We start from the raw sequence: 70744 nt of genomic DNA on the forward strand, positions 1-70744 counted from the left end.
AGGACTGCCCGATTAATTATTGGATTTGATGAAGTTGTCGCCTGCCTGCCCGAGGTAGTCCAGGGGCCAATTTAGAGTAGAGAAATCCTGTGATGGGCTGGACTGACCGATCAACAAAGTAAATAAATGGACCAAGTTGACTCAGTAGTCCAGATCATCTGCTAAATTGGCATAAAGACATGCTATTGGTTCTTCACAAGAAGGTGCACAAGCTTTCTGAGAGTGAGTGAAGTCCTATGGTGAAATCCTATTTATGTGTGTCTTCGACAATTTTAAAAACAAATCTTCATTGATTCATTTGAGAGAGAGCAGGGTGGAGAGGAAGAGAGGGAGACAGTGAGAGAGCGCGTGCAGGGTGGAGCGAGACAGACTTGACCTTGATGCAGGTGCTATGGCTCAACTGGCTAATTTTTCATCTTCAAGTGGCAACATCCCATACAGGAGCTAATTCCTTTCCTGGCTGCCCCACTTCCCATCCAGCTCACTACTGATGGCCTCAGCAAGCCACAGAGGATGACCCAAATCCTCAGGACCCAGCACTCATGGGAGAGAACCGAGAGAAGCTCCTGGTTCCCGGTTTTGGATCAGTTCAGCTCTGACCATTGTAGCCACTTGGGGAGTGAACCAGTGGATGGAAGATCTTGCTCTTGGACCTTCCAATAAAAATAAATATTAAAAAACAACAAAAACAGAAAGTCTGCATTTGACCCTGTCCATTGCTGAGTAAGAAGTAGAAAGGAGTTGTGAGTGGCAGGAAGAACACACCGACTTTTTATTTTACAGCCCGTACAGTTCCTTCTTGCTTACTTGAGTCCACATTACTTTCACCACTTTAAAAAATATCTATTCATTTGACTTTTAATATGACACAAGTCATACCATTGATTCTCAAAAAGCAAAAATATTTTATTTCTAGGTACTAAGAAAATTTATTAAATTACCAGAAAAAAAGGTGGTCATTTAGTCCAGTAATTCAGAGCCGGTTAGAAAGCCCAAGTCCCATGCGAGAGCCCCTGGGATTGCTGCCTTGGATTCCAGCTTCAGATCCAGGGACGCAGGGGTGATAGTCCAAGTACCTGGGTTCCTACCATCTACACAGCACACGACTGAGTTTTCCCAACCACTGCCCAGCTGGGAGGCATTTGGAGGAGTGAACCAGTGGATAAGATCTCTGTCTGTCCTATGACTAGAATGAGAAAACAGTATTTATGAGTCATGTTTTCCACTTGTCTCCGCCATCCCTGACCACAGTCCTTTTCCATAGAGCCACTTAGAGCACAAAGGGTCCCTCTCTTCCCAGAGCGGGTAGGGAGAAGCGCATTTGGAGTTGGCAGTGTGCTCACGTCGTGGAACAGAGTGGCGGGCTGGGAGAAAGTCCTGACAATGTTTATTTACACAATCCTGGACACGTTCATTTACTCCTTTTGCATGAGTGTTCAGAAGACGTCAATGCAAAAGGTTGGGTGAGCCGCGAGATTTTCATGCTGCTCTGAGAAGCAAGGAAGTCTATGCACAGGTACAATCTCTTTTGCCTCAAAAAAGGTCCCCTCTTCCAGATGTTTTACCTTTCAGGCTTAGGAGATCTCTGCTTACACAGAAGAACTTAAGGCTTTACAAAGTTTGAATATGGTTAGCTTTGGTTAAATTCTTTGTTTTTCTTGTTTTTTAGATTTGCTTATTTGAAAGGCAGAGTGACAGAGCAAGAGGGAGAGAGAGAGAAGGACAAAATAAATCCTCCATCTTCTGGTTCTCCCTGCAGTTGGCCACATCTGCCATACTCAGGCCAGGCTGAAGCTAGGAGCTCAGAATGCCCTCAGAATCTTCCACGTGAGTGGCAGGGTCCCCAAACACCTGTGCTGTCTTCCACTCTCCCCGTGCGTATTAACAGGGAGCAAAATGGAAAGTGCAGCAGCCAGTGCTCCACCAGAGGGTGCTGGCTTGGACCTCTTGGCCTCAATGCCAGCCTCTGATCGAATTCCCAAGTTCTGTCTTGCTCCAAATATTCTACCCTTCTTGAATGCACAGGCATATTCCAATACCTCAGGCCATTTCTCTGCTCTGATCTGCTACAGAGACATTTTCACTGAATCTCAATGTTGTTTCCATCATTATGATTCCCACCTGTCCTTCCAAAAACAGGAATTGATTTTTTTTTTCCTCCACTCACATCTCTCAGTCCATTTTTTTGGAGGCACTTTTTGTCTACATCCTTAAATAAGTAAATAGGATGACTGTGGTAATTGCCTGACCTGCAAAGTGTATAGAACTTTAAGGTTAACATTCCTGGCACCAGATTTTCGCTACAAACAGCAGAATTCCTCTAACCCCTTGCTGAGGCATTGGTTCAATAGCAGGAGAAAATCATGCCGTGTATTGAATCACTCCAAAGAGAATTATCAGAGTCCCTTGACCGTTCTAGCTAGAGTTAAATGGCACTGCACAAAGAACTGTCTTAAAGAACTTCAGGGAAGGCCCTTACCAGACACATAGTAGAACCAAATGTCTAAGAAAACCAAGAAGCAAAAACCTGTATGTCCAAGAATTAGCGCAGTCCTACCCCAAATGCCGTGCTAATACCTACTGTTTCATTTTATAATACTGAACTTCCTTCCACATGAATAAAAGAATCGTTACTACTGAGCCTGTCCATTCTCTGAAATCCCTTTAATCAGTTTTCATTAAGGACTGTCAAACACATGTATCATTTAGAGACTTTTAAATCTAAATTTTATTGAAGACATATTACGTGTGGCTTAATGTTTCAGCTCAGCAATGGCCATCAGCAATAAGCATGACTCCAAGAGTGGGATTAATTAAATATTCCAGCACACACAGTGATCCAAATAGCAAAGAAAAATCCTGGGCACTGAGCCCAGATTCCCCACCCTCTCTTCTGGTGTGGCTCATCTCTCGCTCTCAGATAAACTAGACAACCGACAAATCTTTCAGCATTACTTCTCAGCGTGAAAATGTGCAAGAAATGATCAAACTCCTCTATCAGATCTCCTCCTAAATTTTTTAAGCAGAAAAAGAACTGCACAAAAAACCAGCAGCACTGTAAAAGGGTAATTTTTAAACCTAGAAAAAATACATATAGTTAGCAGAAATTTTTTTTTAAAAAAAGCCTCCGCATGGTGCCAGGGTATTCAGCAGTTCTCTTAGTTGACTTCATCAGTCCTTTAGTGACATGCTGGGAGACAGTCCCAGTCTGTAATTAGAAACCTGTCTTTGCTAAGTGGGGAAGTTTGAAAGTGCTTCAGTTTTGAACCATATAGTTGTGTGAATGTCAACTCCAGAGACACCAGGCGGCTCACTTCCTGATCCTACAGAAGTTACTGCTTTTCCGAGTTAAGGCTTATCTCCAACTGTGAATCTTAGTTTTGGAGCTAGATCTCTCCTCATTTTGTGATCTCAGGTCAGGCACTAGTCTGTGTTTATGGTGAGGAGGTAAGAGAAGCTCCAAGCAGAATAGTCACACAGGGTCTTATTCATCAGAACTCATAATCTCTGTGTATCCCCCGTCTTGGCTCATAGCGGCATCTACTGAGTAGCACCATGGGAAGTTCTAGCTGAGTCCAAAGTCACCAAGCAACCAACATTTCTCATCATGACCACACCTGCATTTCTAGGACACAGGGTGTGAATGGGGACTTCCAGAAACCGATAGAAAATGGATTTAAAAGATACGTTTACTTTGGTGCAGAAAAAAACCTTTTGAAATTCATGCACACATGAAAGCATCATAAAATTGGTGGAAGCCACATATTCTGAAAACACTATGTATGGGTAGATTTCAAACTCTTTTTTTTTTTTTTTTTTTTTTTTTTGCAGCAAAGCAAATATACCGTCTAATTCCATTTTTCCACAAACTTTCTGAATGACCTATGTATCTGAAACCTTCCAGCAAGGCACCCCCTGTTTTCACTGAGGAGGTGGTTAGTAAACTCATTGAAGCTAAAACAGCAGAGATAAGGAACAGAAAGCAAGAGACTAGCAACAGCATTACATCCAGGTGGCACAGAAAGTTCCTCAGGCATCATCAAGTACATTACATGATTTTGTCTTTCCACTGGATTTAGAAGGTGGTGAGACCAGTAAGACACTCACTTGTCTTCTATAAACTTCAGAATCTTCGCCTTTAAAATGGGGCCAATATTTCAGGGTAGTTGTTGTGTTAGAATAAAATGAGTGACAGATGTGGTGCAGAGTAATTGATAAATGGTAACCAGTTTTATTATTATTCCTACAAATAGAGAATATCTCAGAAAAAGAAAATAACCAGCTCGAGGGCATTCACTCAACAATCTTTCTTAATACAGGGCATATATATAAAATGTATAAGATCCAATTCTTGCATTCTAATTACAAATTCAAACTCAACCCTGATAACAAAGATAACACATTTTACAACCGAGTATTCCTTTTTATCCCACTTTGATGTGCATGTAGAAAGTGAACAATAACCATCTATCCATGCCAGGTATTTGTACATGAGAATATTCTTCCTGTGTAGATCTTGCTAGCTGTGGTTAAGGTATGTGCCCTCACCTCAGGAAATCCTTGGAAACGGGATTTTCCTCTTTTGAATAGAGAATTCCTCATGCTGCGTATATCTGTAAAGTTGACCAAAATCGCTTGTAAGCACACACTAGTCTGATGTCATCTTCCCCACAACCCTAGGAGATACAATTTAGAAGAGAAAAAATAGAGGCACAGACAAGAACTGGGTCAGTAGCCTCATATTAGCTTAATGACTAGCTTCAATTTTCCCAGTAAATAACAGTGAGACTATGTTAAAATTTTTTTTGCACTGTTACCTAGCTTTCTTTTCTTTCTGTTTTTTTCTGAGTCTCTGGCACACTCTAATTCTTATGGGTTTCATGTTGAACCTTGCATGGGAGGCATTCCCCCAGGGTAATATGATTATTCAATAATCTGCAACATAATATAATATCTATTTCTAAGAGGCCTTTGACTTTTACATGGGCTAGTTGCGTATAAGGAGATGGAGAACAATACTTTAAATTTGCTTAGCACTCTTTCAAAGTGCTTTCCTATCTATTATTCAGATAGTGAAAATAGAATTTAAGAATAAGCAGAATGGTAGATTCTCAAATCCCTGTTGGAATCACTTGCCCTCTGAACAATCAGACAAGAACTATGGCTCTTGTATCCAGGTAGATGTACACATATGCAGTAATTTGTATAATTTTCAGGAATTGTAGGACACTCTTTAGGAACTCATTAATTGGAAAACTTTCCCTTTACAAATGAGAACACTATTTTGTATGTATTGTGATGGCCTCACCATGAGCATGCAGAGCAAAGATTATTAGCCACATTTTCCAATTTCTGGAAAATAAGGTTTAGAGAGATGTCTAGACTTGTCCCAAAGCCTTCAGTCAATCAACAGCAAACCCAGGATTTGGGGCAGTCTAGCTCCTTTTATTGCAGATCACATCATCCTCCTACTGCACTGCTCGAATCCTTTCATCATCAGAAAAACCCCTATCGTCATCCTTATGTTTTACCCTCCACAACACGATAATTCTTGACCTCTAGGAGGAACATTTCAAAATATGGAAATTGTTATATTCACAACAACTCATTTCTGCTAGAGTTCACAAGGTGGTCATTATCACTGACACCATTAACATTCTCATCTAGAAAAAAATTATAAACAACTCCCTAACTCAAATGTTGACAGTTAAATATCAACATTGTCACCTGTTTTTTTTGTTTTGTTTTGTTTTTTGTTTTTGCTGTAAGTGAGCATATCTGAATACAAGCAGAGAAGGCTGAAAAAAAATAATAAAAGCCTGCACTTCTTTCATAAGGGTACAGGAAGATGCAGGTAATACACAGAAGATGCTCAGTAAGTACCTGCCAAAAGAATGTCCACCAACACTTCTATAAGTATTTTATTTCTACTTTAAAAAGTTATCTTCAAAGTATGACTACACCTGAATATTATATCTTTCACTTAAGATCTGAGTTAGAACAGCCATATTATATTCAATACTAAACCCCACAGGTAAAATCAAACGCTTCTTAAACTGCCCACTCAGATTGGATCAGAAGTGTCTATGTTGCCAAGAGAGTGGCTGTGATGAATGTTATTACAATTTATCCGCTCTCCTCTGAGCAATAAGTATATTTAAAATATTTATTTTGAGCAATAAATACATTTAATGTATTTAGTGGGAAGAAAATACCTTAGATATGCATAAAAAATTTAGATATGCCAAGGACACAGTAACATGTATGAGCATTAGATTTTTCCAAGAAAATGGCCATTGTTAACATTTCACTTCCCTGAAGAAGAGCAGTCTCTGTAAGCCAAAAGCTCCCAGAACATACTGTAGAATGCTGAGCATTTTGGAATGTAGGAAGAATGAAAAAGCTCCTGCGTTAATTTTGCTTGCTTTTGCTGATGTTAGTAGACTTTCAGGCTTTAATGTTGGTGTTTCACTAACATAAGTTTTTCTGTGATATTCTGGATAGATTAAGAATTTTCTGCAAAACAAATGCTTCCTTGGGCCATAAACCTGTTGAGGGAATAAGTTAGCAGGCAGATTATGCTTTCAGGCTATCCATACCACAGCAAAGGTACTGTACCCACTCTACCTAGCGATTAGGTTTATATTGCAATGTGACTCATAAGACTCACTGCACTGAATAAAAATTTAGGCAATTAGTGATCTTATTTCTTAGGAAGAACTGCTTGCTCGCATAGATTAACACAGATCTTGCTCAATTAAAATTACTCACAGTCAGCAAAAATAATTTCTGCACTGTAATGAAATAATGAAATAATTATATGCAAGGGAGGACTTGTGATCTTTTTAATTATTCTATTCTTCATTCTTAAAAGGGCTATTTGAAAACGTACTCTTATAATTGATTGCTATAAATCAGTCAAACTCACTCTAAGGATCATAAATATTCTTACTTTTAAAAGACAAAGAAATGCTAAATATTCAATGGAACACTTCAATGTTCAGAAAATTTAATCTGGGGGGAAAGGGGAGACTGCTCTTTGGAAAATAAAAAACTAAATTTGTTGTCCCGTGAAAAATGAAATATCTTGAATGTCAGTAACAGAAAAGGAATTAACGAGAGATCTTTTTATTGTTTTTTAAGGTCATTAGGCTGTGAATTCTATAATTATGGAAATTGTCAGTCCAGTTCTGTAAGAATGTTTGCTCCCATCCATAAGGTAGTGGAATGTTCAATCAGTCTCTCTCGTGGGAAAGTTAGGTCATAACTGTAAGTGTACCAGCAAAATTGAATTAAGCAAAGAGATTTCATTAGTATTTATAGCCAGAAGGCATCTGTAAAAGTACAGGGCAAAGAAGTTATGTGGAAGTCAAAGGAGAAAAAAAAATGGATTTCCAGTGACAAAGGCGAATCTAAAAGAGATCTAAGTGTGTAATGAATAAGGGCTATTGAACACAGCACAGAGAGGGAGTTGCAAGGATGTCAAATATTGATTTTCCTGTGTATGCCTTTGGACTGCATATGTAATTGTTTGGATTCGCTGTCTTCATGGTACAACAATATTTGTTGTTGAAGGTTAAATAGCATGATGTGAAATAAGCTAAAAACTGAGACGCATGTTGGTGGATTGCAATAATTCTCCATTCAGACTCTCATTAACAGCTTTGTATATTTTCATGCAAAAGAACATTTTAATGAGGAAATTGGTATTTATTTGTCCAATGGAACACAAGATCCTTATTATTAGTTAATTATGTTATCATAAATTATTTAATTGCCTTTCAACACTGTTTGAAATTAAACTACGTTTTCTACTTCCTTACTTACTGGTGATTCATAATACATCTAATTGGAAAGAGCAGTTAAATCATAGTTTTTTAGTTTGATTATGACGAAGTCAATTTATACTAGACAAATAGTAAAAATCTGACATTATCCCTTTAAAAAAAATGTTTTCTATAACATTTTTCTTTCTGCTACTAAAACTCCAGAAAAAAAAATCCTGTGCTTTAAAGTCTTTATAAATATCAATATTTAATTTAAAAATTGGAAATCCAAGTAACCAATTGCTAATGATGCTCATACAGTCACTAGAAAAAATACTTTTCCCAATGTTTTTACTGAGTTATTGCCCCTTTGCATATTCAAGTCTTAACAAAAGAATACTAACTATCATAATGTTCTTTTTAAGCAGTAGCCTCAACCCATCTCTTTCATTTCTCCAACTTTATCTTATTATTTATTGGAACTTGAGTCATATTTATTAATATCGCTTCATTTTCTTTCCTACTGCAAGAACTGTAGAAATAATAGCCCAACTCTGCAGGTGGGTTTTATCACACTTAAAAAACAAAATGTCCATAAACTAGAAAAAAGTTAAAAAAAAAAGCACACACACACACACACACACACACACACACACACACACACACAATAAGAGATGTCTTAAGCCGTAGCAGGGGGCAGCGGCAAACAGGAAAACAGCATAATAATACATAACAGAAGCCTCTCATTTTATCAGTATGGAAAAAACTGAGACAGGAAAACAACAAAGGAGATCATTTCTGCAAACACAAACAGGTTTCAGATTTTATTTTAACATTGCTAAGCATTTAGTGGTGAGACAAAACAGAGGGACAACATTTGGAGTCTACGTGAGATCCAAAATACCCTCTCTTCAGTGTTTGGGAAGCAGTGCTGGAGGAGACGGTCCCCAGGTCACAGCAGCTCCTCTCAGAGGTAAATACTTGTCAGGAACCAAACATAATTCAATTGCACTCTTCCCTTCTGAAAAGGTTGCTTGTGGAATATCCATCATAAAGTCATTTCTATTTCTTAAGAGCTATTAGTGGCTGGCCCCTTGGCTTCATTAAGCCTCTTCTTTTTCAATATATTCTTTTATTTTAGACTGCATCCCACTTCTCAGCCACACGGAGAAGCAGGTGCAATTTCCCGGCTCCCCAGGGAGATGTCTGCCACGCCCCCAAGTGACTGACAGGCAAGGACAAGGTGGCAACAGAGAGGAAGGCGGATTTGTTGGCACCAAGTCGGAAACATTTTTTAAACCCTAGAGGTTAAAAGGGAATTTGGCCAAGCCTCTGAGAGAGAGTGCTATATCATTCAGCTGACACTAACATTACCATGCTTCCCATTAGGAGGGCATCAGTCTTGGGGCCCGTTAATCTTGCCCCATGTTCCGGTGGAGCTAAAGAAGCTAGAAGTTTTGAGAGTCCCTGCTGCCAGACCTCAATGTTGCCTAAGCAAGCATTAAGAGATTATGGTAATAATAGGTGTGCTTACACCAAATAAAAGGTTTCATTAATCAAGCCATATTGAGATAAACCTGTCACTGGACAGAAGCGACCAGAAATCAAATGCTGTGAAAGTTCTGACAGATTGTTAAATAGAAACCCTTTAAAATAGAATTTAATTTACTGTGATATTATAGATATTTATGCATCAATAGGCAAGTGCAGATTGAGTTCAGAGGTCGGCTCTGGTATTTGAAAAATAAAAGCACAGGATGAAACAAAAGGTGACAGTTACCTTTGTCTGGAATTAGGGTTCATTAGACTAAATGGGAAGGTTTTAAGTGGTTCATGTAGGGAACTGGAGCACGGCATTGATGTCCTGTGCAATACTGGATAACAGGCAAATCCAATTAAGGCACCTTCATCCTGTTAAAGACTTGTCTACAAACTTTAAAAAGAAACAAACACCAACGACCGGTCAGCCAGTCACAGAGCACAGTCCGGCCAGTCTGTGGTGCGGTGGTCCCCTCTCATTCCACAGCAGGTGAGCCTCCTTCCTGCTATGGCATTTAGGCTCGGAATCAGTCAGTCCCGAGTTCAAATCCCTTCTGCGAAGTGCAGGGTTTTAGCAACCTGCCTTCTTCTAGCATCAGCATCCCACTTGGTAGGACAAGAGGACCTCCAGGACCAAGGAACGGAGCTACAGGGACAATGGACATCCAGTTTGCAAAGCGCTCAGCTGAGGGACCAGCAGTGCTCAACTAACAGCAGCTATGGTCTCCTCCTTCTTCTCTGTTCTTTGCCTCCATCTTGGCTTCTGCCAGTCGTGCCTTCTGTGTGGCTTTGTCCCTGCTTTCTTTCTTCTCTTTTCTCTACCTATCCCACAGGAGCCATTACCCATCAGAACCGGCAGCACATCCAGGCATCTGGGGAACAGCCTCCCAACCTTTTTTTTTTTTTTTTTTTTTTTGCGGACAGAGCGCAAAGTGAAGTTACAAAAGGCCTCATCACCGAAGATGAGTGGCAGTCCCCCAGCGGTGCCATCTCTGAAACTCTGTGATTCAGAGCGTCAGAACCAACCCCCAGCTTCTCTGTGATCAACCCACAGATTCAATTTTTCCGTAAGTCCAAATCGGCGTAGGGCCACACACCTCTCCCTCAGTCTCTAAAAGGACTTATGACAAACCCCTAAGAAGGAAAATCATTAGGTAACTGTTTTTAAGACTCCCACCAGAGGATGTTTGACTCTTCCAACTAGACCGTATTTCCATTTCCTAAACTGTGTCTCCTCTACTTTTGTACTTCTGGACTTTGTTCTGCATGTTAGTGTTTCTGGTTCTTAGCTTCTCTGTCCCGGGCCATTTATCCTAGAAGTGTGAACAATGTCTCTGTGTACGATGGTGGTGGTGGGGGCGCTCTGTAAGAAAACACAGACAGTACCTCACTAACAGGCAGTGAGCAGGTTTGCAGGAACCATTCCCAGGCCTGTAAAGGCAGCCAAGGCAGATTCGGAACACCACAGAGGAAGTGGGTGTCTTTGAGAAAGTTGTTCATCTTCTCTGGAGTCCCACTCTGGTTAGCTGCACCTGCACTGTACTTGACCCATACAGTATGAAGACCTGTAGCAAAACTTCCCCACATTAGTGCAACTGTAGGACCCATCATCTCTCACCTAGAAAATCTGCAGCAGGGTCAGGTGTGGTAGCCTAGTGGCTAAGCCCATGCCTTGCACCCTCCAGGATTCCATATGGGCACCAGTTCATGTGGTGCCTACTGCTCCACTTTCCATACAGCTCTCTGCCTGTGGCCTGTGAGAGCAATTGAGGATGGCCCAAAGCCTTAGGACCCTGCATCCACGTGGGAGATCCAGAGGACGCTCCTGGCTCCTGGCTTCACATTGGCTTAGTTTTGGGCGTTGCAGTCACCTGGGGACTGAATCATCAGACAGAAGATCTCCTCTCTGTCTCTCCTCCTTTCTGCATATCTGACTTCCCAATTAAAAAAAAGAAATCTTTTAAAATAAATAAATAAAATCTTTAAAAAATAAAATATAATAAATAAAAATTTAAAAATCTTTTTTTTAAAAAACGTCTGCAGCAGGAATGTTATTATCCTGTTTGTATGTGAGTTCCCTGCCCTGTAGCGGTTTTCTTCACAAACTGTTGCTGAATTTACTGCAAATATTCATGCATAGGCCTGAGTTAAAGAATCCCTAGAAGTCCTCTACAAATTTACTCATGGAAAGACATGGGGCTGGCATTGGAGCATAGCAGGTAAAGCTGCCACCTGTGAAGCTGGCGTCCCATTTTGGCACTGGTTTGAGTCACTCCTGCTCTGCTTCTGATCCAGCTTCCTCCCAATGCCCTGGGAAAAGCAGCAAAAGATGGCCTACGTGCTTGGGAACCTTCACCCACATGGAAGGACTGGATGAAGTTCTTGGATGCAGACTTCTGCTTTGGTCTTTGTGGCCACTTGGAGAATGAACTAGCAGATGAAAATCACTCTCTACCTCCCTCTCTGTCTCTCTCACTCTGCCATGCAAAAAAATAAATGAATCTTTTCAGAGAGATGTCTCAGATCACTTGGAATACTTCAATAATAAAACAGTAGCTCTCAGAAAACTTTCGATAAATATTTGTGCAATTAGTATTGTTTTTGAGTTTGTGTGTATCATTTGGTACTTCATTTCTACTTGAATTTCAACTGAAAGGCAGAAAATGTTTTGAAAAGATGGTTAAACAGAAAACTCATGTGCTTGGCCTCTCTGCAAAGGCCTGCCGGAAGCCAGGAGCTGTGCACTCCATCAGGTGGCCCGTGTGTCAAGGATGTCCCTGAGCCATCACTGCTGCCTCCCTTGGTGGGCATGCAGTAGCAGGAAGCCAAGTCATTAGTGGAGCCAGGACCCAGACTCCGAGAATTCAACCAGGAATGCAGGCCTCTATGCCGGAATCTTGGTAACGAGGCCAAACGCCAACCTGCTCAGTAATATTTTACGAGATCTCTATTTCAAAGAAAAAATGGGAAAGAAGTATATTTCAATTCTTAGCTACCTCTGTTTCATTCAATAAATAAAATATTCAATTTTCCTGTTCTTCAATGTCCTGGAAGTGCTGAACACAAATCAAGTATTTGCTTCAGAGAGTTGAATATCCTGTAAAAATCTGCACTTGTTATTATTAGTTTTAAAACTAAGGATATTCAACTTTGGTCTTCCTGATTATTTTTTAAGACTTATTTATTTTTATTGGAAAGTCAGATATACAGAGAGGAGAGACAGAGAGGAAGACCTTTCTGTCTGATCATTCTGGTTGATGCTGAGCCAATCTGAAGCCGGGATCCAGGAGCTTGCTCCAGGTCTCCCACCATGTGTGCAGGGTCCCAAGGCTTTGACGCCGGGCCCTCTTCTCAAATATTAGTTAGCATGACTATATAATAAACTCTACTCAAAACTGAGCAGCTTAAAAACAATAAATCTTGGGGCCCAGCGTGGTGGCCTAGAGGCTGAAGTCCTTGCCTTGAACGCGCAGGGATCTCATATGGGCGCCAGTTCTAATCCTGGAAGCTATACTTCCCATCCGGCTCCCTGCTTGTGGTCTGGGAAAGCAAACGAGGACAGCCCAAAGCCTCGGGTTCCTGCACACACATGGGAGACCTGGAGGAAGTTCCTGGCTCCTGGCTTCGGATCTGTGCAGAACCAGTCATTGCGATCGCTTGGGGAGTGACTGATCGGACAGAAATATCTTTCTCTCTGTCTCTCTTCTTCTCTATATATCTGACTTTGAAATAAAAATAAATAAAAATCTTATAAAAAAAAAAAAGAGCAATAAGCCTTGGACAAGCATGCTGGCTCAGTGGGTGAAGCTGTTTCTTTAGACTTTGTTTTTTTTCTAATATAACATATTTATTTATTTATTTTTCCTCTTTTTTTTTAAATAATCTTATTTAGTTGATTAGGGTACAAAGGGTCAAGGGCTATAGGAAATTGGGTTATGCCATTGTTCCCACACTAATATATTTTTGCCCTGTATCTGGGGTCAGGGGAGAAACAAGGGGAAAAGCCCCACCCAGCCTCCAACCTATCCCAGGTCCCCATTGCAAGACGTGTTCCAAGGGTCCTCCTCAAGCAGGTCTGAATTGCTGCCAATCTTACCATTCTAATCACAATGAAACCTATTCAGAATCCACTGGCTGACATAGTCTCTTCATGGTTGGGGTTCAGTTGGAGGGATCTCCAAAGAAACTTCATCTGAGATGACCCCAAACCTGATTCTTATGTGAATTTGCCAGTACAGGGTCTGGCACAGTTCATCGCTCCAATCAGCTTATACACATGCTGGTCGTTGCAATTGCTGGGTCAGTTCATTTCTTCAGACTTCGGCATCCTGTATTGGAGAGCCTGGTTCAAATCCCAGCTTCTCCATGCTCCTGATCTGGCCTCTTGGGGAGGGGCGAGACCTTGGGCCTGGGGATTTTAACTTCCAGCAGCTGGGAGGCTGTTGGTGGGCCCCAGGAAGGGGTGTCCTGCTCAGATCCCGACTCCAGCCACCATGTGCATGTGGTGAGCTGCCCCCGGGCAGCCAGTGCGCCATTTGGCGCCAGGCTGTGCTTGCTGGCCACCTAGCAGGAGAGCTCTGGGGTTTTGGTTCTTTGAATCGCTGCTTAGGTAGCTCCAGGTTGATCCCACTGTGCGTCTGGGATCTGAGTCAACCCTAAAGATTCCCAATGGCAGTAACTCTTCCTTTGACGAACTTGTAATCACATAACAATGCTGAGCGGTGAACACCAGTTCATGCAAAAGCTAAGGGTCGGGGCTTGTCCAGCAGGATATCCTTTTACCTGATATGATGATGGATCAGGAGACTGGTCACATTAGGCAAGGCCATAACATTAACTAGCACTCGAGAAACATATCCGGTGGTAGATTCTGTGCGGGATGTGTGGGCCACACCCTGTGGAAAGTCTAGCCCCACTGGTAAGCCCAGGAGTTTGGGTGGTTTTGGATTAAGCTAGGTGTGACCAAGAAGCCTGCCATCACTCACAGGTAAAGGGACCCGCAGCAGTCTGGACTTGTCAAGGCAGCAGCACCCAAATGTGCATCCTGAATAGGGTGTGGGGTGGGCCGGGCTGCAACATTCACCAGCTCACATAAGGCCAAATGGAAGGCCAGACTGTGCCGAGCACTGGCCTAAAACCCAATGGCATGTATGAGAACTGAGTCTGGGAGTGGATCAAGTGGAGGAACTTGAGAAACTCCCCTGGCGAGTCACAGCTCCCACTGGTGAACATGTAGTCCAGACCTGGGGGTCGGACAAGCTGGGCAAAGTAGCTCCAACAGTTGGCTAGTGTCAATTGGGAATGGAACGGGATGTACTGGGCAGGACTGAGCAAACCTCAGCCTACAAGCGAAACTAGAAGCCAGGACGGAGCACAGGTCATGCTGAGCTAGGTTCTTGCACCTAATGGTCTACTTGAGTCAAGGATGCTAAGCCACAGTGTCTAAGGCAGAGGCCAGGACAAGTGAGGGACTGAGCCAAGCAGAGTCAGAGCAGCCACTGGCAGGCGCGGGATCTATAGCTGGGAACAGGCCTGGTTGGGGAGCTAAGGGGACACCCTAACTGGGTTGAGGTTCCCACCAAGGGGTGCGTGTGCTGGAATGGGGGCTGCGTTCTAACTAGGAAACAGATGTAGTCTTCCGTGGCATTAGTGCGGGCTGGGATTGGATGCACCAGGCCAGGCTAGACCCCAACACCGTCTGGTGTTCTGGAGAACCAGGGTAGATGTGGGATGGACTAGGCTAGGTCTCAACCCCCTACTGAGCCATGTGTGAGCTGTATGTGGGTATGGACGAGCCATGGCTGGGCTGAAACATCCAACAACAAGAACCAGAATGGGGTGAAACCCAGCCAAGAAAAGCCACTGTTCCTGATAGGACAGGAGGTGAACTGAGTAGGGCTGGCTCATGGACCCCCTGGTATGCGCAAAATATGGCATTGGGAGAGGTTCTGATGGAGGAGCCTGGGCAACTCCTCTGGCAGGACACAGTCCCTGCAGGCAAGCGCAAGAAGCATGATAGGAAACAGCCCAGAATCGGCCATGGAAAGTTTCCCAATGGCATACATTTTGGCATGGGTCGGGGTCCACTGGCAAATCCGGACACCAGAACAGAGTGTGGGTTGGGTCAAGCCAGCTTTGGTCGCGACAAAAACCACTGCACAATATGGAATGCCAGGGTGAGGTTGCCTGTACTGGATGTGACCACAGCACCCAACCAACACGCGTGAGAACCAGGAAGGGAGGGGGCAGAACCAGAAGGGGTATTAAGCAGCTGGTCCCCTCGCCGGACAGCTACTCCCACTGGAGAGCGTGAGCTGGGATGGGGACAGACCAGACTAAGCAGGGCTACAACACCTGTGCGCCGCATGTGGACTAGATTAGGGAAAAGCCAGGCTGGGCGGATTATTCCTACTGGTGCAAGCATAAATTAGAGTGGGTGAGGGTTGTTTGGGCTTAGCCACAGCATCAGATGGCAGAAGCTGGCACTGGGGACTAATTCTGTCAAGTCAAACCACAGAACCGCCCGAAGAGTGCATAAACCGGGATTGAGAGAGACCTGGGCGGGAAATAGTGGGTTCCCCCCTCTTGGGTTACTACTCCCGTGGGAGGGCAAGAAAACTGGGACGGGGGCTGGGGTGGCCAGACAGAGAGGCACTCAACAACACCCATGAGGGCTGGATAGTTGAGTTGGTTAGATGGAACTAAGCTTTAATATCCATTGACAAGTACGAGAGCCAAATGGGATGTGGGACAGACTGGACTAGTCTGCTACACAGACTGGCAAGCAGGGTAGGGGGCAGGCCTGGTGGGAGTTATTGTGGGTCGCCCCGACTAGGCTGCAGATCCCACTGGTTGATGTAAGGGCCAAGTGTGTGCTGGGCAAAACCAGGCTGGACTGCAACACCCATTGGTTCCAGTGCAAGTCGGGACTGAAACCAGAACCAACTCAGCAATCGCAACCACCAGCTGATCTTGGAGATGGACTGTGCCGCGCCCTGTGCTTGCTAGAACATACAAGAATCTGGTCTGGGAATATCTCAAACCTTTTTGGAGATCTCCCCAATAGAACTGCTGGACTCAAAACCTTAGCGAAGAAAAGACAGAGGACAGAACAAGTCAATCAACCACCTCAGCTATATGTTGGCAGTGATATGCTGGGCAAATGAAGACTCTATGATGGACTATGTCAATCAGTGGATTCTTCAACGACCTCACCAATCTGGGAGTGGCGAACTGGCAGCGATTCATAACTGGAGAACTATTAAAACCAAGAATCTCAGAGCATGCCCCACATCTGGGACTTGGGGTGGGTGGGAAACTGGGTAGGGCTTCTCCCTCAATATCCCCCTTTACCTCAGATACATGAAGGAAACAATATGGAAATCATAGTCTTACCCACTTCTCTATAGCCCCTGAACCTTTTTTACTGTAATTAACTATGTAAAGATTGTCAACAATAAAAAAAATTAAAAAAAAGAAAAGAAAAAGAAATTCCAACATGCTATGCAGGCTCTTAACCACCAGCCCGGACACCTGTTCTCATCCATGTGCAAAACATAAACATACAACATAAAACACAGACAGATAAAGACAGTGTCACTTAAAGCTGTTCCTTACTTTGGTGAGTGTTGTATTTTGAGAGTTCCTCAGAGAAAATTATCCACTGACATTCAAATGTCCTCACAATTCTATTTAGAAAGGCCTCAGCCAACTAAAATATTCTGATTATCCTTAAGGTTGAGAAGTCATCAAGGTTTGTTGTTGTTGTTGTTGTTGTTGTTGTTGTTGGAAGCTGGCTTTTATTTTAGAAAACAGCCTCCAGAGGCCCAGCGTGCCATAGCCTAGTTGCTAAATCATCGCCTTGCACGTGCCAGGATCCTTTACGGACACTATTTCATATTTCCCAGCTGCTCCACTTCCCATCAGCACTTTACTCACGGCCTGGCAAAACAAAGGAGGATGGCCCACAGTCTACAGACACTGTACTCGCATGGGAGACTTAGATGAGGCTCCTGGCTCCTGGCTTTGGATTACTCAGCTCAGCCATTACAGCTATTTAAGGAGTGAACCAACAGACAGAAGATCCTTTTCTCTTATCTCTGCTTCTCTCTGTAAATTTGCCTTTCCAATAAAAATTTAAACATTTATTTAAGTTAAAAGAAAAAAAAAAGATAAGAGTCTACAAAAGTTCAGTCATTATTTGGTAATCAAGCCAGTATTAATTAGGGGTCAAAAGTTAAGACAGAAGTGTGAAATAGTGGGACTGCTTTTCTTCTGGTCATTATCTATAACATATCTCATTAATTTTATAATAGTGATTATCATTTCAGAGTACTTTGAGGATGAGCATCCAGAAATGATGTATGTTAGACTGATGCTGTGGCATGAAAGTTGTTATCTGTAATGTCAGTATCTCATGTGGGCACCAATTTTGGTCATATGGTCAATAGAGGATGAGAGCTAAGGATTAGTGTCTAAGGATTCATCCACAATATTTGCTTTAAAAAGGAGTAATCTTAAATGATGAAATTAGGGCCCCGGCAGGGTGGCTGAACCTGTTAATACTCACTCACCTTGTAAGCACACCCTGGGATCCCAGATGGATGCCAGTTTATGTCCTAGCTGCTCCAGTTCCCCTCCAGCTCCATAATTGTGGCTTGGGAAAGCAGAAGAGGACAGCACAAAGTTTTTCAGGAGAGACCTGAAGAACCTCCTGGTTTCTGGCTTGAGATCTGCTCAGCTGTGGTCATTACAGCCATTTGAGAAATGAACCAGCAGATGGAAGATCTTTCTCTGTGTCTTTGCTCCCTGGAAATTTGCTTTTCCAGTAAAAAATAAATTAGAGAGAGATTTTTAACTCCTCTAGGAGATAGTTTTACTAATCATGTAAAAATCGTGATTTTTGTCTTCTTAGTACTTAAAATCAGCATTGTTTTAAATTAAAATCAAAAGAATAATCTCCTTTACTTGATAATGACAAAATACTTAAATATATTAGGCTAAAAATTAGGAAGGGGGCTAATAGAGTAAATGTTTCACAATAATGTATTTTACCATTTTTGAATTTAACTTTTTTTCTTCCAGAACATATCATTCAGTGATGTCATTCAGAATAAAATACGCTGATAATGCACACTGACTTGCCAAGTCCTTCTTTCCTAAGAGAACTCTACACTACCCTCAGCTTTGCTCCAAAAGTCAATGACGTTATGATTGTAACCATCATTCAGAGCATCCTAGGACTGGGCTGTTTTAAACTGATTTGAATGTTTGCTTTTTACTTTCAGCTTTTAACAAAGGACAGACACCCCACCCACGCACCATCACCTTCCCCACCCAGGGAGAAAGCACAGATAGCCTTAAAAGTGCCAGCACTGGGCTCAGCAGCATGGCCTAGTGGCTAAGATCCTCACCTTGATCCCATATGGCCGCTGGTTCTAATCCCGGCAGCTCCACTTCCTCTCTGTCTCTCCTCCTCTCAGTATATCTGACTTTGTAATAAAAATAAAATAAATCTTAAAAAAAAAAAGTGCCAGCACTGAAAAGACTCCACAGAGCCACTAATTTAAATAATCAGTCTCCTTTCAACTTCCAAGATAGTTTGTTAAAAACAAGAACGGGGATTTCAGACTACCCCATGGTTCTATATAAAGCCTTCTGCCCGAGGGGAAGAGTTTAAATAACTCATTTTGCATGCTTTCCTCATTGTTTTCATTGTTTTGATTAGTGCAATCTTCTGAGCTTTGCTAATTACTGCGCAGCTCTCTACCCCCTGGAAGAAAGGGACTGAGGAGACAGAATCATCATTTTCCCTTTTAGAGACAGGGAGACAGAAATAGTTTTAGAGACAAAGTCACACTTCGGGATAGCTGCAGAGCACAACAGACTCTTTGTCTCCTTGCCTGGTGATCCTGTGAAATGACTTCTCTCATCCTTCAGGCTGCTCTAGGATCTGTTAACAAACCTAAGCAGCCCCAACTGGAGCCACAGTTAATTTCCTGTGGAACTCCATGAACTTCAATCTGACTGCATAACACATTCTGACTATTTTAGTCCTGGACATCTCCCAAAGACCTGGTGATGATCATATCAAGTTGAGGGTTCACAATACGGTGGGGACCACAGCTGCGTGCACACACACGTTCATTTGTCGCTTGAACTTTAACTGGATTTTTGCCCTTTTCTCAACTTCCTAGTGTTCAAATCCTACTTATCCTCTCAAAGCCTGGAGTAAAGGCTACCTCCTTCAGGAAGTCTCCTTTAATCCTCTCTCCCCAGGCTCTATCCTGTAGAGCTGAAAGGACTCCCCCGCCAACCCCAGTCTAAACTCCTAGCATTATTAGGGGGGCGGGGAGTGGTGGTGGTGGATTTCTTATACCACTTAACATATCATATTTGCGATATAACATTTTATGTATCTTAACACCGCATCTGTCTTCAAGTTCATGAGGCTAAAATCCATAGCTGAATCATTTACCAAGATTTCAGTAAATGATTTCTATCAACCAACCAGTGGATTATAGAACTGGATAGCATAATTTTTTTTAATTTAGTATTTTTTCTTTGTGTTGAATAAAAATGGTGTGTATTTAAGGCACACAATATGTTCTCGTGATACACAGATGAATAATGAAGTGATCAGTACAGTCAATGTGATTAAAACACCCTTTCCAGATCATTAACCTTGTGGGTGGCTATGTGTGTGATGAACTGGGCATTTTCACACTGCCGAGGAAAAATGCGTGCACTCTGGAAAAATGCAAAAATACTGAATATCAGCAAAGGGACACACAGTAGTTAACACTTGTTAATGAATGAGATAATGAAATTTCATTTGGTGCAATAGGTTTACCAAATATTCCAAATAAGAATTCTGATTGTCAGTAAAAATGGAAGTGTTTTCTACACTTTGCGTAGCATAAAGGGTATAAGAAAGAGATAATATTATAATAAAGACTTAGGGCTTTTTTTTTTTTTTTTTTTTTTTTTTATTAATTATTATGCATTATGTGACAGTTTCATATGCTCTGGGAATCCCCCCACCCCTCCCTACACCCCTCCCCCCTGGTGGATTCCTCCACCTTGATGCAGTATTACAGTTCAAATTCCATCAAGATTCTTTCCTTGCAAACATATACCCAGCATAGAGTCCAGCTACTCATTGTCCAGATGGGTTGAACAGTTTGTTGGGGAGACCATTTCTGGTCCAAAGAATAAAGACTTAGGGCTTTAAAGCCTGCAGCTCTGGAACAAAATCCCAGTGCTACCATCACATCTGAGTATTGGAGTAGGCCTATTGATTTTGCTGAGCATTAATTTTCAGAAAACCTGATGGGAATATTTGTGTATGTGTGTGTTAGTGCGATTCTCTAATTAAGTTATTGTTGAATACATAAGAACAAGTAGAACTATATGGAAAATCAAGTGGTAACTGGTATCAAGTCTTTTATTATTACCCATATTATCTAGCACTTGATGTGTATTTTAAAATCATATGTACATGTGTGTTTTTGGACCTGGGGCCAGTATTGTGGCATATCAAAGCCAGCACTCATAATACCATTATTCCATATGGACATTCCATTGCAGCTCCTACTAATGAACCAGGGATGGCCCAAGTCAGTGCTTGGCCCCTGCGCCCACGTGGGAGCTGCACAGCAAGCTCCCAACTCCTGGCTTTGGCCCAGCTCTGCCCTGGCTGCTGCAGCCACTTGAGGAGCCACTGAGGAGCAGATGGAAGATCTCCCCCTGTGTCTTGCCCTTTCTCTCTCTATAATTCTGCCTTTCAAATACATTAAATACTTTTAAAAAAAATTAAAAATTGGGCCTGAGTTCAAATTTCAGTTCAATTGCTTTCCAGCTGTGTAACCTTGATCAATTTACCTACACCATCTAAATCTGTAACTACTTCAAAAGAGGCTAAAAACAGTATCCACTCCCTGGGGTGAGGACCAAATTCCTCCCTCATTCCCACAGGTTGTAAGTACTCTAAATGGTTGATATTATTATTTATATTAGAGTTTCTTTTGTCTCCCTCTGGTTATTCTTCAATTACTTCACTTAAGACAACAATTTGAAGTTAATGAGTTTGTTTTTTAAAGGAGCAGGGTGAGTCCAGGGTGTTGTAGACCAGGTGATGAGGAATGCGGACCAACAACGGCTGTATGAGAACTCTCACTTTATGAATATGTATGTCCCGGGTCCGGAAATCCTTTGGAACAATTATGTCTAGATCCATTGAGCAGTCAGGTGCCACGCAGGTGTCTAGAAACCAAAGGTAGAGAAAGGAACTAAACAAAGACCTTTGCCTTTCTGGAATCGCCATTCTAACATGTGTTTTGTTGTTGTTGTTGTTAGTTTTAGAAGGATTTATTTGTTTTAGAAAATTTGCAAATTTTAGAAAGGAAATTTATTTTAAATAACTATGCACTGCATCTACAAATAAGACCATTTGTAAACATTAAATATAGTCACATAAAGTAAGTACACATGTATAAAGACCACCTCCACAGTAGGTTTAAAATGTACCCAGCAAAATCTGACAGTAATACTCAAGATGAAACTGCTTCATTCCTTAATAAGTTTTTTAGTTCTTCAATTTTTATTTGTTTATATCTATTTGAAAGGTCAACTGATAGAATCTAAAAGACGGAGAGAGATCTTCCTTCTGTTGGCTCCCTCTTTAAATGCCTACAAATGCCAGGTCAGGGCCCGGCTAAAGCCAGGAGCCAGAAACTCCATCCAGCAATCCCACATCATTTGTGGTTTGTGACTAGTATTCCTTTAATCAGAATTAAAAAAAAAAAAAAAAAAAAAAAAAAACCTCAGGGATTTACATTGTGGCTCACAGGTGAATTGTGAACAATGCCAGTATCCTGTATGAGTGTCCCCACATCCTGCCGATGCTTTGGGGAAAGCAGTAGAAAGATGAGCCAAGTGCTTGGGCCTGCCATGTGGGAGACCTGGGTGGAGTGCCTACACGCCGGCGTTAAGGCCATTTCAGGAGTGAATCAACCGGTGAACAATGCCTTTGTCTATGTGTCCCTCTTTCTCTGGAATTCTGCTTCTCAAGTAAACAACTAAATAAACTTTAAAGGGAAAAGAAAATGAGAAATATCATAGTACTTGTTCTATGGAACTTGTGTTCTATGTGTACGTATGTAGTTATATGTATCTTATACACTATGTCACATGTCAAATGTGTTTCTCAGCTTGAGTCACAGTGAAAATTAAAAATGTCACAGAATCTTCAGCAACTGTCACTCCTGAGAACAAGCCGATTTTTATAAAACAAATAAAGATCAATACTAAATATGTTCCAAAATGATCTTGCTAATGCTGAGTGCTGGAACAGAGTGCTGGAGTCCCTGCCTCCCAGGTGGGAGACCCAGGCTCCTGAGCTACTTAGCCTTGGCCAAATCCAGGCTGTCGTTGCCACTTGGAAGAGTGAACCAGCAAGCAGGAAATTCCTTCTCCTCCATGTCTGTCTCTCTGCCCTTGAGATAAAATGAAAATAAATAATTTAAAAATAAGGCTTCTGTAGGGTGGGAATCGGGTAGTAGATTTCTGTTTCAAGACAGAGTGAGCAACATTGTGACCAGATACATTGATTTTTAACTCAGAAAACAGATGCTCATTTTAAAGCAAGCCTCTTTTCCAACCTCTCCCCATGAGACATAAAATACTCTGTTCAAAAGTAAAGCTAAAGGGATGCTGAGCACATCTCCACGTCCAAGTCTTAGCTTGAACACACTGTAACTCAGCACCCAGACCTTCTGGGATTCTTCTAAAGCCTGTTCCCACCCTGGGACAGCTCCCGCCTTTATAAAATAACATCTGAATATCCAGGACAATGATTGGCCAAGTGGAAAAACAAAACACAAATATTCCTGCCCAGACAGTCAGTAAATTCAGGTCTCCTAACCAGAGGTTTCTGAATCTTGGACTAGAAATTATTACAGTGTCTTATAAATATTACTTGAAATAGGAGCCCCTTATATCAGGAAAGTCATTTTCTTTGGATACTAATTCACATCCTTTGAATATTATTTATTTACATGGCTTTAAAAGCAATTAAGACATTTAGAGAACACATTAAGCCTCAGATGAATGTGCATGGTTCTCTCACACTATCTATCATTCAAAAGTTTACCCCTACCCTTTTCCACCCAGGGAGATAAATGTTGCAGACCCAGGGAAGCATATTTCCTTTCTGTCTGCTTTGTTAGAATTCATTTACACATGCTTATTGAAATTTCCTGCCATGCTATATTTTAGCAAGAGTCCCTAAATATACACTGCGTGCAGACTGTAAATATTGTATGACAAGATTGTTACCTTGTTTTCTTCCTTAGGCAAACAATATACCACAGCCAAAATCCCCTATATAAACAATTCCAGTTGGTATGTAAATGAGATTAACATCATAAAAAAGTCACTAGATCTGTTTTCCCTAAAGTCTTTCAAAAAAGCTGGAGTGAATATTCAAACACTGGGAATGCTCGGGGCCATCAGGGCTTTGTGTGATCTGAAGAAGGTGACAGTCCCTCCTAACTACAAACTAATGAGCACTTTCTCTAAACAACGAGGCGAGCAGACAACAAAGAAAACACTTTCCTCCTTAAAGCACTGTATTAAAACCATTTGAATTCCTAAGGAGTCCTGAGGAGTGATTGACTGGCAAGGCTAGCAGAGACAGGAGATTCTGTGGGTGTTTTGAAGAACGACATGCCATTCCTAAAATGGAAAGACAAATGTCAAAACTAAATAAACTAAATATGACCCCATTAAACAACAGCCTGGGCAGCATTCAAACCGTAAAGTCATCTAAGCTAATAATACCCAAAGGTTTGTTCCCCTGGGTCTCTTAGCCATGGCAGCTTAGTTAAAAAAAAAAAAAAATCTGGAAAAAAGATAAGCATTGCAGGTGGTTGTCACCCTTTTACCAGCTTATTGCAGGTGAGAGTAGGGAGACAGGATCTAGGACTGAGTTTTATTTTTGTCTGGCTACCTGTGACATGGCGAAATAATCAGGTCTCTAGAAAATAAGTTAGTTTAATCAGCTGAGAATTTACTGGCACTGGACTACAGAATCCCATAGGTTCGAGCTGGATGCCCAGTCTGCCACTTCCACCTTTATGGCTGAGAGCAAACTGTCGAACTGTTCCATTGAAAAATGGGAAGATGAGGTTGTCGTCTACGGCCATACCACCCTGAACGCACCTGATCTCGAAAAATAGGAAGATGAGCTGCACTACTAGACAGAGCCGTTACAGGGATTGGGTCGGACAGTGCCTGCAAAGCAATGGGAGCTCAAAGAATGGGAAAAATCAAATAGAAGAAAGTGGAGGATGAAAGAAAAGAGAAACTAGGATTGAGGAAAGTGAAAGGAAAGGGGAAGGAGAGAGGTGTAGGAGCAGGGAGTAACGAGAGCAGCAGAGAGCAGGAGAGAAGAGGAGGAAGAAAACCCACAGCGAAAATAACTGCTCTGCAGAGTCCTTCCCCTGCACTTGGCAACGCATAGTCACACACCCTGCTAGTAGCCATCGTCCCCTCCCCCAGCCTTTATCTGAGCAATTGTGTGCCCACTACAAGCAATTTTTTTTCCAAAAGGTAATTTAAATTTTTTTGAAAGATTGGCCTATTTATTCATTTTTTTTATTAGAAAGGCAGATTTATAGAGGAGAGACAAAGAGAAAGATTTTTCATCTGCTGATTCACTCCCCAAATGACCACAATGGCTAGAATTGAACCTATCTGAAGCCAATAGCTTCTTCCGGGTCTCCAACATGAATGCAATGCTGCGAGGCTTTGGGTCATCCTCCACTGCTTCCCAGGCCACAAGCAGGGAAGTGATGGGGAGTGGAGCAGCCAGGACACAAACCAGCAACCATATGGGATCCTGGCACTTGGAGGTGGAGGATTAGCCAGTGAGCCATTGTGCTGTCCACTGATTTATTTATTTGAAAAGCAGAGTTACAGAGAGAAAAGAAGAGATATAGAAAGAGATAGAGTGTGATCTTTAATCTGTAGTTTACTCCCCAGCTAGCTGCAACAGCCAGGCCAAAGCTAAGACTAAAAGCTTATTTTTGGTCTGTCACGTGGGTAGCAAGGCTGTCAACACTTGGGCATTTTGCATCACTTTTCTCACGTCATTATCAGGGAATTGGATAGGAAGTGGAGCAGCCAGTATTTGATCAGCACTCACAGAGGATTCCAGCTTCTCACACAGTAGCTTAACCCACTATACCATAATGCCTGTCTCCTAAGTTGATTTATTTTTTAAGATGTATGCATGTACTTGAAAGATAGAACATCAAAGAGAGCAGGACAGAGAACGAGAGAGAGAGAGAGATCTTATATCCACTGGCTCATTCCCCAAATGCCCTCAACAGTAAAGATAGGACCAGGGCCAAGCCAGGAGCTAGGAACTCTATGCTGTTCTACTACCATCAGTGGCAGAGCCCCACACACTTGGGCCATCCTATGCTGCCTTCCCAGGCACAACAGAGAGCTGGATCAGAACTGGCACTGTAATATGGGATACAGCAGCTTAACCCTCTGTGTGCCTCAGTGCCAGCCTAGTTCATTTCTCTAAAAGAAACAGAGAAGGGAGATCTTCCATGTGCCCATTCACTCCTGTAATTTGCATAACACCTTTGACTAGGTCAGATGGAAGTCAAAAGCTGAGAACTCCATCCAGGTCTCCCACATGGGTGTAGGAAACCAAGTTCTTGGGCCATCATTTCTTTTTCTCCCAAGTTGCACACTATTAGGAAGGTAAACATTAATAAGAGCGGACTCTTCTAGGTACTCTGGCATCCCAAGCAACAGTTTTATCTGTTGTGCCACAACTTGTACCGCTAGTAACAGGTCTATGTTAAAAACAATGTGTTGTTCTTGCATGCTCCTACTAGTTTGATCAATTACATAGTGAAGAACTCAGGTATATCTCATCTCTTTCCTCTTCCAGCCGCTGGGCCACAGATAACAACTTCAGGTATAAAATGCAGATATATACATGTCTATAAAAAGGGGACTCTTTCTTCCCTGGATATAGTTTTTACTTTTTTGTTTGTTTGTTTGTTTGTTTGAATGTTTCTTTGTTTTAAAGGCAGAGTTACAGATAGATAGAGACAGAGAGAGCAGGTGAGATCTTCCCTCTGCTGACTTGCTCCTGAGATGGCTAGAACACCTGGGGCTGGGCCAGGTCAAAGTGAAAGATGCAAAGGTCCAACAACTTAGGCAATCTACTACCTTCTCAGGACATTTGTAAGGAGCTGGATCAGAAGTGGAGCAGCTGGGTCTTGAACTGGTGCCTAAATGGGATGCTGGAGCTGCAGGCAGTTTAACTCACTGCACCATAACCATTGGGCACCTGCTCCGAGGAGACTTTTTTTTTATAGTAAAGAAAATTGTTCATGGAAATACCTGGGCCATTGTCCATTTACGTCTGATTAGCCAGAATGGCATTACTTGGCCACGTAATCAGTGTGGGTGAAATGTGCAAGATAAGAGAAACCATCAAATCTGGATTCAGTCAAGCAAGCTTGACCCTCTGGGACTAGAATAAAGTTCATGTCCGTCAATCCAAGATCATAAGAAAGAGACTGGAGGAATATTTTAATGGAAGAGAATTATATTAGCAGAAATGTTACTAGCTTGGACTAAAAGGGAGATAGAAGAAAACACAAAGGAGTTTCTAAGGATGAGTGTTGTGGTGCTGTAGCTTAAACCACTGCTTGGGATCCCTGCATCCCATAATTAGAGGGACTGGGTTTGGGTCCTGTCTCTGCTTCTGATCCAGCTTGCTGCTGATGCACACTCTTGGAGGTAACAGATAAACACTCAAGACTTAGGACCCAGCCACTCATACAGGAGGGCTCGATGGAGAGCTTGGCTGCTTGGTTTGGCCTGATGTAACCCAGGCTGATAAGGGTATTTGGCGAATAAACTCATGAGTGAAAGACTTTCTCTCTCTGTCTCTCTGCCTCTCCTCTTTCTCGCTCTCTGCCTTTCAAATAAGTAAGTTTGTGCCAAGGGAGACTACAACTGTATCCTGACCAGAACGCAGCCCCATTCCAGCCCGTGCGCACCTTGGTGGAAACCTCCAGCCAGCTAGGGTGTGCCCTTAGCCCCCCAACCGGGCCTGTTCCTAGCCAGTGTTCAGCATGCCAGTGGTTGCTCTGACTCAGCTTGGCACAGCCCGTCACCTGTCGCAACCCCTGTCTTAGACACTGTGGTTCAGCATCCGTGGCTCACGCAGACCAGTTGGTGCAAGAACCAAGCTAGGCATATCCTGTGCTCCATCCTGGTTTCCAATCTTACTAGTGGGCTAAGGTTTGCTCAGTACTGTCTGGTGCGCCCGTTCCATCGCTTTTTCATACACTGACGAGCCATTGGTGCTACTTTGCCCAGCCTGTCCGACTCCCAGGTCCAGACCACCTGTTCACCAGTGGGAGCTATAAATCGCCAGGGGAGCTTCGCAAGTATCTCCCCCTGATCCTCTCCCATCAAATGAATAATTAAGCCTAAAAAATTCAAATCATTCTGTCATGGGTGCCAATAAGAAAGATTTGAGGATGAAGAAGGAAAGGAAGGGGCAGATGGTGAAGGACATGGGCTCTGCAGCCTGACTGAGTTCAGATCTGGTGGAATGATCTTCCTCATTTGAAAATAAGAATTATAGGTCCTCTCTGCTAAAGGTGCTGTGAATTACATAGATCACCTGGTATATCACAAATACATAATGGGAATATCATTTTAATGATCTTGAAGCTATAGGTAGGTGGGAATGGATAGCTGTATTTGGGTTCATAAAGAAGATTCAGTCACAGTGACACTTGGTAGGCTTTGGTCACACAACTACCCTTCAGCAAATCTCAGGAGAGTACAAAGAGAACTGATCTCCACGGATGGCAATGAAAATGGCAATATGTGGCACCTATGTTTATTTGTTTCATGCACTTTGCTGTCCATTGATGGGCAGGTTCAGGGTGGCTATAAGTGTTAAAAGTGATGTCTGCTATCTGTGAGGTAGCCAAACAGTTTACTATACAAACTGACATTTTTGAGAATAAAGCCGACCTAGAAAAGGTTGTCTTTTAAAAACAAGTATGGGGGCCCACGTGGTGGCCTAGTGGCTAAAGTCCTCGCCTTGAACACGCTGGGATCCCATATGGGCACTGGTTCTAATCCCAGAAGCCCTGCTTCCCATCCAGCTCCCTGCTTGTAGGCTGGGAAAGCAGTCAAGGATGACCCAAAGCCTTGGAACCCTGCATCCCTGTGGGAGCCTCCTGGTTCCTGGCTTCAGACTGGCTCAGCAAAAGCTATTGTGGCCACTTAGGGCATGAATCATCATCATCTCTTCCTCTCTGTATATCTGACTTTCCAATAAAAATAAATAAATTTTTAAAAAGAAATGACAAAACCATTTAAAAACAAATAAATAGGGCCCGGCGGCATGGCCTAGCGGCTAAAGTCCTCGCCTTGAAAGCCCCGGGATCCCATATGGGCGCCGGTTCTAATCCCGGCAGCTCCACTTCCCATCCAGCTCCCTAACTGTGGCCTGGAGAAGCAGTTGAGGACGGCCCAATGCATTGGGACCCTGCACCCACGTGGGAGACCCGGAAGAGGTTCCGGGTTCCTGGCTTCAGATCGGTGCGCATCGGCCCATTGCGGCTCACTTGGGGAGTGAATCATCGGACAGAAGATCTTCCTCTCTGTCTCTCCTCCTCTGTGTATATCTGGCTGTAATACAATGAATAAATCTTAAAAAAAAAAACAAATAAATAAGGCAAGCAAGTGTAAGCTGCAAATGTTATAGGCCAATAGGGACAAATGATTGGTCACTGATTGTGGGACAAATTAACAGGAAGAAACAGTACACGTGAGTTTTCATGAAATCAAACAATAACATCCTGCAACATGCACATAATAAAGAAACACTATCTGTGCTCAATAATGATCTCATCTTCAGTGAGCCACCTTACCTTACACACACACACACAACTTACTTCTTCATTTGAAAGTCAAAGTTACAAAGAAAAAAGGAGAAAAAGAGATCTTTTATCTCCTGGTTCACTTCTCATATGGCCACAACAGCCAGAGCTGCACCAGGTTGATGCCAAGAACCATGAGCTTTTTCCAGTTCTACATGGGTAGCAGAGGCCCAAGTACCTGGCTATCTACTGTTGCTTCTCCCTGGCCATTAACAGGAAACTAGATGGAAGTAAAACATCCAGGATTTGAATTGCACCCATATGGGATGCTGCCATCACAGAAAGTGGCTTTACCCATGACACCAAAATGCTGCCCTAATCCACTTACATCATTCTTTTAAGAATAATTATAAGAATATTCTTAACTCGCAGTTTAGGTTCTTACTTTCTTTGCTGGGCTCTTCTTCCTCCTCCCTCTCTCTTGTTCCCTTAACCTTTTCCTCATCCTAGGGACTCCCATTTACCAGATTTACACACTTTCATTGTGCACATGATCACAACTGAACATCAGTGAGTGCCAAAGATTTTATTCAAAGATTTTAAAGATTAAAAGATTAAAGATTAAAAGATTTTATTTATTTTTATTGGAAAGGCAGATATACAGAGAGGAAGAGAGACAGAGAGATCTTCCATCTGATGATTCTCTCCCCAAGTGACCACAACGGCCAGAGCTGAGTCAATGTGAAGCCAGGAACCAGGAGCGTCTTCTGGGTCTCCCACACGAGTGCAGGGTCCCAAGGCTTTGAGCCATCCTCAACTGCTTTCCCAGGCCACAAGCAGGGAGCTGGATGGGAAGCAGGGCTTCTGGGATTAGAACCAGTGCCCATATGGGATCCCAGCACGTGCAAGGTGAGGACTTTAGCCACTAGGCTACCACGCCATCTTTTTTTCTTTTTTTAATGTTTATTTTTCACAATATAGTTCCTTAGGTTCAAGAGAGTACCAAATTATATCTGTAGTTCTGACTTCTCTCTTTAACTCAATAGCCAAATTGTCCAACATGATTGCCAGTAGCCAACATGGTTGTGGAACACTTGTCATCTAACCACTTGTAGAGTAAATATTGTGGCACAGCAGGTTGGGCCACTCCTGGGGATGTCCACATGTCACACTGAAGTTCAGGGTTTGAATCCTGGCTACTCTGCATTTTTAACCTAGCTTCCTGCTAGTGTGTATAGGAAGCAGCAAGTAACAGCCCAAGTGTTTGAATTCCTTAAACCCATGAGGGAAATTTGAATGGATTTCCTGGCTTTGGCACAGTTCAGACCTGGTTGTTGTAGCCACTTAGGGGAGTGAATCTGTAAGTGGGAGATTTCTCTCTGTTACTCTGACTTTCAAATAAATAAATAAGTCTTTTAAATAAATTGGCTTTGAATTGAAGTGGCTATATGGTTAAAATGCCTGCCATGTCTCAAGGGCTTAGTAAGAAAAAACAGAAAATATCTCAATAAATGCTCTATCAATTACATGAGTAAGAGGCAGTATTCTTAGATATGTTGTAGTTAGTAAAACTATCATTAGAATCAATTTTATGTGCTTCTTTTTATTTTTCAAACTTTTGCTATTAGAAATTTGAAAGTACCCCCATGCTTCACATTTGTGGAAATCATTATATCCTCATGAGGCAGAATTATTCCAGACTCTTATATCTTGCTAATTATCTCAGAAATGTCACCAATGGGGACAGCATCGTGGTAAGCCTGCAATGCCAGCCAGCCCATATGAGCACCTGTTTGAGTTCTGATTGCTCCACTTTCGATCCAGCTCCCTATTAACGGTGAGGGGAAAGCAGCAGAAGATGGCTCACATTCTGTGGCCCAGTCACCCAAGTGGAAGACTCAGAAGAGCTTCAGCTTGGCCCAGTCCCGGCCATTGCAATCATCTAGGGAGTGAACCAGTGGATGAAAGATCTCTGTCTTTCCCTCTATCTATGACTCTTTCAAATAAATAAGTTAGGAAGAAAGAAAAAAAAAAGATTTATCTGTACCTCACATTCAGTATAAAAGACCGTACTCACCATCATCTGCTTCAGTCTATTCTGCACACTGGTGATAGGGCAATACTGCTAGGATATATCCATCTGTATCGTGTCTTGGTTTGAAATCCTACAATAGTCACTTTCAAGACAAAAACAATAAATATTTGGGCCCAATGCAATGGCTGAATAGCTAAATCCTCACCTTGTAAGCACCAGGATTCCATATTGGCACCAGTTTGTGTCCTGACTATTCCACTTCCCATCCAGCTCCTGCTTGTAACCTGGGAAAGCAACAGAAGATGGGCCAAAGCCTTGGGACCCTGCATCCACATGAGAGACCTGGAAGAAGCTCCTGGCTCCTGGCTTCAGAATGGCACAGCTCTGGCCGTTGTGACCACTTAGTGAGTGAATCAGTAGGTAGATCTTTTTGTCTGTCTCTCCTTCTCTTCATAAATCTGATCTGCTTTTGCAATAAAAACATACAAATCTTAAAAAAACAATAATATTAGTAAATATTTAAGCCTCTCATATCTACCATCAAGGGCTTCCCATGACTGCTTCTCTTGCACTTCACAACTAAAGTGAAAACTTGTGGAAAGTTCAGATTATGCCTCTCAACAAGAAAACACACACACACACACACACACACACACACACAAGGTAGAATGAAGAAGAGCCTCCTCATCCTTGGTTGACTCTCAATATTGCTAACAGACAGAGCTGAGCCAGTCCAAAGCCAGGAAACAGTAATTCTACCTGGGTATCTCACATGTGTGGCAGGGACTCAAATTTATAAGCTACTATCTGCTGCATTCCAGGCACACCAGCAGGAAGCTAGATTGGAAACAGAGCCCCGACCGCTGGATATGGTACACAGCTATCCCAAGGGGAAGTTTAACTTGCAGCAGTGCAATGCTCATCCCCTGCTTTAAATAGTTCCTTGATCTGGGCCTGGCACGATGGCTCCATGGCTAAGCCTCACCTTGCAAATGCCAGGATCCTAGATGGGCACCAGTTTGGTCCCAGATGCTCTACTTCCCATGCAGCTCCCTGCTTGTGGGATGGGAAAGCAGCAGAGGATGGCCCAAAGCCATTGGACCCTGCACCTGCATGGGAGACCCAAAAGAAGCACCTTGCTCTTGGCTTCAGATCAGCTCAACCTTTCCAATAAAAATAAATAAATCCTCCTCCCATTTTTAAAAACAAAGACCTTCCCCAATAAAGTGGGGCTGCAGCTTATTGATAGGGTCATTGAACCAAAGTTTGTGTATTTAGGGAATCACCCCTTCATCTCACACTTAATGCTTGCCTTGAGAGTGGGGACTCCACAGACAACAAAAAAGAAAACTCTTCTTAAGGATTTGTTGTTGTTCAGGTGGAAACTGCCTGTTTTACCCTTGAAGGTTCAGTGCCTGGCTCTTGAGGAATCTAACGTTACAAAGACAGCTGGGTATATCAGTAAGCCTTTTCAATAGTCTGTCATTTTCTTCCTCAGATCATTTTCTTTTACTTAATTCTGCTTTAAATTTCATCCATGCGTTTGTTAGTCAGCATATATCCAGGTAGCCTGAAAGAGGTAAAGACAAAATTTCCGAGCAAAATTCCATTTTCACACTCCCTCTTCTCCCTTCTGTTCCCCCATCCCTCCTCCGTTTCTTGTCACATTTCTGTTGCCAGTTTCCTTTGAGATCAGTACCCCCTGGCTAGCTAGACATACTACTATTAGGCATGTTATCTGGTGCTTTATTTTCCTGAACAATTCCAGATTCTCAGTGACTTCCTTCTAGTCCTCTCTGCGTACCCCTAAAGTTAGAGCTAGTGGTTAGTGTCGCCTTCCCCGCTTCACGCTTCATCTCCCACCTGGTGACAAGGGCCCTCCTCGCCTCCAGCTCCTCCTCCTCTGCCTTGGACCTAAACTACCTTGCACTGGCAACACTCCTTGTCTTACCTGGCTCTTCCTCGAGTGACCTAGGGTTGAATTCTGCTTTCCATTTCTAGCACCTTCCGGAGCCTGCAACAGCTTAAGGAGAGTATTAACAAGGGAAGGAATGGATAAAGGAACACACACCCGCACACAAATATTCTCTGTGAATTTGCTGGGTGTGACTTCTACCCGACACGTTTCTACACCGCATGAAGTTCCACAAAAGGAACACCCCTCCTCCCCGCAAATAACACTATCCAACAGAGGAAGACAGTCTTTTCTTTTAAAATGTTGTAAGTTAAAACGGGCTTTAATATCGCTGGTTATGTATGTACAAGGCTTTTGCGTTACTTGGAAAGGCAATTAACTCTCGTGAACAGAGGCTGTATTACAAGGGTGTGCCTGTCCTTTCTCTCCTGAGTGAGCCGGTGGCTTGGCCTTTTTGTGAATTAGTTCATTAATTAATTAGTTTGCCGCAAATTCTTCCAAGTGTCCTGTTGGGTGTGTCGGGGAGGAGCAAGAAGAAATGCTGGCCGGAACAGAAAAATTACAAACTTTTTGAAAGGCAGAGCAACCAGGTGTTCCGGCTGGTCACCTGCGTGGACTCCACACTCCTCGCTGTGAAGTCTGCCCCTGGGCCTGGCTCCTCCTCTCCTCCCCCACGCGAGGCGGGCTCCTGGCTGGCGGGGGGTGGGGGCAGCGGTGGTGGCCTCTGGGAGAACCAGGGCCTTCCTCCCTCTCTGGTGCTCGCCGAGCTGCGGAGATGTCAGAGACTCTTCAGCAGGGATTTTCCCATCTGCGCCTTGAGGAGCTGCCCCCGAAGCTGGGCGGGCGGGCCCGAGCTGCGATGTGGAGAATTCGATGTCCGCGCGACCTCCTCGGAGGAGTGGGTTGAGTTAAATATAACCGCGCGAATGGAATGGCGCTAAAAATAAGGCAACAGCTGGCGGGTCCACAGCCTGGCCAGGGGAGGGCGGGGGCCCGAGTGGTCCTGGGTGGGAAGGTCGCTCGCAGCTCAGGGGCGAGCAGGCCGAGGCGTCGAGGTTCGCCATGGGGAGAATGGGGGCGGAGGGGACCCTCCCTCCCCACCGAGGGACCCTCCCTCCCCACCGAGGGACCCTCCCTACAAGCTGCACACTGGCTCGCACGGGGGCCTGCAAGGGCGCACGTCTGACAGCCTGGCGCGCTGGCCGGCCGGGGCACCGGGGGCCTTCCTGCCCTGCCGCCAGGGGGAGCCGGGCTCGAGGGGAGAAGCCGCCGTCCCTTGAGAGGGTCCGGCGTCCCGGGCGACCGAAGGCCGCTTCCCCGGCCGCTCCCCGCCTTCCCGCACGCCCCTTCCGCTCGCGCGCGCCCTCCTGCGCCCGAGCCCTCACCATCACGCCAACAATTGAAACGTTTCCAAAACGGGCTATTTATTTGCTCCCAATAAATCGATCGGCGGTGATTAAGAAATCGATGTGGTCTGGGTGGGCAAGTCGCTCGCGGGAAGAGAAAGGGCCTAGGGCGGCGCGCACGCCCTCCGCGAGGCCGAGGGTGCGGGCGCCAGGTCGGAGAGAGGCGTGTCCCGGCCGGGCCACACCCGAGAGCCGCCACCTGGGCGCTCACCGGGCCCCGCAGGCAGTCGGCCCGCCTTGGTCCCCGGCGCCTATTCTTCCCCGCGCGGTGCCTTGGCCGCCTCGCGCCGAGGCTTTTGTTGCTCCTGCGCCAGGCTGAATGGGGATTTTGTAAAGCGGGACAGATAAAAATGAGCGGCATCATATTGTTTGACAGAGTGATCCCGCATGATGAAGTGTCGGCTCCGAAGGGGGTGCAAATGGTGAATTCCTAAAAAACCTAGCTCCCGGCTCCTCCGCTGCGAGCTGCCAAGGGCCTGGAGGGACCCCGCGCACCGCCTGGCCCGGTCGCTTCGCCCCGAACAGCGTCGCCGCGACGCGCGCTCTCCGCGCCAAGTCATTTTTAAGCGCTTTGGTCCTGCCCAGGACCTTTTTCCTCGCGGATGAAAAGAACAATTTTCGAGAGAAAGGCTCGTTTTGATTAAATCTGACATGCTGCTGATAACTCCATGCTAATGTGAAATAATTAACATAATAGCCATAATTAAAAGCACGCTAACAATGCCATAAATTTATCACACAATTTTACTAGCTTTCTGCCCCTAACTGCTCTCTCATCGTTAATTAAACGTGTTGCCTTTTACAGAATGGATGTTTATACATTTCCAATATAAATAAATTTGAAGCCATCTTCTCTCTCTCCTTTCTCCGTTTGGTCTCACCATTTCCAAGCACGTCCTGGCGTGCACTTTTAATGACAGATACTCTGAAAATAAATGAAGTTTGGGAATGCAAATCCAAACAAGAACATCCAATTGGCTGTGTATTTATTTATTTGACTCCCCAAAATGTGGAGAGGTGTGGTCATGCAGTAGAGGGGGCTACGAGTAGTAAGTTGAAAACCCCACTCGCAGGAAAATGGGAGTTAATCCAGTGGTTTGCGTCCCCGAGTTCCCTCCCTGTCCTTCCCACCTTTCACGGCGGCGGCCCTCCTTACAAAGAGGTTGATAATACTTAAAGGAATCTCTGAAGACTGTCCAGGGCCCGGCTTTGGTCCTCTGGGGCGCTGGCGAAGCTCGCGGGAGCGTTTATCCATCGAGCTCCGCCCACGTTCTATGTCCTTGGCCGCCGTCGCCGTCTGGATAGCCCTTGGGGTGGAGGACGCGCCCCTCATTCCGCAGAACTTGATCTTGCCCACCCGGATGGGAAGAAAGGGGCCTATGCGCGGCGGGCTTTGGTGATTCTATCTCGCCATCGATTTCTTCCAACTGTGTGCACCGGCTCTTTGGGTTCGCCCACGGCCTTGCAAGGGGTAGGGGGCCACTACCACCGCTGGAACGCTCTGTCCGAGCCGCTCCTTCCCAAGTTGACCACTGAAGAAGCCAAACTGAGCTTCAATTAATGTCCAGTCTCTGACATAGATTGTCCTAGCGCCTTCTTCCCCCTACCTGTCCATCTCCCCACCTCCACCCGCTAAATCTCCCCTCCCCGCCATGTCTCAATTTCCTCCTTTCCAACCCCCAGCCCCAACTCCGACGACCGCGTCCCAGGGGCTTCCCCAAGCAGGTGCTGCTTCCTCCGCCCACCCCGGGAGATCCCGAAGGATTCCCACTCTCCTCGCTTCTGGCTGAAACCTATCGAAACACGTAGGCAGGTGAGCCTGCTGCTGCCATTTTCCTCGGGGGCTTCCGGCCCTGGAAGTTTGTTGAGACCAAGAAGTCACTTGGTTGCGTGTGTGTTCCGTCTGCCTCCTGCCCCATATGCTTCTGCCGGTTATGCGTCAATGCTTCTACAGCTCTCCTTCACCACAAATTTCCGCCCCCTCTTCCACCGTTCCCAGCCCCGCCCCTCGCCAAAGCGCCTTGCTTTCTTCCCGTTCTTGCTGCTTAACCGCCTAAAGTTTGCAGGTAACTGACAACTTGCGGGTTTTTTTTTTTTTAAGCTGCAAACAATCACGCACAAACAACTGCATCAACCCGGAACCAAGGCGGCCTCCAGCGGGACCCCTCGCAGCTACCAGTCCGAGCAAGTTCGCCCCGGTGGCGTCCCGCGTCGAGGACAGCGGGAACTTTCCTGTCTCCCTCTAGAGCTGCACTGGGCATCCTTCCCGCCCCGCGATGGCCGGGCCGCAGCTACTGGCCACTGCCCGGAAGAACCCGGCGGCTGGTACCCTAGCCCCAGAGTGGCCGCGAAAACTGCGCCGCCTCCGTGGGAAGCCGACGACAAGGGGTGATGCTGGTGCGGGCGCCGGGCGTCGGGGAGGCAGCCAGTCGGTCCTGCACGACTCATCATTGAGCTAATCGAGTCGAAAAGTTGCTGTAAGGGCCGGCCTCGGCATCAGATGGCAACACTGATTGAACAAGAGATTAGCACAATAGATCTCTAACCGAGGGGAAGCGTCGCTTTTCACGCTACGCGCCGTAATTAATGGTATGAATCAATTAATTTGACTTTTATTGTGTCGAAGAAAAAAAGCGCAACAAATGGAACTGGCAGCTGGGAGTTGTTCAGCCCCCTTCCCCAGGGAGGTTCCAAGGAGACACCCGGGAATGGATGGTTCGGGCGAGGCCTGGCGAGGGGCGGGCGGATGGCAGAGATCGGCGGCACGGAGGGGGGCCCCGAGCCAGAGTCAGCGGGCGGTGAAATTCGAAGTTTGTTGGAGGGGGGCGGCGCCTGGAGAAGAGCCGCCATCTGCCCGGGTGCAGACCCACGCACGCGTCCACGCAGGCCCAGCCATGCAGGAGGAGGCCGCAGTGGAGCCCCGCGCTGCACTAGGTGCCTGCCTCTAGGGCTAGACGGTTCAGGTGGAGTCAAATGAGTTTACCAAGTCGCCCTTGATGGCTGCGGGTCCTCCCGACCTTCCTTCCCGCGGGTCTGCTGGAGCCTAGCGACAAGCAACCTTCTGCAGTCCGGGCAGGTGGATTGCTAGCTTGCGGCGCGGTCGTGGCAGGCTGTCTAGACAGCTTTGCAAACACTTCGGAGCCTGTGGGCCACAAAATGATGCAGCTGTGCAAATCAACTCAGATTTCATTTTAGGGTCAGGTACACGCCCTGTAGATCTCACGCAGGCAAGAGGCGCATCTCAGGATGGAGCCAATGTCCCCCCTCAGACTCCCCAGCAGAAAAAAGCTGCCAAGCAGAGATCCAATGGGCTGCCTTTATATCCGGGGAAACTGTGTCACGGAGATGGAAGTTAATTTGTGTGTCGCAGCGCCTGTGAGGAAGCAAGTTTATATATATTTTTCCGTTTTAATTTATTTACTGTGCCAGGCAAAGGACGGGGGTCATGAGCGGGGTGGGGCCGGACTGATGGAGGGAGAATGTACACAGTCCACCCAGATTTAAATCAGTTTCCCGGGGTCTTCTGCAAATATTTCACTAGTTCCTACCTGTCCCATACCCCTCCCCTCCCAGGCCTTCAGCATCCAGGTTCCAAGGAGTCCACCACTCCGAGTAGGCGCGCCGGGGACTGGGGGGAAAGGGAAGCCTACAGGCTAACCAAAGAGGCGGTGCAACGTGGATCTGTGGGGCCAGAAGCCCCAGTCCCCTCGGAGGCGTGGGGCCTGCGTGCTGCCTAGCCACGCCGCGCCACCCCAAGTCCCCAGATGAGATTCCCACAGTCCCTCCTACCGTCACTGGCTCCTCTTCCTGGGAAACTCTTTGCTGCGTGCCCCGGCCACGTCCTCGCCGCCGCTTTCCACCAAGTTACATTTTGCAGAGTGTCTGCGGCTATGGAGAGGAAATCCGCGTTAGCAGCCCGGCCACCTAGAGTCCAGCCTGCCGGCGTGCTCCAGGCCACCGCCAGGCCACCACCAGGCCACCCCCAGGACCCGAGGCCAGCTGCTCCTCCCGCGGCTCTGCTGCAGCCCCGACCTGGAGTGGCGTCTAACCTGCAGGCCCAAGGCCGCCTCCTCCTCGAGTCCCCGACTTACCCAGCCCAGGCCGCGGCCACTACCGGCTTCTTTCCCAGCGTCTCCTTTCCGACTTTTTCATATGCTAAACCGTTAAGCAACGCCAAGCAGCGGGTTATGGCTTTTTTTTTTTAACAGGTTTCCTGGTTTTTTTCTAAATGCTGACTTTATCTCTTTCTGCAACTCTTCTAATAGATTTATCAACAGCCATTTTTTTGTCCTTCGGAGATGCCGGGAATGCTGTTTTGTAGTCGCTGGGTGGGGGTTTGGGGGAACCCCACATATAGAAAAACGCGTTGGCATGCATGCGAGAAAACGAAATCGGGGACCGGAGTGGCTAGGCCTGGGCGGGGGCAGAGAGGGAGACGCCTCATCAGGTGTGGTCCCCGGGTTTGGGTACTGAGGATAGAGGGAGGTCGGCGGTCTAATTAGCAAGACGAAGCCGGGAGCGCCGCCCGACTCTTTTACAGCTGAAAACAAACAAAAGCTAAAAAGCAACTAAGTTTCTCCTTTTCAAAAATGGGATGGAAATCTCGTGCTACTTTGCCCAGGTTCCGTCAAACCAGCCCTGGCCAAGGGTGGCGGGGGGAGGAGGGGTGAGAGAAAAGGGGGGCGGGGAAAGCAGGGTAGCGGGAGCTGCGCGTCCGGCAGCCGCTCCCAGGCCCACTCCCTCCCGGGTTCACACCCACCCACACCCACCCGCTCCCCGGGCCCCAGCGGCGGCTCCAGCTGGGGCCGGGGTCTCCGGGCGCCCTTGGGGCCCGCGGGTGCCGGCGCGCGGTGCGGTGCCCAGTTGCGCGTCTTGTCCCTTTGTTGACAATTCCCCGAACCAACTTGAGTTTGGCCAGCTCCGCGGCGGCCCTGACGTCACGCGCGGTCACGTGGCCCCGCCTCCCGCTGGATCTTTAAGTAGAAAGTAATCTATCAGGCCAGTCCTTAAAACGGGACTTTCGACTAACGGGGCTTCCGCGGCCCTGACCAGCCCACCGCCCACCCTCCCGCACGCCCCCTCCCGCCGCCGCCGCAGTTGTCCCAGCCCACCGCCCTCCCGAACTGCCCGGCGCCCGGTGTCCCGCGCCCGCCTGGACCGCTCGTGCGCCCAGCGCAGGGGCCGGAGACCGAGGACCGTCCGCGGGTGAAGTGTGGGGGCGCGGCGTGGAGACGCGGCCCGGGGCCGGGGCGGTAGCTGGCGCCCGGTGCCGAGCCCGGGAACGGCCGGAGTTAGCGGAGCGCGGCCGCGCGATGCCTGACCGCCGAGTGTGAGCGAGCCGGGCCTGACCCCCTTCGCTGCCCCTTGCCCTCTCTCATCTTTCGGTGGGCGTCCGGAGTCCCCTTCCCCGGAGCTCCGCGGCAGCCCCTGACGACTCTCGCCCGCCGCTCCCACCCACCCGGAGGAGGGATGACCCTCTCCGGCGGCGGCAGCGCCAGCGACATGTCCGGCCAGACGGTGCTGACGGCCGAGGACGTGGACATCGATGTGGTGGGCGAGGGCGACGACGGGCTGGAGGAGAAGGACAGTGACGCAGGCTGCGACAGTCCCGCAGGGCCGCCGGAGCTGCGCCTGGACGAGGCGGACGAGGGGCCGCCGGCGGTCCCCCACCACGGGCAGCCCCAGCCGCCCCACCAGCAGCCCCTGGCGCTGCCCAAGGAGGCGACCGGGGCAGGGCTCGGGCCCGGGGCCGAGGCGGGCGCGCCGGAGACGGACGGCTGCAAGGGCGGCCCGGGCGGCGAGGAGGGCGGCGCGGGCGGCGGCGGAGGACCCGGCGCGGGCGGCGGCGCGGCGGGCGGCCTGGCCCCGAGCAAGCCCAAGAACAGCCTGGTGAAGCCGCCCTACTCGTACATCGCTCTCATCACCATGGCCATCCTGCAGAGCCCGCAGAAGAAGCTGACCCTGAGCGGCATCTGCGAGTTCATCAGCAACCGCTTCCCCTACTACCGGGAGAAGTTCCCCGCCTGGCAGAACAGCATCCGCCACAACCTCTCGCTCAACGACTGCTTCGTCAAGATCCCCCGCGAGCCGGGCAACCCCGGCAAGGGCAACTACTGGACCCTGGACCCGCAGTCCGAGGACATGTTCGACAACGGCAGCTTCCTGCGGCGCCGGAAACGCTTCAAGCGCCACCAGCAGGAGCACCTGCGCGAGCAGACGGCGCTCATGATGCAGAGCTTCGGCGCCTACAGCCTGGCTGCGGCGGCGGGCGCCGCGGGACCCTACGGCCGCCCCTACGGCCTACACCCCGCCGCCGCGGCCGGCGCCTACTCGCACCCCGCGGCCGCCGCCGCCGCAGCCGCCGCCGCCGCGCTCCAGTACCCGTACGCGCTGCCGCCCGTGGCGCCCGTGCTGCCGCCCGCCGTGCCGCTGCTGCCCTCGGGCGAGCTGGGCCGCAAGGCGGCCGCCTTCGGCTCGCAGCTCGGCCCGGGCCTGCAGCTGCAACTCAACAGCCTGGGGGCCGCCGCGGGCACGGCGGGCGCCGCGGGCACCACGGCGTCGCTCATCAAGTCCGAGCCCAGCGCGCGGCCGTCGTTCAGCATCGAGAACATCATCGGCGGGGGCTCAGCGGCGCCCGGGGGCTCCGGGGCGGGCGCTGGGGGCGCAGGGGGCACCGGGGGCGCCGGGGGTGGCGGGGGCGGCGGCGGTACCGCGCAGTCGTTCCTGCGGCCGTCCGGAACTGTGCAATCGGCGGCGCTCATGGCCACGCACCAGCCGCTGTCGCTGAGCCGGACGACCGCCACCATCGCGCCCATCCTGAGCGTGCCACTCTCGGGACAGTTCTTGCAGCCCGCAGCTTCGGCTGCCGCTGCTGCTGCCGCCGCGGCTCAAGCTAAGTGGCCTGCGCAATAGGGACGCGCGGGTGATTGGGACGCTGGGCCCGGACGGTGGCTGCCTCTCCAGGCTGCGTGCCCCGCCCGGTCCTGTCCCCCTTACCCAACCCGGACTCTGCCAACCCCTCGTTTCCTCCCTCTTGACCCTCCAACGCAGGCCTCCCGCGGCCTCCACCCTCTGGTTCGCACCTAAGCCGCCGGAGCAAACTCACCGCACGCCCGCCGGGAGTAGCTTTCCGTACAGGTAAACTCGAAAACCGAATTTTCCGGGGGAAAAAAAAAAGCACCTGACGGCGCCTGCTCTCAGTACCATGGAACGAGAGGGAAATTCTTTGTACATATTTGTATAAAAATTACTGACTTTCCTTTTGGGGTTTTTATTTTTTTAAGAAAAAAGAAATTCAGTAGATTTAGAGCTCTGAGCTTTCATTTTTGTTGAAGGTTCATTCTCCGCAGTTTTATCCGAGAAAAAGAATGTATAGAGACGTTGGAAAATTTTAAATATAAAAATTTTTTTCGAAAAGGCGAAAAATGTCATTCTATTATAAAAGTCTGTTTATATATGAATGAATATATATGGTATTCTAAATGTTATTCCATAGTGTTGTACACAACTTTGTAAATAAATTTTTAAAATGCTTAATCTAGAGTTTTATTTAGGTGCCTGAAGCAAATGCCAAAATGTAAAAATCATCCTTGCATTTTACCTTCCCCAGAAAAATCTAGCAGTTTCAGCTAATGACCTTTTTGAACCTTCCCCGGTTCACCATTGGAATGTAAAAAAAGAGAAAGGAAAGGAGTTTGCCTAGTTTAAATTGTGTTAATGTTTCAGCTTTAGTTTTCACACAGCATCAGGATATGGAGGGTGATGTCATTCATACCAACTTATCAAATGTAAATGACCAGGTAGGTAGATGAAGTAAACTGCCATTTGAAAAAAATGTAATCTTAAACAATAGCAGGTTTCACAATTTGTGATGAGATCGGCCGCACGTCCTCTACAATGACAACTCAAAACTAGAGTGTTCCTGGTCATTTCCATCATCTTCCAAGAGCAAACTGCAGACATCCCTCATTTTAGCGTTTCTTAGATTTTTGAAATAATTGCATCCTCTACGTGGAAGTGTTAAAAGGGACCCAGGTGATTTTGTGCGTGGTGTGTGTGTGTGTGAAAGCATTTTTTTTTTGCAATGGGAATTTTTATTATCAATCTTAATCTGTGCGTCATTGTTTCACTTCTTCATGGTGATGTTTAGTAAGATCCCTCTTTTCATTGGGCCGCAATCACGATGGAATTTCTTTGGGATTCCTATAGATGCTTCCTGGCCCTCGAACCCAAAACGTTGAGGAGGCCGGGGATGGGTGGCCTTAGCACCACCCTTAAAAACAGGTGCGCTTCACCCACCCCCCCCCAACCCCTTTTCCTTTTACCTTGGGCTAGGTTGGTGCAAAATACGAGGTGGGTTATTTTGAAAGTGCGTTCCATCTGCTTTCACTTTTTTTTTTTTAAATAGTCTTAAGTGTTAAAAAGGAAACGTCTTGACGCGGGAGGCAGGCTCCCTACCCGCGTATCCAGCAGCATCCGTTCTAATGACAATTAATTCAGCGGTCGGGATTGCTTGTGCGAAATCAGTTTCTAAAGCTGGAGCGGGCAGCGTGCGGTGGCCGCGTGCGAGGTCCCGTGCTCCCGGCGTGGCCAGGGCCGGACGCTGCCCGGGCCTGACCGACCCAGGGCTGGCGATGCTTCCCCGCCGCCAGGCTGAGCCTGCTGCGCCCTGGCCGCCGCCGTGGGCCAGGGGGGTCGCCGGGAGAGCCGCTCGCTCGCTCGCGAATACCGAATCTGTTTTCCTAGCCAACGGTAAACATTATTGCGTCCTGGGTAAACATTCCTTCAGGATCAGGGTCCTAAAATAAAACAAGCTGCCGGGTGAAGGCGGGAGGGGGGAGGTAGTTGAACTTGATAAACAAGAAGCCGATAATCAACCGCCGCCGCCGGAGGAGAGCCCATAACCGTTGCCTCCAAAGGCAGCGAGCGGCCGGCTGGGTCTCCGAGCGGGTCCCTTCTCATCTGCTCGTGCCGGGAAAACGAACGGATCTAAATTTGTTTGTATGTGTTGCCGCTATAAAAGTCACAAGTTGTTTCACAGTTGTGTCTGGCTAATCGGTTTTTACACAAACAGCAAATGGTACATGATTTGTGCAAACACATAGAGGTTATTTCTAAATTTAGCCGACACCCCTGGGAAAAGGGAAAGGCAGGGCTTCTTGAATTCACTTTTAGCCTCAAGAAGCTGCTGATCCAAGGCTTCTAAATGACATTGGATAACAGGGGCCTCATTCCATCACTGATCCTTTGTTACTTATAAAATTACTCGCTCATATTTCCGCGCATAGCAGCAATACCGGCCGAGCCTAAGCCCGCAGCGTGACTCGCAGCCCGAGCAGCCCTTTGAGGCCGGTGGCGCTTTTTCCAGCGATGCATTAGGCGGCGGGCCTGCAGGAAGAGACAGGTCTGTTGGCCACCGTCCTCCGGGGCTTTCCTCGCTCCAACACTGGCGTCCGGAGACGGTTCCCGTCCCCTTTGTATCTCGGAGGGGAGCAGGAACCCTCAGAGTCCACCAACCGGCCAGCGGCTCTTTTAAGCCCTGACAGGTGGCAGGAAGGTAGGCCTGGCCGTCATCTCCGCCCCACCCCCACCCCGAAAAGCTCTTTGGGGTTTAAGCAGTCTCAACTGCGAAGGTCTGGAGCCGAAGAGGGAAATGCAACTGTGGTAGATAATGAGCGCGAAGGCTCTTCGTGGCAGGGCGGGCGGGTGCCCGAAACCCACGTTGCATGTGGCCGAGCGCTGGCACCTACGACAAAAGGCGCTGCAGTTCGCCTTCATGCCGACGCTCAAGCCAACACGACCTGGATCCGCGTTTTATTCCTCTTAAAAGGAATAAAAGAGGGGGAGAACAGATGTTCTCGCCATAAAAGGAGGACGCGTGTTGACACCTATGGGTCGGTTTTGAGTTTTCTGCTGTGCAGAAATTTGACCATGTTTCTGTATTCCCCGGCACCGATTTCTTAACCCACTCCCCAGGCCGGTGGCCCCTGCAGCAGCCTCAGACCGGATGCTTGGGGTGAGGAGGGGCGCATCCAGCCGCCCTCCCGGGAGGTACGCGAGAGGAAAACGGGATCCAAGACAGAGGCCAATAAATGCTTGCGCCGGCGGTCGGGCTTGGGCCGCGATGGCCGAGGTGGCCTGTAGGGGGCGGCGAGCAGGTGAAAAACTTCTCCGAGGGTCTCCGCGGGGTCGGGCCCCGCCCTCGGAGGCTTCTCTTCCCTCCCAGGCTCCGGACATCTCTGCCCAGCCTCAGGTCCCCAGACACCTTCACTGGAGCCTCCGAGATGCCGCTTTCTTCGGCCTGTCTCCTTTGGAGGGACAGGACCCCGAGCGGAATCTATCCTAAACATTGGGAAACCATCAAGTTTAGTGAGGAGGAAATACTGAGTTGGGAGCAAGCAGTGGTTCTAGCGCAGAGTATTTGGCTAATACGGGAAGGGGAGAGCCGTGGAAAGCAAACCAGTTCCAGAGGCTCGAACCCATCCCCGTCAGCACCGACGTCTACGGTGGCCGCAAACTGTGGCCCCCATAAAGGCGTGGGGATGACAGCTGGATGGCAGTTATGAGGGTGCCCAGGCCGAACCGTGGGGTGCAGGTATGTGTGTGAGGTCCGTTTCACTGAAGAAAGGCAGGAAGCAGTGGGGTCACACACCTTGCAAGAGGCGCCCCCATCGGGCCTTCCGAACTCTGGATGTCTCTGAATCTTTATATCTTTCTGTTTGACTCTACAATAAGAAAGGAGCCTGCCTGCCGCTTGGTCTTGTAGAATTAGGGGAGTTCGTGTCAGTGACAAATGTTGTATAAATTGTAACGAGCCTTCTTTAATGACCTCTAGACAGAGATGCAACTCCCTTCCGAGCACAGGTGGTGTTGAGCTTGGTTTTGAACGCCTGCATTTTGGAGGTACAAAATGAATTTTTCTAAGAGGAATCTCTTACCTAGTCTAGCTCCATTCAGCGGCCTGGAAGAATGGAGGGGGTAAAAGTTTGCTCGGCCAGAGACTTTTTAAAAGGTGGGCCTCCTCCAGAGCTGGGCTGGTGCCTTTTGACCACACCCTGGGCCTCAGTCGAAGTCCAAGGTACCCACCCACCCCTGGGCCCCCACGCCCAGCTGCGGTGGCTGCACGCGATGCTTTCCGGGTGGGGGGCCGGCCGGCTTTGCCGGTTTTTTTCCCCTGGCTTCCACTGTCCGAGGCAAGTGTGGAAACCCGAGCCCTCCGCTGACAGACGCCTATTAGCGCCAGGACGCGGCCTCGGAGGCAAATTAAAGGTAACCAGATCCCGACCCCGGTAGAAGACCACCCTCCCTGCACCGCCCTTCAACAGTTGGCCATGCGGCTCCCAGAGCCAGTGTCTCCCTGCCTCACCACCAGCTTGCCCTCCTAGGAATGCACTGGTCATATTCCCTGCTCCCCGGGCCGAGCCTGTCCAGGAGGGTGGAGGCGCAGAATCCGTCGGAAAAGGCAGATTGCACAAACAGCCAGAGCTTCCTGAGAAAAGAGGAGCATCTCAGTTTGGGGTCCGAGATGGTGTCTTAACATCCAGCCCATGAGTGCGCTCCCGACTCCTGACATCAAACCTGTACCCGGAGGAGCCCTTGCTTCCTGGACACAGCTCAGTCCCCGTACTTGGCGAGGCAGGCAGGAGAAATCCGAAGTCCCTGGCCCAGGGTCTCAATTTCTCACGCAGCTTCCAGGGTTGGGGGAGGATGTGTGCAATGAGGTCATCACTGGAAGCAGGATCAGGGGTCGCTCCCCCCCCCGCCTCTTTGACAGAGGCCTGAGGGTCCCGTGACTTACCCAGGGTCACTCAGCAGCCCCAGGGTCAGCTATGAAAATGCTCCGCGGAGAGACTAGAGCTCTCGGCTTGGCACAAAGGCGCCACTGGAGGGAAGTGAAGACGGAGGACGGGGGGGAAGGCGGGGAACAAGGGAAAACGCCCGTAGCTGATGGGAGCCAGACCCAGCTGGGCCTGGGAGACGGCCCCGGCGCTGGGACCTCTGCGCAAGGTCCCGCGCCCGTCCGTTCCGCTGAACCCGACGGCTCATTTCCTTCCTATCTGGAGAGCTAGGAGGCGAGAGAGCAAGCGGGAACTGCAGGCAGCTGAGCGGCCACCACGCGCGGTCCTCGCCGGGATCACCCCCATGCCAGCCTGCGGGACTCCAGCACACCCCTGCCTGGAGGGAAGGAAGGAAGAAGAGACTTCACAAGCAGGAATCAGGGGGAATTGCAGCCGGAACAGGAGCCACGGTGGAGGACGGCATGCCTCCGTACGAAGGGTGCGGACTCGGTCCTGTCCTGGGGCACGCCCCAGGTGCCGGCGCACGAGAGACTGGTGACTGCAAGCAAAGCCCCACCGAGGGGCGCCCCAACCTGGGATCTCCGGGAACTCGGGGCAGGATTAACCACCTTAGGCCGCAGCACTGGCGTGAGGACCGGCTGGGGACAGACTGGAGTGACACCCGCTCCCCGCAGCGGCCTGAGCACCCGGCCGCCTACCCGCCCGAGCGGTGTCCTCTCTGCCATTGCGGCCACGGATGCGAACTCGGCCTTGCGGATGACCCTCTGGGTGGGCGGCGGCGCAGGTGCGTTGCGCGTCCTACAGAATTCTGAGCCGGGCTTGATTTCTTTCCAGTCTCTAACCCTTCGCGCTCTACTCAAGAGATGATGAGCAAGACTCACCCAGTCATCTCCCCAGACCTCACACGGGGCTTGGTGTCCGAGTTCTGACGGAGCTCTGATGGTCGGCATTAGAGTAAGCTTCACCCCAAATTCTCTCTTGGCTTTTAAGCACCACCTGACAGACGGAGCACCTCTTCCGCGAAGTCTTCCTGCCTCTGCCAGCCCTGGTTTGTTGCTTCTTCTTGGAGCCCGCTGTGGCAACTAATGAGCCATCGCCGAGTTCTGTGATTTCCGGGTGAATTCCTTACTACCTAACTTTGTTGAGTCCAGAGGAAACGACCCAGATTATCTGTCTAATAAATGACAACCTCTGGCCACAAGCGCGGATAGGGAACCGTGGAGGTCGTGAACTGGTTAGCAGGTGTTTCTCAAGAGTGTGGGAAACTTCCCAGCCCTTTCCTTCCATGCCCATCTGTATAACAAATGCTTTTATAAACACCCTGTTAATTTTTCAAATGAATGAATTTAAAAAGCATTTGTCAGAGATTTGAGAAGTATAAGACATATCAACTGTTCATAATATAATTGGATTTTCTGGCATATTTTCTCTACCAACATGAGACTGGTTGGAAACTTCTGCCAGGCAGGAATACTAGCAGCCAGGGCCACCTCAGACCAGTGGGGAAGGTCCCTGGAGAATGCCTGTGCTTGCAGTGGCCTCTGCCTCCGTGTTTTCAGGAGGTGAAGACACACTCACTACTTAACAAAGAAACCCATTGCACTTGGGAGAATCTTGATGTGTTCAAAGGAACCCTTTGAACAGAACCCTTGTATTTCCCTAGAAAAGAATGGTGAATTGAGAGTGAAGGAAAGTCATTTGGTCATATTTTCATATTAAAGATGGTGAAGTGTTTTTTTTTTCTTTAATCTAGAAACACAATGAATTCATTATGGTTTGGCCTCTACACTACAACAGCTGTTAGTTTTTGAGCAAAATCTAGAGCTTCAAAGATTCCATGTTCCGTTCCAGCATCATCCCTGGTCTTGCTCTGGGACTCGCTTGGAGAGCCTCAGCTACTCATTGTCTCACCTAGGATTGGGCTCAGACTGGTGGAAAAATCCTAGGAAATGGTTATAGGAAAGCTGTGTTCCATTAAAAGGAAGGAAGGAAGGAGGGAAGGAAGGAAGGAGGGATGGAAGGAAGGAAGGAAGGAGGGATGGAAGGAAGGAAGGAAGGAGGGAAGGAAGGAAGGAAGGAAGAAAGGAAGGAAGGAAGGAAGGAAGGAAGGAAGGAGGGATGGAAGGAAGGAAGGAAGGAAGGAAGGAAGGAAAAGACAAATGAAAAAGCAGCTTTAAGGATTAATCAAACCATTTAATTTCTCTTTCATTGCTGGCATAAAAGGTATCTTTTATCTGTTAGTCATCTAAATTTGTCACCACATAAAAGCAGGAACTGGGCCCAGTGCAATGGCTCGGTGGCTAAATCCTCACCTTGCACGTGCCAGGATCCCATGTAGGAACTGATTCATGTGTCCTGGCTGCTCCATTTCCCGTCCAGCTCCCTGCTTGTAGCCTGGAAAAGCAGTAGAGGGTGGCCCAGGAGCACCAACTTGGAAGACTCAAAAGAAGCTTCTGGCTCCTGCCTTTGAATCAGCTCAGCTCCAGCCATTGTGGCCATTTGGGCAGTGAACCAGCAGATGGAAGATTTTATCTCTGCCTCTTTCTTTTTGCAAGTCTGCCTTTCCAATAAAAATAAAATAAACCTTTTTTTAAAAAAATTTATTTACGGGCCCTGCGGCGTAGCCTAGCGGCTAAAGTCCTCACCTTGAACGCCCCGGGATCCCATATGGGTGCCGGTTCTAATCCCGGCAGCTCCACTTCCCATCCAGGTCCCTGCTTGTGGCCTGGGAAAGCAGTCAAGGACGGCCCAATGCTTTGGGACCCTGCACCCGCGTGGGAGACCCGGAGGAGGTTCCAGGTTCCTGGCTTCGGACTGGCACGCACCAGCCATTGCGGCTCACTTGGAGAGTGAATCATCGGACGGAAGATCTTCCTCTCTGTGTCTCCTCCTCTCTGTATATCTGACTAGAGAGGAGGAGACACAGAGAGGAAGATCTTCCGTCCGATGATTCACTCCTCAAACTGGGAACCAAGAACCTCTTCCAGGTCTCCCACACGGGTGCAGGGTCCCAAGGTTTTGGGCCAACCTCGACTGCTTTCCCAGGCCACAAGCAGGGAGCTGGATGAGAAGTGGAGCTGCCGGGATTAGAACTCGCGCCCATATGGGATCCTGGCGCGTTCAAGGCGAGGACTTTAGCCACTAGGCCACACCGCCAGGCCCAAATAAAATAAACCTTAAAGAAAAAAGTAGGGACTTGGATGTCTTCTCCAAAGACGTTCACCAAAGCTCCCCTATTTAACATTGAGAAGTGGAAAGAAGATCCGTTGTCTGCTATTTGGAATCAAGATAATAAGCTCTTCTGTGTTGGATATTTAATGTAACATTACGAAATTAAACCCCAGCTAGCATGGTCTGCATTGATTTAGTCTTAGTCTCTTTCTTTGCATTGTTACATACTATTCTAGAAAAACATTATCTCAAGCTCTACCATCTTGCAAACATAAACATTGGTTACTTGAGCAAGGTAGTATCAAGATTGGTAGAAACTAATCACACCCACCGTGGAACACCTTTTTTATTGATGGGCCTTTAGCAGCACCAGCTTTCCACATGCATCAGGAATTAGCACTGTATGATAAAGTTACTCTTGTTGCTAAAGGGAATTGAGTATGAGAGTTAATGGATAGAATCAAAAGATGAGACTAATTCCTAGTCCGAGTCCTGACATTGAACTTGGAGCTATCTGATAGTCTCTATATTTGCCTAGAATAAAACCCCTATTGAAAATTTCGGTGAAAGAGAGAAATTATAGTCTAATAACAACCATTTGAAAATATTAACTTTCTGAGTAACTGTTAAAAATTTAAAGATTTTTTTTAAACCTTGATTTTACTTTTGTCTTGATTTAAGGTATGTGTCAAAGCAGGGTATCTGTCATCCAGTCCCGTAGCAGGTGAAAGACTCTTTTATTCTGGCGTTCATACCGTAGCCTGTAACTGGGAACCGAACTGCATCATCCATTCTACCATCAGAAGCCCCAGGAACAACTCCCTGAAGTATCCAAGGAGACTGTGAGTGAGTTCCCCTTCCACTTTGGGACCATAATTCTGCTGTGAGATAGTCGATATCTATTCTTACTGGTTTACCTTTTTTTCTCTTACAATATTTTTGCATTCAATGAGATGAACAATGAAAAAGTATTTATCAATTACAGTTGATACACACTGTGTGATAGAGAAATATACAACACTTGCCAAGTGGATTCCTTTCTGTTTTAATCTGCTTTTCTTTTCTACAAGAGAATGTCTAAGGCTGGCAAACTTTGTAATGAAAATAAACTTGGGACCAGCATTGAGGCACAGTAGGTCAAGCCACTGCTTGCAGTGCTAGCATTGCATATCTGAGCACAAGCGCCATCTGCTTCACTTTCCATCCAGCTCCCTGAAGGTTGCCTGGGAAGGCAGCAAATGATGGCCCAGAAGTTGGACCTGCTACCTCCTGGCATTGGTCTGGCCCAGGAGACCAACTGATCTGTTGTGGGTATTTGGGGAGTAGCCAGCCTCTTTACCCTTTAGGTTAAAAAAAAATAAAGAAGCTGATTTTGAGGCTCCTTGCTTCTACTGTGGTGGCACCTTACTGGCCTTGGGGCCTGGGGACTTGGGCTGGAGGCCAGTGGAGTGGAGCAGGCCTAGGAACTCATGCGCATGTTTGGGTCCCACCTGGGTGGAGGAGCGGGGTGCTAGGGACCCAGGGTGGCATGCTGGTATGGTGTGCTGGTGGATTAGGCTTGTGTACTTGTGAACATTCTTGGGTCCCGGCTGGGCAGAGGGATAACATCCTAGGCCAGCACATGTGCCAGAGGACTGGCTCTGGGATCCCGGATGGGTGGGCAGGGTTCCAGGCCAGCACACTACCCCACCAGAAGATCTGGCTGGAGAACCCATGTGCTCATGGGCGTGGGAGCTGTAGATTGAATACAGAAAGAGGGTATGGGGATGTGTGTGTGTGTGTGGGGGGGGGACTGTTGAGGGAGTGCACTACAGGTGATGAATGACCTCTGGAGGACTTCTGCTGACAAGGCCACTCTGTACTTGTAGGTGACAGGGCTGAGGACAGTTGGTTTGAAGGAGGGAAGCTGGAGGACTTTTCTTGGTCAGAACAATGTACCCGTCCACATGGGAGACCTGAGCTGGGTTAGTTTGCATGGACCACCACTGACCACTATCCACTGGTGCACACCAAAGCTGAGGCTGGGACTTACCTGGCAGAGCTAGATCACAGTACCCACCACTGAGTGTCAGAACAAGAGACAAGTAATGTTAGATTGAGCCATTACAGCAACCAGCACATGAGAGAACTAGGTGCGGGGGCAGACTCTGTGGAGCAGATGTGGGGTCATCCCTATGGAACTGTAATATCCACTGGTTTGCTCAAGAGCTGGAAATAGTGGTGACTGAACTAGGCATGACCACGGAATCCTAAGACACTCATGGGTAGTGGGTTTGGGAACAGGCCGGGCTGGTCCAGGCTGTAGTATCTGTAGAAGAACTCAGGAACAGGACATGGGGCAGGCTTGGCTGCAATATCCACCAGCACAAAGGCCAAGAGAAATCAGGCAGACTATGGCAGGTAAGGACCTAGTACCCACTGGCATATGTGAGACTGAGGTCTGGGAGTGGACTTGGTAGGGGAGCTTGGGAAACTCCCTTGGTGGGCTGTGGCTCCCGTTCGTGAGTATATAAATTAGTGCTGGGTATTGGTGAGACTAGGCAAGACTGCTACACTTGTCAACAAGTGTGTGGGATTGTTGTGGGGGTTGGGGGGGCAGATCAAGCAAGGCCAGGCCAGATCTTGGCACATTAACATATTCAAGAGCCAGAATGAAGTGTGGGCTATGCTGAGCAAAGCTATCACACCTACCGGTTTTCATGAAAATCAGGGATTGTGGTAGACTGGACAGGGCTGGGCTGCAGCACCCACCAGCGAGAGTTGGTACTAGAAGCAGGCTGGACCAGGCCAGGCTGCAGCATCTGATGGCAAAAGCCAAGACAGAGAATGGCTATGCCGAGCTGGGTTAGAGCAAGCACTGACATATGCAAGATCTGTGGCTGAGAACAGGTCTGTTTTGAGAGTTAAGGAGGATACCCCCTGCTGGATTCCTACTAGTGAGCACAAGAGCCAGCTTGGGGGTGACTAGCTGTGCAGGAATAACTGCAGTATACTTTGGCATGGGCGTGGACTGGGTCTGGGTGTGCCAAACTGGGCTTACTGGTACTAGCGAGAACCAAGGCGGGTGTAGGATTGGCTGGGCTAGGTCTTGGCACCTGCTGAACCATGCAAGAGCTGGGTCTGGGATGTGGACCAGGTATGACTGGGGTGTAACACCCAACAGTAGGAGTTGAAACGGGTGTGGACTGGTCGGGCAAGACCACATTTCTTTTTTTTTTTTTTTTTTTTTAAAGATTTATTCATTTTATTACAGCCAGATATACAGAGAGGAGAGACAGAGAGGAAGATCTTCCGTCCGATGATTCACTCCCCAAGTGAGCCGCAACGGGCCGATGTGCGCCGATCCGAAGCCGGGAACCAGGAACCTCTTCCAGGTCTCCCACGCGGGTGCAGTGTCCCAAAGCATTGGGCCGTCCTCGACTGCTTTCCCAGGCCACAAGCAGGGAGCTGGATGGGAAGTGGAGCTGCCGGGATTAGAACCGGCACCCATATGGGATCCCGGGGCTTTCAAGGCGAGGACTTTAGCCGCTAGGCCACGCCGCCGGGCCCGCAAGACCACATTTCTTGCCAGAACAGAAGGTGGGCCAAGTCAGACTGAGCCAAGAACCCAATGGTGTGCGCGAGATTGGCCACTGGGAGGTGACCTGATAAAAGAGCTTGGGGAACTGTTCTGTCAGGACACAGCCCCTGCAGGTAAGCCCAAGAACCAAGATTGGGAGCAGCCCAGATGAGGTCAGGTTACAGTACCCACCAGCATATGTGTGGCTCAGGTCTGGATTGGGGGAGGGGGCAGGATGGGCCAGTTCATAGCACCCACTGGCAGATGTGAGAACCGGGACATGGTGCAGGACAGTCAGTTCACATTAGAGCTGGGACCAGGCTGGGCTAGGCTGTAGCATCCACCAGCATTAGCTGGAACTGGAGACAGGCTGGGCTGAGCCGGGCTAGAGCACCTGCAAGCAACTGCCAAGATAAGGCAGGTCATGTCAGACTGGGCCACAGCACCCATAAGCACATGTGCGACCCAGTGGGAGGAGCAAATGGGGGCTCCCCTGCTGGGCCCCTGCCCCCACTGGTGAGCATGAGAGCTGGGATGTGGGGCAGATGATGCTGGGCAAAACTATAACACCTGTTGGCCTACATGTGAGCTGGTTTAGGGGGCAAGCCAGGCTGGGTTAAGAAACTGTATCCAATGCATGCATGAGCCTGAGTGAGTACAAGCTGGTTGGGCTTTGCCACAGTACCATCTGGCAAGTGCTGGGGTTGAGATCAAGTCATGCCCAGCTTGACTGCAAAACCACCTAGAAAGTACAAGATCTGGAGTTGGGATTGAGCCTAGTAGGGAAACTGTGGGCACTTCTCTGATGGACTGTAGCTCCCACCAGTGAATATGAGAACCAGGGCTGGGGATAGACCAGGCTGAGCAGGCAGTAGCACGCGCCAGTGTAAGAGCTGGATAGTGGGTTTGGCTGGGCTGAACCTGGCTGCAACACCCCTTGGTGTGTACAAAAGCCAAATTGGATGCGGGACAGACTGGACCAGTCTGCTGCACATACAAGCATAGGGAGGAGCCAGGGCTGGGAACAGCCTGGTGGGAATTACCAGGGAGTCACTCTGACTGGGCTGTAGCTCCTATTGGTGCACAGGAGGGCTGAGTGTGTAGTGGGCAGGGTTGGGCTGTGTTGCAGCATCCATTGGTTTGCATAAGAAATGGGGCTGGAGATAGAACTGATCCAACAATTGCAACCACCAGTGTGTGCATAGGCTGATGTGGGTCAGAGTCTGAGCCAGACCCTGTACTGACTAACACACATAGGAGTCAGGTCTGGGGTCACCTCAGATGAGATTTCTTTGGAGACGCCCCCTCTCCCCTCAACTGAATTGCTGAACGCAAAAGTCCAACCACAGGGAGAATCGTAGGGTCTGTGTTCCGACCATGGATTGCATTAGTCAGACTGGGCCTCTTCAGTTGCTAAGACCGAGCAGTGGCCAGAATGCCCAGATGCGCATGGGGGATATGGCAGTCCATTGGTACCTGCAGAAGGTACCATAGCAGAGGATGGAGGGCAGAACAAATTGGACAACTCTCTTGACCAAGCGTTGACAGCAAGTATCTGGGTGAGTGGAGATTGTAAGGTGGACTATTTCAGCCAATGAAACTTGGAAAGATATCCTCATCCTTGTAGCAATGAAATCAACAGCATTTCAGAACTATTGAAGCCACTTGAGCAGAACCCTCGGAACATGTTCCACATCAGGGCCCCTGGGATGACATTGGGTGGCTGTTCCCCATCCCTGGTATTGATGCAGTTAGGAGGTTGGATGCTGCTTCTCTCTTCTCTCTCCTCTTCCCCCAGATGCAGGAAGGAGAAGAAGAAAATTGGAAACTGTGGTCTCATCCAGTTTCCCCATTCCTCAACCCTTCCCACCCAAATCAGTGGTCCACATGGACATGCATGCTTCTCAAGTATGTAAACATCATCAACAATCAAATTAAAGTAAAAAATAAGCTTATTTTGACTTACATTTTTGGAGGTACATAATTTCATTTTATGATGGCTATTCTGCTGGTAGAGTCTGGATGTGGCACAGGGCATCCCCTGGTGAGAGACAGGGAATATGAGTATCTGATTTCTCTCCTGCTCATAAAACCAGCAGGATTCAGTGGTGGAGGCTCTGCCTAAATAACTTTATCTAATCGTAATCACTTGCCAAGGCCTCATCTCTAAACACCATAGTTAGATTAAATTTCTAGCCTCTCAATTCCATTAACATACAACTTGGGGAATCAAACCCCTGTGTGAGTTGGAGAGAAAGCGCTTTTCCTTACTAGGTCAGATTTATTAGTTGAGAGAGAATGATGTTTTAGGAAAAACACACACTTGAGTTTTGGTATTTCTGGGGTCACCTTCCAGCTCTGCCTGTTCCTTGCTTGGTGTCTTGATCAAGGGTGCTTGGCCCCGCTGAATCTGATGTCTCATCTGTAAAATGAAGATCATCATCTGAAGATGCATCAAGATGTGTCCAAGGTGCTCGGGGACAGGTGGTTATCATTACACTACAATTTTGCTGATTTTATGAAAGTCATTTTTTCATGAGACAACTTTTGCTTTTGTCTCTGACGTCATATGCCAAATGGTTGTCATGTTTCATATTTAAACATGAAGTTACGGAGACCACTGTCCCTTCCATCCATTTGAGCTAGGTATCATTTTTGTGTTCTTTTTTTTTTTTTAAAGATTTATTTATTTTATTACAAAGTCAGATATACAGAGAGGAGGAGACACAGAGAGGAAGATCTTCCGTCCAATGATTCACTCCCCATGTGAGCCGCAATGGCCGGTGCGCACCAGTCCGAAGCTGGGAACCTGGAACCTCCTCCGGGTCTCCCACACGGGTGCAGGGTCCCAATGCATTGGGCCGTCCTCGACTGCTCTCCCAGGCCTCAAGCAGGGAGCTGGATGGGAAGTGGAGCTGCCGGGATTAGAACCGGCGCCCATATGGGATCCTGGGGCGTTCAAGGCGAGGACTTTAGCCGCTAGGCCACGCCGCCGGGCCCTATAGTTGTTGTTTTTAAAGACTTGTTTATTTAAACCAATGTTAGAGTGAGAGAGAGAGAGAGAGAGAGAGAGAGAGAGAAAGAGAAAGTTTCGTTTTACTGATGTACTCCCCAGTCCCCAACTGACTGCAATGGCTAGGGCTGGTCTGGCCAAAGTCAAGAGCCTGGAACTCCATCTGAGTCTCCTGTATGGGTAACAGGGGCCTAGGTAGTTGAACCATCTTGTGTTGTTTTTAAGGCTCTTTAGCGCGGATCTGGATGGGACATGGAGCAGCTGAGGCCCAATTCGTGCTCATGAGATGTCAGTGTCACAGACAGTGGCTTAACTCTGCATTACAATGCTAGCATCTCTAAAGACAGAGTAATTGGGGCCCGGTGCAGTGGCCTAGCAGCTAGGGTCCTCTCCTTGTACGTGCCAGGACTCCATATGGACACTGGTTCTCGTCTGGGCAGCTTCCTATCCAGCTCCCAGCTTGTGGTCTGGGAGGGCAGTCAAGGATGGCCGGAAGCCTGGGATCTTGCACCCACATGAGAGACCCAGCGGAGGCTCCTGACTTTGGATCAGCTTGGCTCTGGCCATTGGGGCCACTTGGGGAGTGGATAGGCAGAGGGAGCATCTTCCTCTTTGTCTTTCTTCCTCTCTGTATATATGACTTTACAATAAAAAAAAACTTAAAAAAAAAAAAAAGAATGACACACGTGAGAGAATATGAGAGACACAGAGAAAGATTTATCCATCCTATCTTAAAACAGATTTTTTTTTCATGTTCACTTGAAAGGCTTAAAGAGAAAGACTTTCTATCTGCTGGGTCACTTTCCAAATGGATGGCCAGGCCAAGCGAGGAACCAAGAAATCCAGATATTCCACTAATTACCAGAGACTCACATACATGATCCATTATTAGCTGTCAGGAAGGGCATTAGCAGGAAGCTGGATTGGCAGTGGAATAGCCAGACCTTGAGCCAGGCATTCTTGTATGGAAAGTCAGCAGATTCATCACATCTTTTGTAGTTATTTCCTGCTGATTAGGGATGCAGGGCTTACTTATCCCACGTTCAGAACCCTCTGTCTCATCAAGTAGATCCCTCTTATGAGCTGGAGAACTACCACTCAGTGCCAATAGCTATGTTCCCTGCATTTTCATCATTATTGTGCGATGTTGTTGCCTATTTGCTCAGGAGTCAGCCAAGTAGGTGATCTAATCATGCGATTTGTGCACCAAAGCCAGACCATGCACTCACAGGCTCCGGTCCCTGAGACTGGACGTATTGATGTGTCTGAGGCAACCATGAAACGAAAGGACGCATTGCTTGCTGATGCTAAAAGTCATTGGTGGGCCTCCCCTCCAGAGTGGGCGCTGTGTGTGGCCTGGCCTAAGGAGCCCTGGTGTGCCAGTCCTGCCCACCCCAGCCTCAGCTCTCATACCTGCTATTGAGTTCAATGGCCTGGTCCAGGGATGCCTATGGCTGCAACTCTGACCACATTAAAAGCCCTCAGTGACCTCCCCTAGCCCGTGGACCCTGGCAATCTGGTGGTGGTGATCCATTCACCCCTTTCACCCACCACCACGTCTTGCAGATTTAACGTCAAAGAATAGGAAACTATGTGGAACTCCCACAATTTTTAGAAGAAATGCTTTGTTTGTACATTGTTGACACCACTTAACTGTAATTTTCAGGTGCTTCTATTATTGCTTTTTAATTTAGCACTATTGTTCTAAACACTTAACATGAATAAGGTGTAAGAAGTTCTTACTTTCCACTTGTATTCTTTATTTTCCTAAGGAGAATAACTAGAATAAACATAAGCAGGAGGAAACTGCAGGGAAAGCTTAGGAGCAGGGGTATTGGGATTTGAACCCTGGCCTTGCCCTTGCTACTTGTAACATATTAGATTGCTTTTTTTATTAATTATTTTGCATTATGTGACAGTTTCATAGGCTCTGGGGTTCCCCCCCACTCCCCCCCATGTCCCTCCCCCATGGTGGACCCCCCCCACCCCGTTGCAGCATTACAGTTCAAATTCAATCAAGATTCTTCCCTTACAAACAGATACCAAGCATAGAGTCCAGCTAATCATTGTCCAGATGGATTGAACAGCTTCTTCGGAAGACTATTTAGCTGGGATCAACCCCTAGTGGTTTTAATATTTCTCTAGTTATGAATCACTGCCAGTCTCGCCACTCCCAGCTCGATGAGGTCATTGCAGACTTCACTGGTTGACACTGTCCATCATAGAGACTTCATTCGCCCATCTTTCGCTGCCAACATATATCCGAGGTGGCTGATTGACCTGTTCTGTCCTCTGTCTTCTCTTGGCCAGGGCTCTGAATCCAGCTGTTCTAGATTACTTTTTAAAAAAGACTTCTTTGTTTTTATTGGAAAGGCAGAGTTCCAGAGAGAAGGAGAGACAAAGATATTCCACCTGCTAATTCACTCCCCAAGTGGCTGCAGTGGCCAGAGCTGAGCTGATCTGAAGCCAGGAATCAATAATTTCTTCCTGGTCTCCCACACGGGTGCAGGGTCCTAAGGCTTTGGGCCATCCTTGACTGCTTTCCCAGGCCACAAGCAGGGAGCTGGAGGGAAGTAGAGCATCCAGGACACTCATCGCCACCCGTAAGGGATCCCGATGCCGGAGATGAGGATTTAGACACTGAGCTATGATGCTAGGCCCCATATTAGACTACTTTAATTTCCACACTTGCAAAATGAAAATTAGGATAGTATCTGTTTAATAAGGTAGTTATCATGATGAAATATGTTAATCTAATGCACTTAAACAGCACCAGCATATAGTAGGAACCCAAGGATTATGAGGTGATTTGCATGTTATTTTGTCTCAGAAATGACACTTAGTATTAAATCTGTAATTCATGATCTTCATAATTAAAGCTTCTACAAGGGCCAGTGTTGTGGCACAATGAGTTAAGCCTCCACTTTTGATTTTGGCATCCTTTATCTGTTTAAGTCTCAGCTGTTCTGTTTCTGACCTAGCTCTCTGCTAAAGAACCTGGGAAGGCAATTGAAGACAGCTCAGGTGCTTGGGCCGCTGAACTCGTATGACAGACCTTGACAGAGTTCTGGACTCCTAGCTTTGGTCTGGCCAAGCCACAAGCCTTGGCCATTTGGGAAGTGAAGCAACAAACAGAAGACATCTATGTGTATGTGTCTCTCTCTGTCACTCTGTGAAATAAACAAGTAAGTGTGTCTGTGTTTAAAGACACTTCACTGGAGCCAGTTGTGTGGCATAGCGTGCTAATCCTCTGCGGTGTTGGCATTCCATGTGGGAGCTGGTTTGGGTCCTGGCTGCTCCATTTCTGATTCAGCTTCCTGCTTATGGCCTGGAAGAGCAGTAGAGGATGGTCCAAGTCCTTGAGCCCCTGTACTTTTATGGGAGGCCCCAGGGAAACCACTGGCTTAGGATCTGCTCAGCTCCAGCCATTGCAGTCATTTGGGGAGTGAACCAGTGTATGGAGTATTTCTATCTCCTCCTCTTTCTCTCTGTGATTCTGAATTCCAAGTAAAGTAAATAAATCCAAGCTCTTGCCTCTTCCTCCTCCTCCTCCCTTCTCTTCTCCACCTTCTCCTTCTTCTTACTCTTCATTCTTATTCTTATTCCATAAACACACTTCACTGTGAGTTGGAAAGGCAGGTGAATGTGTTTTCTGAGGTTGTGCTGTTTCCCCTATAACTTTTACCTGGGTTATGTTATGGACTGTATTGTGTCTCTTCCTCTTCTCCAAATTCATATAATAAAGTCGTACTCATCATGTGACTTAGAGATATGGTCTTAACAGAAAATTAAAATTACGTGTGTCATGAGACTGGGGTCCTAACCTGATAGTTTGATGACCATGTAAGATGAAGATGTCTTTATGGGATCAGCACAATAGTTCAATTAGCTAATGCTTCCCTTGCAAGTGTGAGCAACCCATTGGAGCCAGTTCGTGTCCCAGCTGCTCCATCAGCAGATGGAAAATCTTTCTGTCTCTCCTTTCCCCTGTCACTCTGCCTTTACAATAAAATAAGTAAATATTTTAAGATTGATTGATTGATCTGAAAGAAGAGTGACACAGAGGTAAAGATCTTCCATCTGCTGGTTCATTTCCCAAATTATGGCAGGTCAGGACTGAGCCAAACAATCCAGGATCTAGGCACTCCACCTGGATCTCACACATGCATAGCAGGATCTCAACTGCTTGGGCCATCTTTGGCTATCTTCCCAGGCACATTAATAGGAAACTGGATCAGAAACAGAGCAGGAGCCCACATTGTGATATACTGGGTTAATTAAGCTGCCAGCTGTGACTCTAATACCTCATTTAAGCATGGGTTTGAATCAGGCTGTTCTGCCTCCATCCCAGCTCCATGATGATGAGTCTAGGAAGGCAGCAGAATATGGGCTGAGTATTTGGGCCGTGTCACCTATGGGAGTGACCAGGATGAAGTTTCAGGATCCTGGCTATGGCCTGGCCCTGCCCCAGCCATTGTAGCGATGTAGGGAGTGAACCAGTAGATGAAAGATTTTCTCTTTTTTTCTGACTCTCCTTCTCCCTTGGAACCTCTGCCTTCCAAATAAAGGAATAAACCTTTTAGGAAGAAAAGGAAGAAGAGAAAAGCAGGAGCAGCTGGGACTTGAACATTCCCAGTACGGGATGCAGGTGTTCCAGCAGCAGCTTAATGCTGAGGCACCACAATGCCCATACTTTTGCTGGTTCTTGATAGTTATTTTAACTTGACTAGATCGCCTTGTCTGGTTTTTCAACCTTCCTAAGGATAGTTTTGGCTTTAAAAGTTGTCGCCTTTCACCTTGCCTCTCATGGACACCTGTTGGTTATATGTTAGATTAGGATTAATTAGACTCAGATACATGATGAATTCCAGCTATGTCCCTTACTTGTGAGTGAGCAGAGGGAGACGTTTAAACAGAGATGGAAATGATGAGTACAGGTTAGCCAGATGAATGGTGGTGGTTGTGTGGGTTAGTGTATGTGAGAGAGGCTAGAAAAGAAGATTCTGGGGCTGGCACAGTAGTAGGGTAAGCTTTTGCCTGTGACACCAGCATCATATATGTGCATAGGTTCAAGTCCTAATAGCACTACTTCCAGTTTAGCACCATCCTTATGGCCTGGGAGAGCAGAGGAGACTAATTCAAGTCCTTGAGCCCCTGAATCCATGTGGGAAACCTGGAAGAAGCTCTTGGCTCCTGGTTTTAGACTGGCCCAGCTCTGGTCATTGCAGCCATTTGGGCAGTGAATCAGCACATGGAAGAGCTCTCTCTTTCTCTCTCTCTCCTCCCACCCTCTTCCTCTCCCCCCTTCTCTCTCTCCAGGCTCCATCTTTAGTCTAACCCATTCCCAAACTGTGGAGAGCGGGACTTTGCCCCAAGATGGCGCTTGTTATTGTCTTCTCACGGCACAAAGGCAGTAAACAAGTTTTAGGAAGTTGTAGAGGATTGGTTCAAGGTCTCATGCAGTCCGCATGGTGTGCGCGTGATCAGAGTTGTGATTGGTGTGTGTGTGCGTGATCAAGGTTGTGATTGGTGTGTTTGATGCGTGGCCAAGCAGCCCTGTTGCAATTGGCTGTTGATAGGGTTTTAACCTAAGTTTGAGAGAGAACAAGGAGAAGAAGAACAAAGAGGTGTAGTGGTAGAGTAGTAGTAGTAGTAGTAGAAGAGGAAGCCTGTAAATATGCTGTAGTTACTGTCCTTCTGTATTATACTTGGATTTCTTGTTTTGTTATGTTATGTAATTAGTTTGTCCTTCAATAAATCCTCATAAGAGCAAGCACCTGTGTCGGAGCTTCACTCGCTGGACGAGGGACCCCGTTACCAAACATCATAGGTATTTGGAGATAAAACGTCAAATGGAAGATTGAGCTCCTTCTTTTCTTGCTGTCTCTGTTTCTTTGTGCTCTCTGCCTTTCAAATAAATGAAAACAAATATACTTTTTAAAAACGGAAACTTTAAAAATTGTTTTTAATATTTTACAATGAAAAAGTTTTTGTACAATGAAAGCTATGTACCAATTAGAATGTATTCAATTGCAAGGAAATAACATATGATTAGCAGTGGCTTAAGCAGTGATGGCATTAACTATTTAGTGATAGAGTCCAGGATAGTACTATGATTCTGTAATCATTAAGAATCTGGGTTCTGGGATGGATATTGTGGTACAGTGGGCTAAGCTGCTCCTTGGGACACCTACAATCTATATCGGAATGCTGGGATGGAGTACTGCCTTGGCTTTTTTTTTTTCCCAAAAATTTATTTATCTTTTATTGGAAAGGTAGATATACTAAGAGGAGAGACCAAGAGGAAGATCTTCCATTTGATGATTCACTCCCCAAGAGACCACAGTGGCTGGAGCTGAGCCAATCCGAAGCCTCCTCTGGGTCTCCCACACGGGTGCAGGGTCGCAAGGCTTTGGGTTGTCTTTGACTGCTTTCCTAGGCCACAGGCAGGGAGCTGGGCGGGAAGCAGGGCCGCCGGAATTAGAACCAGCGCCCATATGGGATGCCGGTGCGTTCAAGGTGAGGACCTTAACTGCTATGCTATCGCACCAGGCCCCTGCCTTGACTTTTGATCCAACTTCATGCTGATGTGCACCTTGGAAGAAGGTAGACGGTGATAGTTCAAACAGGGTCCCTGCTACCTGTAAGGGACACCTGGGCTGAACTCCAGGCTCCTTAATTTGGCCTGGCCCAGACCTTCCTGCTGTGGCTATTTGGAGAAAGAACCAGCAGAAAGAAGACCTCCCCCCTTCTCTCTCTCTCTCTCAAACACTCTTGTTTTCTCATTCTTTCTGACTGTTACATAAACAAACTCTCCTAAAAATGGTTCCTTCTTCAAAAAAAAGTCAGTTTCTTAATACCTGGAACCTAGGAATATGGTTCCTTACATGGCAAACAAAACTTTGTACCTCTGATTTAATTAGAAATATTGAGCTGAGTGAGATTATCCTGGATCATATAAGGTCCTTTTAAACAGAAGACAGGAGAATGGGAGAAGGAGATGAAATGATACAAAGTCAGAGGTCAGAGGGAGAAAGGTTGAGATTGAATGCAGCTAATTTTGAGGGAGAAGGGGCCATGCATCAGAAAAGCAGGCAGTTTTTGGAAGCTGGAAAAAACTCTGACCTTGGGAACTGTCACATAATAAATTTGTGCTTTAAGCCACTAAGGTTATGGTAACTGGACAATAGAAAACTGATATATCATTGATGGTTGCAAGATGGCCAACTGACTCCCAGGCACTGCTCTCATATCTAGCACAGGAAGAAGGAATAGCGGTTGAAAAGCCCGGGTACACGACATCAGCTCCTTTTGTCAGCAAAGCAAAATTTGTCATAGCTGCTCTACCAGGTTACTTCTGCCTATGAATCATGGACCAGAACTTGAATATAATGATCACCTACCTCTACCTGCAAGGGATGGTAGAAAATATGTCCCCTTCTACTCTGATTGCTTTCTGAATGGATTTGGTTGTGTATTTTATTAGAAGTTTGTGTTGACATGTGGAATCTGACAGCATGTTAAAGATTGCTTCCCCAGAGAGTAAGGGCTCTGGGAAAGCATGACAAGGCACAACTGGGTAACAACACCCCACCACTGTGAGTGGATGTGACTCCATGGTAGCATGATCTCTCAGCAATTCTGTCATTTGCAGTAAATGTTTTCCTTGGTCAAATCCTGAGAGTAGCTGACAATAACTATGTGCTTTTGTAAATATGTTTGCTAGCTGGTTGGCTGTAAGTGTGGTCTGAGTTTTCAGCTAACGTTGATTGCAGGATTTGTAATGTGCACCACATAAATTGACTGGATGATGTGCAAAGCATGCCAACCAGAATGTGATCCACTGATGGGATGGTTTGAGAAAAAATTTCCTGGCTGCTGTGTGCAATGGAAATTTAAAACCCCCTGATTTTGGCTATACAGTGTGGTGGCTCCTAGAGTATAGCAAGAGCTGCTGTTGCCAAGTTAGGCTAATACAAACTCCTCCTAACATCCTACATTTGTGTCCAGCGTGATCTCTTTTGCTCTCCGCAGCAGAAGTCTTGGTCCTCTTGAACCAGGTATCACTCGCTCTCAGCAGCCCCAGGTAGAGTGATTGGGTATCTCAGTCATTGGACTTCTCACTATGGGTGATTTGGATCTTTCTGGAAGGTGAGTGTGGCTATCCTAAGGAGAAGAGTTGGGAGACTTTGCTTGGGAGATGCTGGAATTAGATTTGACCTTGAGTCATAGAGGTCATGCAGTTTGCATTGGTGGAGGGGATTACACAAAATGCTGGGGAATGGTAGCAGAAAAATGATAACCATTACGAAGACTTCAGAATGCACAAAAGAGGGTTAGTGTTCCAGTGCACAGGGGAGACAGAAGTGAAGGCCAGTATGCTACTATGGATGTAGTGCAGAAAAAGCAATGCACACTTTTCTTTTTTTAAAGATTTATTTAATTGGAAAATGAGATTTCCAGAGAAGAGGGAAGACAGACAGAAAGATTTTCTACCCACTGGTTCACGCCCCAAGTGGCCACAATGGCCGGAGCTAAGCCAATCTGAAATCAGGAGCCAGGAGCTTCTTCTGGGTCCCCCATGTGGGTGCAGGATCCCCAGGCATTGGACCATCCTCTACTGCTTTTCCAAGACACAAACAGGGACCTGGATGAGAAGTGTAGCAGCCAGGGTATGAACTGCACCCATCTAGGATCCCAGTGCATGCAAGGCAAGGACTGAAGCCACTTGACTACCACATCATGCCCCCATGCATGCTTTTCAATAAACATTTATCTGTTTTGTAGGACAGGCCACTAAAAAACAAACAAGCAAGCAAACCTTGACAGGGACCTGCAAACCCCTCTAACAGAAAGCCTGGGTAGGCTGCTTGGCATCAGGTAATTTCCTGGGAAGATGAGCTGACAATTTCAGCTTCTGGCAGCAGATCAAAAGCCTACTGTCATTCACCAGAAGGAACACACAGCACTGAGCCAAGTGAAGCATGGCATTGTCAGGGAGACAAAAGCTAAGCAAGAACATGCGTTACCTTCAGTAGAGATCCCCTTTACCCTCAGCCATGTTGGCTACACTGTGGGAGTGTCCTGCTTAGTTGTGGATGCTGGATAGAAGTTGGGTTGTGTGTGTGGTCTCAAGAGACCCTGGCATCATTCTTGATCCTCATCCTTACCCCCTGTAGATGGACTCAAAGGTGTTTATGGATAGAAATAATTGCATCAATGTCTGTAAATAACTAAGATGCAAAACCAACCCTGGTGTCCATCTAAAGGAACTTTATTGAATAAACTATGCTAACTAGATAGAATGGAAAAATCTGAGGCCATTTGTATGACTGATATAAAGGAAATTCCATGTTACGTTAGGGAACTCTGGCAAGACACAGAGCAGCTTATGTGAAAGAAGCTGCCATTAGGGGGCTGCTGCTTCTCAGGACGGGCACTGAGATGTAAAGGAGGAAGGAAGACATAAGCTTTTGCTTCAAATTCTGTTAAACATTATCTACTTTATTTGAGAGATAGAGACACACACAGAGAGAAACATGTACACAGATACAGAGCTCACATCTGCTGATGTACTCCTCAAATGTCCGCAGTGATTGGGGAGAGTGGAGCCAAAGCCCAGAGCAGAGAACTCAAACCAGCTTTGCCATGGGGGTGACAGGAACTCAGTCACATGAGCTCTCACTACTGCCTCCCAAGGCTTGCCTTAGCAGGAACCTGCAATCAGAAACTGGAGCCAGGCAGGAGTCAAACACAGGTACTCCAATATGGGATGTGGGTGTCATGACCCAAATCTCAAATACTAAGCCAAATGCTTGCCCCCTTTTGATTATTCTGAACAAAAATTCTATTTCGACCTATTTTGCGCATTATCTTTTGCCATATGTAGAATCACCCTAAAACTCAGTGGTAAACCTAGTATTTTATTGGTTATCATTGTAAGCATCAGCAATTACTGCTGGATATGAGGAACCAGTTCTGGCCTTACATAGAGTTATTCATGTGGCTACTCTCATCTAGTGACCAGATGAGAGCCAGATGGTATAGGATGGCTGCACTGAATTGTCTCCCTCTTGATGCTGGCGACCATCTGAGCCCTGTTTCTCCAACCAGTGCCCTGGATTCCTTTGGGGATACCAGTGTACTGAAATATTGAGTACAGATACTGCCAGGCCCCTTGACATCTGAATTCCAAAGAAACTCACACTACCACCATTTTTCTACTTACCATTAGTCAGTCACAAGGCCATCTCTGATTCAAGGAATGGGGAACCAGCAGATGGAAGTTCTCTCTTTTTCTTTTACAGATTTATTTATTTATTTAATAGAAAGGTGGTGTTATAGAGAGCAAGAGGGAGTTCTTTCATTCTCTGGTTCATTCATCAAATGATCACAACAACCAGAGATGAACCAATCTGAAGCCAGTAGCTTCTCCTGGGTCTTCAATGTAGGTGCAGGGTCTCAAGGCCTTGAGCCATGCTCCATTACTTTCTCAGGTCTTAAGTGTGGGACTGGATGTGAAGTGAAGCAGCTGAGACACAAACTGGCACCCATATGGGTTGTTGGTGCTGCAAGGCAGAGGATTAGCCTGTTGAATCATTGTGCCAGCCAAGATTTATTTTATTGATTTGAAAGGCACAGTTACAGGGAGGTCCAGGGTAGGACACAGAGACAGAGAGATCGTTGCATCAGGTGTTGTGGCATAATGGATTAAACTACAGCCTGCAAACTTGGCAACCCATCTGGGCATCAGTTTAAGGCCTACTTGCTCCACTTCCAATACAGCTGTGTACTTGGGAAAGCAATGGAAAATAATCCAAGTGCTTGGGCTCTTCTATCCACGTGGGAGCTTGGACGAAGCTCCTGACCCCTTGCTTCAGCCGGGCACAGTTGCTGCCATTTAGGGAGTGAATCATCAGATGCAAGATCTCTCTGTCTCTGAAACATTGCCTTTCTGTTGAGTAAATAAATAAATCTTATTGGTTTAAAGAAAAAGAGAGATCTTCCACCTGCTTTTTTCACTCCCAAAAAGTTTGCAATGGTTGGAGCTGGACCTGTCCAAATTCAGAAGCCTGGAGCTCCTTCCGAATCTCCCACATGGATACAGAGACCCAAATGCATGGACCATCCTCCACTGCTTTTCCCAGGCACGAGACAGGAGGTGAAACAGCAGAAACTCAAACTGCACCCATATGGGATGCCAGCATTGCGGAAGGTAGCTTTACCCATTATGCCTCAACAGGGGTCCCAACTAATATTTTTTCAATAACAGGTCTCAATTAATTTAAAAAAAAAGAAAGAAAGAAGGAATGCTTTTTGCAGTAAATAAGTAGTCTTTTGATAATTGGTTAGGACCTTGGACATTATTTTGTATAAAGCAAACTAATGTTATAAGTAAGGAAACTGAGGCCCTGTCAGATTGAAGAGTTCTGGATAAAGTAATACAATTAATAGTAGCAGCAGGATTAGGTCATGTCTTCTGATCTTTTGTCTTTTTTTAAACATTGCTTACACAGCTGAGAGGGATACATGCCCATGTAGGTCTGCGATTAGGGCGAGGAGGGTTGAGAAATGGAGGAAGGTATGTGGGACAAATGTTTCCATTATTTTTTTTTCTTTGTCTGCAAGGAAAGAGTGGGAGGGAGCCACTCCTTGCTGTCCAACTGTATCAGCACCTGGGGATGGGGGATGGTCCTTCAATGACGCCCTAGAAGACCCCAGTGTGGGGACAAGTGTTATAAGGGTGTTATTACTTGAGTGGTTTTCATAGTTCTGAGATGTCGCAACTTTGCATCAGGGATAAGATCTTTCTATGATCTATTTGCTATCCAAGCCCACCTTAGTGCATCCATAGGCCCAGCTAGGAGATGGGTCAACCTGTTTGGCTTTCTATCATCTGACAAGGCGCTCGACATCCTCTGCTGGACTAGATGAGCTAGCTGTCATGTTCCCCATGATAGCAACTAAGAGGCTCGGGCCTGATACATGCACTCCAAAGTCAGACCACATATATTGTGATTTCCCCTGCTGCTTGGGTTTGAGTCCAGTGCTCTAGTGAAGGAGTCCCCCAAGAAACCTCACCTGGAATGACCTCAGACCTGATTCTTGCATGCAGCAGCTAGTGCTCAGTTGGGTTCAGTCCATCACCCACACCAGTCAATGTACATACCAGTGGATGCACTGCCTAGTCACTTTTTTCCCAGTCCCATCTCTCACTTGAACTGCCAGGTGCTGTAGCCTAGCCCAGCCCAGCCCACCACAGACCCCGTCCTCAGGCATACCAGTGGGTGCTGTGACCTAGTTGGGGCAACTCGCAATAATTCCCAAGGGCTTGCCTCCAACTCCAGTTTTTGTGTCGGTATGTGCTGCAGCCTAGTTCGGGCCATCCTGTATCCCATCTGGCTCTTGAGCACACTGATGGGTGCTGCAGCTTGGCTCAGCTTGACACAACCTTGACCCAGCCCACATGCATGCTGACAGGTGTTACCACATTGCCCAGCCCTGAACCAGGTCTTGTGCTTACCAGTGGAAGCTGCAGCCAGTATGGGGTGCCCGCAGGTTTCCTACCAGGCCTACTCCCAGCTCTGGATCTTGTACCTATCAGGGCATGTTGCATTGCAGCCTAACCTGACTAGCACCCAGTCCCGGCACTTGCTGGAGTGTGCTACAGCCTAGCCCAGCCTGGCCAGACCCAAGACCAGTCCACTCCTAGTCCCACTCTCACACTTACCAGTGGAAGCAGCAGCCCAGCAAGGGCATACTTGAAGTTCCCCTACCAGGGCTGCTCCCAGCCTTGGATCTTGCAGTGTGCCAGCAGATATTGCAGCCAGTATGAGATGGCTGCCCTATCTTGACATTCACCATCAGGTGCTGCAGCGTGGCTCAGTTTGTCCCAACCCACAGCCTCAACTCTCACCAGCAGATACAGCAGCCTTGCCTAGCCTGGCTCACCCCCAACCTTCATGTGAACTGGCAAGTGTTGCAGTCCAACCCAGCTTGACCTGTGCCCCATCCTGAATCTTGGTCATGCCTGTGTTTGCTATGGATTGGCCAGGCGCATCACCTAGCTTTCAAGCTCACCAGTGGGTGCTGCAACCTAGGAGGGGAGTTTCCCAAGTGCCCCTATGGAATCTGCTTCCAGCCACAGATGTCACGTGCACTGCTAGATGCTTGGCCTAGCCTGACCTGGCCTACTCCAGCCCTCTGGCATTGTGGCATTGGAGATTGGCCTGCATCCACTCCAGCTCTTGTCATCAGACACGACAGCCCAGCCTAGCCTGGCCCACCCCGAGTCCTGGCCCTTGTGTGAACCAACAGATGCTGTCATCTGCTCTCATATGAATTAGACTGTCTCATCCCCATTCTGGCTGTTGAGAACACAAACGAGTGATGGAGGCCAGGCCAGTCTGGCCTGTCCCCCAACCCAGCCCACATGCATGCCAATGGGTGCTGCAGCATTGTTCATCCATGTCTGCCCCCAGCCCTGGCTCTCACACTTCCCACTGGGAGTTACAGTCTAGCAGAGTTCTCCAAATTCCCCCAACAGGCCTAGTATCTCACGTGTGCCAGTAAGTGCTGTGGCCTTGCTTGGTATGGTGCCCTCAGTCCTGGATTTCTTTTTAAGATTTGTTTATTTTTATCAGAAAGTCAGATAAACAGAGGGAGGAGAGACAGAGAGGAAGATCTTCCATCTGCTGATTTACTCCCCAAGTGGCCGCAAAGGCTGGAGCTGAACCAATCCAAAGCCAGGAACCTATTTTCTTTTGAGTCTCCCACACGGGTACAGGGTCCCAAGGCTTTGGGTTGTCCTTGACTGCTTTCCCAGGCCACAAGCAGGAAGCTGGATGGGAAGCGGAGCTGCCAGGATTAGAACTGGCACCCATCTTGGATCCTGGTGCATGCAAGGCAAGGACTTTAGCCACTAAGCTATGGCACCAGGCTCCAGACCTGGGTTTTGCATGACAGTGGGTACAGCAGCCTGCCCCCAGAGGCAAACCCACAAGTCACCTACAAAATTTGTCTCCAGATCTGGTTTTCTCACATTCTGGTAGGTACTGTGGCCCAGCCAGATGTGACCTATCACCTGCTCTGACAGTCACAGAGGCCATAGTAGAGGCCCAGGGTGGATACTATGGCCTTGCTCAGCCAGGCATGCCCACCAGCTCCAGCTTTTGCATGCACCAGCAGGCAGTGGGCAATGCTATTTAGCCCAGCCCATGTCTCCCACTTTGGGTTGGGGATGCCTTGGCCTAACCTAAACATATCCTCTGGTTTCCTCCCTCTAAACCATTCAATCTCAGCTCCCTTGATACCAGCAAATGCATTTGTCTGACCCATGGAAGAATCCAGGTCACTTTCTTCTTGTCAAATATGACCTCAGACACTCCCACTCCAAAACATCCCCAGAACCCCTTTCCCAGGCATTCTGTAGCACCTCCCCTTAGGATAAGTGTGGTATGTCCTGGCCTTCCCCACATATGTTCCTTACCTTCCCCACATATCTTTAGAAAAAGAAGATAGAATAGAATGGACAACCATGCTGATACACTGGTACACTGATATAGGTATCACAAATTTGGCATTAACCAGGTCCAGTATGCCC

At 47.4% G+C, this 70744-nt stretch overlaps 1 protein-coding gene and 2 long non-coding RNA genes across 4 annotated transcripts; 2 read left to right on the plus strand and 1 right to left on the minus strand.

Annotated features, from left to right (window-relative positions):
* Nucleotides 1-37234: 37234 nt before the first annotated feature.
* On the minus strand, nucleotides 37235-39042 carry LOC131479571 (uncharacterized). The gene is made up of 3 exons (XR_009244975.1): nucleotides 38693-39042; nucleotides 38391-38489; nucleotides 37235-37974 (listed from the first exon to the last, which is right to left on the minus strand). It is a non-coding gene; the product is annotated as an uncharacterized LOC131479571 (long non-coding RNA).
* A 1005-nt stretch (nucleotides 39043-40047) lies between these two features.
* FOXD3 (forkhead box D3) lies at nucleotides 40048-42133 on the plus strand. Its single transcript, XM_058660868.1, has one exon. The coding sequence runs from the start codon at nucleotides 40071-40073 to the stop codon at nucleotides 41511-41513; it is 1443 nt and encodes a 480-aa protein (XP_058516851.1). The 5' UTR covers nucleotides 40048-40070; the 3' UTR covers nucleotides 41514-42133.
* A 1082-nt stretch (nucleotides 42134-43215) lies between these two features.
* Nucleotides 43216-51917, plus strand: LOC131479572 (uncharacterized). 2 transcript variants are annotated; one of them, XR_009244976.1, is made up of 3 exons: nucleotides 43216-43352; nucleotides 50252-50412; nucleotides 51854-51917. It is a non-coding gene; the product is annotated as an uncharacterized LOC131479572 (long non-coding RNA). The 2 variants fall into 2 exon arrangements; XR_009244977.1 differs by lacking the exon at nucleotides 43216-43352 and adding an exon at nucleotides 45746-45869.
* Nucleotides 51918-70744: the final 18827 nt, after the last annotated feature.

The sequence above is a fragment of the Ochotona princeps genome, chromosome 2 (genome assembly GCF_030435755.1).
Source record: "Ochotona princeps isolate mOchPri1 chromosome 2, mOchPri1.hap1, whole genome shotgun sequence".
In the NCBI taxonomy this organism is placed as follows: domain Eukaryota; kingdom Metazoa; phylum Chordata; class Mammalia; order Lagomorpha; family Ochotonidae; genus Ochotona; species Ochotona princeps.

What these genes read in the sequence shown, in the direction of transcription:
- FOXD3 (XM_058660868.1), top strand. Translation starts at nt 40,071, where the DNA reads ATGACCCTCTCCGGCGGCGGCAGCGCCAGCGACATGTCCGGCCAGACG.